This window comes from Lates calcarifer, linkage group LG2 (assembly GCF_001640805.2).
Source record: "Lates calcarifer isolate ASB-BC8 linkage group LG2, TLL_Latcal_v3, whole genome shotgun sequence".
Lineage (NCBI taxonomy): Eukaryota > Metazoa > Chordata > Actinopteri > Centropomidae > Lates > Lates calcarifer.
Window position 1 is genome coordinate 7,768,718 of NC_066834.1, and position 70,983 is coordinate 7,839,700.

Below are 70,983 nucleotides of genomic sequence, written 5' to 3' on the forward strand. Positions count from 1 at the left end.
TGTGCTTTATTGAACAAGATGGTGTTAAAAATCCAGGCTACGCGACTGAGGAGTAGCGAAGAGAAAAAAAAGCAAAAACAACAAAATAAAACGATAAAAAAAGAGAAAAAAATAAAGTGGAAGGGGAAATAGGAAACAGGTGTTTAAAAAATAGAATAAATAAATTAAAAAATTGACAGATAAATGAGCATGAACTGGTCTAAAATTTAAGGGCGTGGAAACTGATTGACGTAGGGTTTAGAATGTCTCGTCACGACCAATGAGAAAACCGGTATGCAAATTCCAGATTCCTCTAGGAAGTGGAATCGGAGATGTCAGCGTTGCTGTTGCTAGCGTCGGCTCGGCTGCGGGAATCAGAGGGCGTCCTACACACGATACAAACAAACGAGATGAAACGCCACGAAAATAAATAAAGCCTTCAAGCTGCCAGGAACTGATTTATTCTCCCAGCTGAGGTAAGCTAAAGATGCGACTGCTGCTGCTGCTATGTGTGTGAGTGTATGTGTGCGTGCGTGCGTGCGTGGTTTGGTTTCAGTGCTCTGATGATGCTGCCTCGTTAGATCGATAATTAACGGAAGAAATCAGACCGTTAAATGGTCTACGTCTTAAGATAGGATGTAAACACGAAGGTTTAGAAGAAGACAGAAATTACGACTCTGCTATTCGTCTCTGTGTTGCTTTAACTTGTGCTAAATATTCAGGGTGGCCAGCAAACTCATGGTTTTTTCATTTTCCGGACCAGCAGGGCGGCTGGCCTTCACAGACAAACATGACACCCCTCTTCCATAAATGTGCCTATTCATACCAAATTTTCTTTTCGTCAGCTAGCTAACCGTAACTAACCTTAAGACAATGTGTGCCCTTGTGGCTGTAAACGCCTCTCCTGCTTGTTGTGAGTCGTGACAAAGGAGGAAGAGCTAATATTAGCGGTTCTTTTTGGATCGTTTATTAGTTAAATGACACAGTGAGGCTCAAGATAAACCCACCCTGTCTTGGCACTGGCTACATATACAACTGTCAGATGTACTCGCTGGATTTGCTTGCACTGGATGCGACGGGTATTAGCCGTGTGGATGTGGGTGTGCGCCGGGTTATTTAATGAAGCTAATTTTATGCAGCTGAGGTTGTTTCTGGCACCATGCCTGTTTGTTCAGGGCTGAGTTGTGTTTAGAGGAGATGTTTTAATTTGGCCATTATTCTAAAAGACTCGTTCTAAAGTTATTGTGTAGGCCTTATTCCTTTATTATGAACATGGACAGATGAATATACTTGCCCCTGATATTTCCTGAAGTGCTTTGAGGTCAGAGGTTCTGGTTTTAAGAAGTGTAAGCATTCAGGTGGGTTGAATATGTCTGCGACCCACCATTTGCCACCACTAGCCAAAAATAAATCAGACTATTCAAACAGGAAAAAGCAGCTTTCTTCACTTGAGAAGTTGTACGTTGATACGTTTTTACCCAAGTGATTAATCCATCATCAAAATCCATAAATGACTGATCACTTTAGCATTAAATGAAAGCATAGTGGCGACATCATGTTGAGGGTGGATGTAAGCTTTAAACTAAAAACAACTAGAGCTGATTAGGTCACTGATAGAAAATAAATCAGTAGTTATTTTCATAATCAAATCATCATTTTAATCATTTTTAAATAAGAATGCTAAATACTTGCTGGTTCCAGTTTGGTAATTGTGAGGATTTACTGCTTTTCTTTGTAACACATGATATTGAATTGAATATGTTTGGATTTTGGAGTGTTGGTCAGACAAAACAAGACATCTGGATGTGTGACCTCGGCCTGTGGGAAACTGTAACAGGCATTTTTCACAAATTTCTAACATTGTCGAGACAAAACAAATAATTGATTGAGAGAATAATAATAATAATAATAACAGCAGATTAATGGATGATTTAAGTAATCGTAATAACAACACACTGAGGAAGAGCCTTAAGGACTCTGATGTGATGTTGATGCTTTTATTACCATGGTGTATGGTTTGGTAAGAAGAATACTTTTTAACTTATTTTCCTGCTCCTCAGGTCTGACCACATCACTGTGACTTCACCTCTTTGCATTTGCAGACCTTAGAACAAGTCCAAGGCTAACTTGAACATACAATGTAAGTAAAAGTTGTCTTTTTTTTTTTAGCTTTGCATTTTGCTGCTTGGTCATGGCAATACACAACGCTGTCATCTATTTTTGTGAAATCCTGTACCACAACTTCCCTTTTTTGTGTTTGCAGGAGATACTGTGTCCTTTCCGTACTCTTTGCACTTCCTGTTTTTTTTCTGCAATTTCATCGCCCAGATAACTTTTTTCGTTTTGAAAAACTATGTTAACTTTTTAGTAAATGCTTTAAAGTATAACTGTATTAGTGCATTGAATGTTACTCAGTGCTGAATGACAGAGTGTTTACTGAAAGTAATGATTTATTTAAAGTAATGCCAGCACCTCTGTCTTCTATGTAGCAAGGCTTTCTATTTTTACTGTGTAAGCTGTAATGTAATTAAGGTGAGAGTATTAAATAACTGACTGTTCTTTGTCTTACTGTGTTGCTCTCACTCTCTTACAGATCTGTTGCTACAGCACCTTTGGCATCAGGAGGAATATTTAGGTCAGCCAGACATCGTCAGATATTTCTCTTTTCCATTTTTGTGCTTTATCCCTTTGCTGTTTACCAAGAACTCCAGGAAATAATTTTGTTATTTTGCACAAGTCATATTTAAATGCTGACAGGGAGTGCAAGTGTGTTAAAAAAAAAAAATAGTTGGCTGTGTAAATGAGTAAATATTTTTGTTACTGAAATGTGTGTTTTATTTTAATTTTAATTTTGTTTTTCAGAATAATCATGAACAACCACGAGACAGACGTGCACACCATCTCTCCAGAGTTGCCGGCCATGTTTGATGGCATGAAGCTGGCTGCAGTGGCCACAGTGCTCTACATCATTGTCCGCTGCTTGAACCTCAAAAGCCCCACTGCGCCGCCGGACCTCACCTACCAGGACACGCCCCTCAACCGCTTCCTTCTCAAGTCCTGTCCTCAGCTGACCAAAGAGTGAGTTGGGTTCTAAGGTCTGTGTCTGTCACTCAGTGCGTTACCATGGACATGGCGCTGCTGCTCCGCCATCTGGGGCTGCAGTGAAGGTAGCAGTTTGTCTGGCGGTGGTCCCATCTGTCAGCAGTGTTCCTGAGTGTGCCACATGTCTGTACCAGAGATCTCTGGCTCTACCCTCTGTTCCAGCATTAATTAACTACCAAGCTGTATTTTTGTGGTTATCCCAAAGGTAGACTGGGTTTGTCACACTTGCATTACAAATATAGACTCATTCACCGCAGGGCAAGGGGATTTGCATTTATGATGATGCTAGTCTCCCCTTCAGGGTAACTCTGATGTCTCCTATAATTTGAATCCTCCATCTGAGTTTATAATAACTGATGCAAAACATTGTTTTTTTGGACAGGGCAGGTCTTCCCTGTGTAGCCTAAACCAGGTTAGCAACAGTGCTCTAAGATCCTTTAATATGGAGGAAAACCTCTTCCTCCCTTTGAACAGTTTAAACTTAATTGTTTTTTCTGAATGAGCGTCACTGTCCATATCCTGTGGTGTGCTGTTGTTGTAATACTCCAGGGGAATTTTCAGCTCTGTAGGGCGACACTCTCCAAGCCTCCATCACAAGTGTCTGCTTATGTAACCGATTGTTATGGAGCCCTTTGCCTTTCAGCTGCAGTGTCAGAGAATCATAAGGCCACACTGATGTTTACATTTGTGCTTGGCTTGTTACCATTCCCTCCTGAACCACCATATTTTGCTCAGAGAAACACATATGCCTTGGTGTGAAGTTTAACTGAGATAACTGATACCCGTCTGCATTGTTGATGCTGGTGTTGCGGCATCATCTCTGTTATTGAAAAGTCACGTTTGTTTCATATAACCGCACCCCTGCGGTGTTGCATAACAGAGATCAATTACACAGCGGAAAGCATAGGAGGGGTGTTGTGAGGTTAACTGTCAACAACGTTCTTGTTTGGGAACATGCACACAGGGGTTTTGGCTAATGTAGAGGACAACACAGAACAAATGTGTTTTTTTTTTTCAATCTTTAGGAAGTTATTTTGCTTTTGTTAGTTTAATTTGACAAAATGAAATAAGACAGTCACAGATATGCCTCTGCTAATTCTTAAGAGTAGTGTTAAGGATTCTTTAACTTGTTTTAATTTTCGTCCCTGATGTTAACGCAGCAATGAAGCTACGAATACATATATCATGTCAGCAGCCAACAGTGAACAGACCAATCTCTGACAAAACCATAGACGGAAACATAGTTGAATACAGTCCAACAATAACAAGAGAGAAAGTAGAGTTAAAAGTCAGAAGAAAAGATAAATAAGAGCAGTACAAATTATTGGATGGATTTGAGTCCGCATGATGCAGTTACTGAAAGGCTGCCCAGTTTTTAGTATTTTCTTTTAACAAATTGTCAGAACACACCATTTAGGCTTTACTCATTGTTACCATCTGTAGTATATGGTGTTTTCTCAGCTTGTTGGTATCAAAAGCCTGTAACTTTACTTTTGGACATTGGTCTGGACTTCAGATCTTAGCTACATCAAACCACCCAGTTGTATTAGTTTCCTGTTTGTTGCCTAATAGCGATGACGCACTCATGCACACTGTATGAGCAGGTGACTTTTATCTCTCTTAAAGACAGACTCTGTGTTTCAAATTCAGACAGAAAACACAGCCTGCTGTCACTAATTCAAATCATTTGAGGAAGACAAAATGCTTTTTCACCAGTAAAGGTAAAACCCCTCAGTTACAAAATATGAAATGGGATTGTTAGTTGGGACTTTTCAAACTGTTGATGAGAGGAAGAAACTCAACAGAGAAAAAAACTGTTTGTGTTTTTACATTGTGTGTTGGCTCCCATTGACAAACTCAGCTAACCTGGCCATGTGCTTATCCTCCTATCCACATTATAACAGTGAGGTTATCCTCTTCCTGTACTCATCAAGTCATAAGCCTGCAGAGTACCTTCTAGAAAAGTGTGGCTGAGCTTCAGCTCCCCTTACAGTGCAGCCGCAGGTGATTACATTATCACTAAATTGAAGCAGTCTGCTTTGTGATTGACAGTTCTCTTATGTAAGAGTGTACTTTCTGGTTGCTGTAATTGTTGCAGTAAGAGATGAGGAAACACAAGGTTAAAGGGCTTGTGTAACTGTTGATGTAATTGAACCATTTGCTCTCTGCAGGTACTTACTGTCTCTGTGTTTTGGTCTATGCACTGTAAACACAACTAGTGTTAGAATACGGTTATGCTGATCTTGTGTATCTAATCTCATTAGGCCTACCTTCCAACATGGCCCATTCCTCACTTCATTGTCACCAAGGCTAACAAGAAAAAAAAAATCCAGATAGGATGTTATGTCATTGAAGGAAAGTGAGAAAGAGATGCTCAGTGTTTCCTAATGTGTCATTTGCAAACACTGTGAACAAGTTGGATTTGTTCCCTAAGGGCTTGTGTTTGCAGATGGCGGTCTGGTTTGTCTTTAACTGACCCTGTAACTAAAATGTTCATAATTCCCCCTTCAAAAACTCTCTATACTGAATGACTGAAAATTCCTTTACCGTTTTATGGCTGCAGTATGACATGAAAAGCAATGGCTGTCATACCTATAGATCTCACTACCAACCATGATTAAAATATTGCATTGACAGGGCTTTTCTTTTTATGGTAAGATAGGCAACTATATATATAAAAAAACACTATCTAAAAGGGATTTCCTGTCAAAGTATCATAAGTGTTTGGTCTCTGCATGAAAATAAGATGGTGATTCACGATAACACACACCATAAGGCATAATATTTCAAAGGGATATTATATAATCCAAAGACTTGACTCCTACAGCTAACTCCTACAGAGGTACCAGTGGAATTCAAGTACACATGCACAGCATAACTTTAGCAAAATATAGCAACAGACTAGAGTTAAACATTGACGGGTGTTCAGAGCATGGAGCAATCTCTCAAAGGCTGCGATAGAAATGTGACTTTGTATGCAAACCGTGACATGTCTGTGTCATAAACCACGAATGCAAATGTCTGTGCCGAGGATAACATTGTGTTGATGTTATTTCTGGGCATTCACCTTGCACTCTTGTCAAGTGCATTAGCAGAATAAGCCCATGTTTCTAGATCAGATTCAATAGCAGAGTCCAATTCTGTGTTTTCCAGGTACATTCCTCCCTTACTGTGGGGTAAGAGCGGTCACCTCCAAACGGCACTGTATGGTAAACTTGGCCGGGTGAGCTCCCCTCACCCCAGTGGAATCAGGAAGTACTTACCCATGCAGGATGGGGCCACCGCGACCTTTGACCTTTTTGAGCCATTAGGAGACCATCGAACGGGAGGTGAGATTTGATCAAGATCTCTTTACCAACATTTTTAAACTGTTGGTTGCTGCTATTTTGACAATATTTATTAGATGATGGCTCTTTACTGCCATGACAACCATAGAAACCTTATATACTTTGTAGTTCTTAGTTGTATTTTGTAATTCTGTTTCTTTATATTGTAATTCTACTGCTACTTCTGTCTAGTCTGTTCATGCGACAGCTTTTGCGTATCTGTCCATCCTGGAAGAAGGATCCCTCCTCTGCTGATCTTCCTGAGGTTTCTCCTATTTTGTTGTTCCTGATAGAGTTTTTTTTATTTGATTTGATGGTCAGGGGATAGAGGGTGTCATTAACTGTAAATCCCTCTGAGACGAACTTGGGATTTTGGAATATGTAGATAAGCCTGACCTGAAATATTTTGAAAATAAAATGACGTAATTAGCCAGAAGTGTCATGTCCAGCTGAACTATGATAACACAGTTGACTCTTTCTTGACTTACTGATCTTTAAATGAGGCAGCCCATGTCGGTAATGTGGTTAGGACTGTTAGGACAGTTTTAGAGATGGATTCCTTCCTTTGGATGCCTCAGCTGAACCCTGACCCTGCCACCTCAGCTTTGATCTTGTAGTCTTCTCAGAAAGCTTAAGACTCACATGACATTTGATTCCAAAAAAAGGTTACTATTTCCATTTTGTTTTGCTAAAGCTATATTTGACCGACAAACAGCGTAATCCTTTATTTTGGATTGGCTGCAGTGCTTTGTCTTGATGTGCTATTCAGGAGGGTGACATGCCCTCCATCTTATCTGTGCTTACATATTTCTCACTGGCAAATATCTCTCCGGTCCATCTGCCTGTTTCACCAGATGACATCACCATGGTGATATGCCCCGGTATTGGTAACCATAGTGAGAAGCATTACATCCGAACCTTTGTGGATTACGCCCAGAAAGACGGTTACCGCTGTGCTGTGCTGAACCACCTGGGAGCACTTCCCAACATCGAGCTCACCTCCCCACGAATGTTCACTTATGGTGAGACCCACAAGCTGACTTCAGCCACTTTTTTACAGCAAGAGCATCTAAGACTGATAACCCAGTTTTTAAAATTAGATAAGGATTTGGTTTGGTCTGATGATCAGTAATACTGCATCAGCACTTTTGGCTCAGCCTGTCGCTCTAATGCAATCGTCTGGTGTAGTTGAGGCTTAAAAAACGCTGGCAGGAAGCCATTGTCAAAGCAGTGAGCACTGCTGAAATATTAGTTTAAAACAATTTAAAGATATTCTTTGGTAGCACCTTAACTTCGTTTTGATGTAATCTGGTTTAGTCATTGGTGATTTAATACCATGATTTGCCTTAATTTAGACAAATCTCGGTACAGAATTATTTCCACGTAAAAGTTAAAAGGTTATATGAGCTTGCGTGTGACCCTAAAGCTCCTAGAATTAGAGATAACAAGAGGTTTCAGAGCTGAGCTTATTTGAAGGTCAGACAGAGCTGTAAATTTAATACTCTGGGCTAAAAGCACCTTCAGCTTGAACTGCTGAGCTGAGAAAAATGCTCCGTCCTGCAGAGATGTTACTCTGTATTGATTGGTAACTCTGTACTGTTTCTCTTACAGGGTGCACATGGGAGTTTGCAGCCATGGTTGGTTACATTAAGCGGGCATATCCTCAGACCCAGCTGATTGTGGTTGGCTTCAGTCTGGGTGGAAACATTGTGTGTAAGTTCTTGGGTGAGAACAGGACGAACCAGGAGCGAGTGCTGTGTTGCGTCAGCGTCTGTCAGGGGTACAGCGCTCTCAGGTGGGTTGTTGTCCTCTCATCTCTTAATTAAAATGCATTGTATCATCAAAGCCCCTACATAACTATAGAAATGTGTGTATAACAAGTGCTATATATAAATGAACCTCAGCATAATGCCACCAAACAATTAGAGGTTGCATAATATCACATGTTTTGGAACGAGCTTCCCCAGACATCTCTTAACAGCTGTTGAGTCATTGTATTCTACTCTGTATTCTACATTATTTTATTTGGAAAAAAAAAAACCCAAAAACATTTATTAGGATTGGAACTTGTCAGTATCTGGTATGACTATAATTTCCCTCATGCAGTGCAGCATAATCAACAACCTGATCAACACTGTGCAAAGGAGTTGTGTCGCACTACATGTGTCACACCACACACAGACTGGCTTTCTGATCCACAACACCCCCACCCCCCAAAAAATGCATATATGTAGCCCTAGTAATGTGAAATCCAAAGCTCAGTGCCAAATAAATGTCGTTTTTCAAAACAAAACCACACATTTTAAGACAGCCTTTTAGTGTGACCAGCCCAAGGCACACCCGTGCACTAATCATGCTGTGTAATCAGTGTCATCATATGCCACACCTGTCAGGTGGATGGATTATCTTGGCAAAGGAGAAGTGCTCACTAACACAGATTTAAACAAATCTGGGAGCAGACTTTGAAAGAGAGAGGCCATTGTTGGTTAGAAAAAGGTCTGTCCAGAATATTTTTGCCCATTTTTTTTTTGCCCTTTTTGTTTGACTTGACAGGCATAATGTATAAAGGGTTATCCTGCATAATGTGATAGACTGAACTGGCTGTCTATAATATATCCAGAGTAAACACTTTGTGTACATAGTCACATTTAATCAAGGATAAACTGATGTATTATAGTGTTGTTTTTAATCCACTAGTGCATGTGGGTGTTGGAGTGGACTCTGTACCCTGTGTTCATTTGTACCGAGCCACACCTCCTGTGTTTTAAATGCAGCCAGCGTCTCTTGGCAGACAAATCAGGCTGGGTCTGTTGAAGTTTGGGTGTAGAGACTGGCTTTTTATGACACTGGATTTGGAGTATTTTTTTTTTCTTTTTTCCTCTTAATAATGAATTCTGCATTCAAATCAGTTTCCAAACCTAAGCTAGCCTTACTGTTCCTGAGAGCTGTGGCCTTTTTCCACAAAAAGAGTGTGATAATACCATAGAAATGGTGTTGAAATGTCAAAAAAAAGAATGTAATTTTTCTGAATGGTCAGTTTTTTGTTGAGTATTGTTAGCTGTTGCGTTGCTTCAGCCTGTCTCTGTCAGTGAGCCGCATTTTAATACCTGACACCAGTGCTACTCTCCACCAGCGTGACTCATTGTCCAGTGGATTACACAGGACATTGACTGTGTTGTGTGTTGTTTGGAATGCAGACAGGCTGCACAAAGCTAACTTCCTGTGTGTTCGTCTGTATCAGGGCCCAGGAAACATTCCTGCAGTGGGATCAGTTCAGACGCTTCTATAACTTTCTCATGGCTGACAACATGAAGAAAATCATCCTCTCACACAGGTACTGCTGTCGGTCCTGCACACGAAGTGCACATTGTTTATGTATATATGTATAGTTTTTAATAAATGGAAAGTTCTGCCCACATTTTACAGAGCTGTTTTCTGGTGTTTGCCAAAGACAGCTCTCCTAACGTCAACTCCACATGAAAACCATGGTTCACCATCTTGATACAGCAGACAGGTTTTCAGTGCATCTTGATCACAGTCTTTTTGATATTTTTAGGGTTTATTGTGCCTTTACATTACACTTAGAGAAAGGGCCTGTATGAAAATGATCGGATTGGTATACCATCTCAAATTCTTTTTGCTTTGCCTCTTTTAGTTCTTAGTGGTGAATCGAGCTATACTAACACTGTCCTATTATTTGAAGATATTAGTTAAGCTGTTGCAATGTATTTCTAAGTCAAGGGAGGGTCCAAAGAAAATATTCTTTGTGTGCTTATATATTTTTGCATGTTACAGGCACAGTCTATTTGGAGGAAGCTCAGTGAAAATGATAGATGCAGATCTTAGTCGGCTATACACAGCAACTTCCCTCATGCAGATCGACGACAACATCATGAGGTATGTGGAGAAACAATTTGAGATCGCCTCTAGTGAAAGTCATAGCTGTCTGTGTTGTTTTGATAGACTAGATTACAGATTATTACAGTTATTGGATATCTTTATCTGTATTTAACTTGTTACTTAAGAATATGAGATATCTGAGATAGTCTTCTCAAGCAAATTTCCATCTCTATTCTTTTAATAATTTTTCATTTTCTTTGGGTTTCAACAGAAAATTCCACGGCCACAGCTCTCTCAAAGAGTACTATGAGAAGGAGAGTTGTGTTCATTATATTCACAATGTAAGAAGTGCTTTACCATGCACCTCATACATCATCTCATATTTTTTTTCTCTTTTTAATCTGTTTGTGTGTTTGATGTGTGGATTTTTATTATTTTCTTCTTTTCAGGTAAATGTGCCACTGCTGTTAGTGAACTCTGCAGATGATCCTCTGGTCCATGACTCACTGCTCACCATCCCTCGCACACTATCAGGTAAGTAACAGCATGCGTCATAACAACAGCAGCAGTACTAAACCCCAGTGTTAAAAAGCAATTCTAATCATGTTTGCCTTGGAAATCATGAGGTACACTTTTGATATTTTTATCATCTTTTACCTGTTAAGGTGAACACTGAATTTTTGTATATTTCATTTCATTTTACTTGCGTTTCAGTAACAGTAACAAACAGTGAATGTGATGATGTCTGTACTTGGCTTGGTACAGTGCAGCTTCCCTGCAGACAGATTATGGCACATATTTGCCTTTGATTCTCTATTGACTCCATATGTTTTTATACAACAGGCTTGTCCTGTCTAACTAATGGCTGCAGTTGACACCTCAGATTTGATTCTCAAAAAGTATGTCTGCAGTCTCTAAAGGCCCTCTGTGTTGGCTCCACACCCTAAACAGGGCAGGGTGTGGCACATCGGTCAAGTCTATGAGTAATGTCTCTTTTACAGCAGCTGTAACACTCACCCACACATACTGCTGAGGGACCATGTCTCTACCTGTTTAAAATGAGTTGAACTCAGTCCTTCACAGGCTCTCAACATCAAATATTTTATCTTAAAATAGTCTGTGCTGAAATTTCAAACCTAATTTTCACACGAAGAGGCAGTCTGCTGTGACTTCCCGCACATTACATAGTGCATATCGAGCTTTCTTTCTCCTCAGCCTGTGCTATATTTAAACTTACTGACCACTTTAACTATTTTGGAAAAAGTAAATCCTGCATGTGTGTGTATGTGTGTGTGTGTGGATGAGTCCTGACTGGAAGTACAAGTGACTCTATCCAACATGTGTCTCGAGAGAGCAACACTTACTGGATCAGCTGCCCCTTTGATTTAAAAGAGACAGAGGGACTCTGACTACCAGGAAAGGGCTCAACACAAATACACTTGCTGTGTTGGCGCTATAATTAGCTTAGATTAATAATGTTTGACAAGAGGAGTTTACAGCCTATTATTAAATCCGTTACATGGAGGTGAAAGTGTTCAGTGGTTATCGTTGCTATATTGCATTCATGCAGTGAATGTTGCTATGACTCAGTTTAAGTATGACTGCGCCAGGAAAAGTGTAAACAGGTTTTACACTGTGGAAGAAAGTAAATGTTTGAAACCGTAATTTATTAGTCGTGTCACAGTAAGTGATGTTCCTGTGTTTTTCTTCACACTTGTCATGAGTACAAGCCATTCTCCATCGCTCTGTTCCCACCTGTCACACAGCGCCTGTTGAGATGGTGGTTCCTGGTCAGGATGAGCACTCTGTTGTCCCAGAGCAGATCAGCAGCTGTCATGAGCAAGTGCACAGTGGTGAAAACCCTGTGGGATCTTAATCACTAGTCACCCGCATCAAGCTTCCCCACTAACCCAGATAAGAGCAGGAGAATAAAAAGATCCAGGGCAATCCTTTTGAAGAGACCACCCGCAGCTGGCTGCAGCGCTCTGCACGTGGCAGTCAGAAAGAGATGAATGGTTTGTCTGCAGAGCAGATATGACCTACTTTGAGTTTCAGGGTTTATTTATTGTGAATGAAATCAGTTTGAATGGATTCATTTCCTCTTGCTGTATTTATACACTGAGGAAGAACACAGATGCAGCATCAGAATAGCTTTAAAGCCTAGTGTGAAGATGCAGTAGTCAACCCTTTCTTGTCAGTCACTAATGATTACACTACATAAAAATATATGGACACTCACACACAACTGATTTTTGAACTTGAAAAACAATGAGCAATAGTGTGCTGTTGTGATGGCCTCCACATCCTCTTCCAGGAGGCTTTCCACAACATTTTGGAAACATTGCTGCAGCGATTTTCCCCCTACTCACTCAGAGGAGTGTTAATGAGGTCCAACATTGATGTTGGACAATAAGTCTGCATCTGAATTCATCCTACAAGAGTTTGATGGGGTTGAGGTCAGTAGTGTGTTCAGGCCAGTCAGGTTTCTCCACAACAAACAAAAAAAAAACAAACAAACAAAAAAAAAAACTTTTGCATACAAGGGCATGGACAGGTGTGTCTGCATACTTTTCGCTGTATTATGACAGCAAAACAAGGGAAAGGCTGAGTGTTACAGCCTGAGAGACCTGTCAGTCAAGGGGAACCTGTCTGTATGTTTATATCCTATAATTGTCAAAATCACCTCCAAGGTATACATTGGAACAGCAAAATTAATCATTTAGATTGTATAATTCAAGAGAGATTCACCTTAGTTTCAGTTTCTTAAGCACTTTACTGACTGGGTCAAACTGTCAGCAGTGCCAGTTGCCACGTTAAACATGCCAGATTCTGAGTGCAGCTGTTATCTGTTTGACCAATGCAAATCCTCCCTCACTATCTAAACAGGCATAAAATAATAATCCCTGCCAAGCCCATATTTGGACATGTGTCCAGTGATAAGTACACACAGGGCAGAGTACAGGGGCTTAATTACTGTGTGCTGTGTCACCCTTTAGCAAAGAAGCCGAATGTGATCTTTGCCCTGACGCTACATGGAGGCCACCTGGGCTTCTTCGAAGGCGCAGTGCTCTTCCCCCAGCCGCTCACCTGGATGGACAAAGTGATTGTGGGTTACGCCAACGCCATGTGCCAGTGGGAGAAGCAGAAACCGCCGTGCCAAAGTGGCCACCTGAGTGAGAGCTCCTGCACAGAGGAAAAAGCTTAAACCTCTGACCTCTGTATCTCTCTCACTCTTTCTCTCCCCTCACCCTCTCACCTTCTCTCCAACACTTCTGTCCCAGCACTGAGGAGACACCTGAACTGAACCTTAAACTACTCTCTCTTCTCTGCCTCCTCCTCCGGTGCTACTCACCACCACCGACCCCACACCTCTCCTCGCCTTCACCACAAGTTCCCCTTTGTTATCACCATCACCTTACAGTATGTGAAGAAACAAAAACAACTAACTGCCTTTGTGCTCGTTTCCTTTGCGAGAACTTTGAGCAGGAGCAGGAAACATTTTGTTTCTTTACCTGTACACAACAATGATCCTTGGCTATTTGAGGCATTGACCAAATAATGATGAGAGAAGTTAAACTGGCATTAAACGGAAAGTGAAAGCACCACTTGAGAGTAGTCCAGTGAAAAACAAGAGCACACAAGAAGCCTCCTATTAAAATAAACAAGGACTGTGTTGCAGAAGGTGCCCATTTATTGCACCTGCAAGAAGCTCACTGCTTATCACCGCCAAGGCCATATAGCCTAGTCTGCTGTCTAAACCAACACAGCGTCTTTGTAGTACGTATTTATGTACGTAAATCACAGAAATAGTTCGTATGTCTGTGTGCGCCTGTGTAGACCGAGAGTTAAAGATTTATGACGGAGCGTATGATCTTTGTGTTTGGTTGGTGTGATCCAAATTCTTTGTTCATGGTCTGTTGGTCCTTTATAATGTCTGTTGTTTTGGGTGAACTGTTGCTTGTAGAAAATGTTCAGTAGAAAAAGTATTAAGGTGGGATTTTACACATTATTTCCAGCTTATAACATCCTCCTGTTCAGTGCTTACCAGACATGACCAGGGATCAAGCCCACGTGGGATTCATACACAGTCCCTTGGTCGCATTCTATCACTTTGATTCAATGCACTTTAAACCCTGTATGCCACAATCTTTAATTTCCTTTTTTGAGTCATTAATTGAGGCACAGGTATAGAGATTTTTGATTTAGTTTAACTCTGCTTGTGACAGAGAGGAGGAACTGGAGGGAGCGAGGATGATAACGAGAAGTTAGATGACTCAAATGTTCCCTGTGTTGTCTTGCTGTGGGTGTCTTTTAGCCCTCTTACTCTGTCGTCTGCCTTTGATCAGCTGCAGGTCCAGCCAAGACTCTGATATTCTTCTCTTACTGCACAGACGCAAACCTACTGCCACTGCACTGAGGCTTTACTCAACTTCCAGCAGATGATCCTGTGGTTTTGAAATTTCGAAAATGCAGTCTATTGATTGGCCAGTGTGGTGCTATCAAAGGGAAAGTTCAGCAGCGTGAAGCAAATTTTTTTTTTTTTTTTTTTTTGTCTTTTATAATCTGAGCTGTGAGGTGTGATGAGTAGGAGGGCTGAGGATGGCAACGCCAAAGCAAATTTTTATTTTAATGAATTGTTTGTAAAATACTAGTGATTGTTATGTTGTATAATTAGATGGAGAACACTGCATGCAAGAAAGAAGAGAGATTTTAATGCAAGGGAATATTTTTGTTTCAAAGCGTTTCCTGTTTTCTTGACTGGGCTGAGACTGCAAGACTGCAGCTTTGACTTGAAACTCTTGTAAACAGCTAAAATTGATCACAATCCTGTTTTGATAAAATCTTCCTGCAGTACTGGGACCTGTGGATTCATTGCAAACTGTGCTGAAAGGGCTTAGGAATCTTCTTCCAAGGCAAAGTCCAGCCAAGTAAATCTGTAATTTAAAAGCTGCAACTGAACACTGTGATGAGACAGATGGGTGGTTTGAGATGACAAAGGGAGACACAGTGATTGACAACAGTGCTTCTTGTAAGGATGATTGAGAACCGTCTATTCCAGTTGCAGGAAGTTGGCATATCAGGGCAGTTCACATAACAGTGCACACTGTCAGTCATAGAGGTGTGTAGAATATCTAAAAACAATCGAATCCCAAGAATCGAAACCCTTTTATGAATTTTGTTTACACTGAAATATGTTGCCTCTGACTCTGCATACAAAACATGAGGAACTGGAATTAAGTCTTCACAGTTCACAACTGGCAACATTACGGTTGAAAAATAATTATCCTGAGTTGGGTTGAGACTACTTTTGTCAGAGGAATAACTGTAATAGTAAATATTGTCACTGCTGAAATCAAATCGTTTGTTCAGTGGCTCTTTGAGATGTAATGCTTTAAACTTAACCTCCTTTGGTGGAGATTATTCTGTGCAAATACTATGAAATCCAGTGCTGGCTTGTTTAAAATTAAAGATAGGGATTCAATGATCCAGCTTTCTCCCTCTCGGCTCAGGGTGCCCGCCAGCACCAAATACTGATCTGATACCCACATTTAAAATCTGTACAGCCCACCATGTGGTACTGTAAGGTAAAATTAGACCAGAGATTGCTGTGGTGGCAAGTCAGCTGCCCGCCATGACTGAATAAATGAAACAGAAACACTAAATTTGAAAAAGACATTGACTGTTTTTAAAATTGATCAGTGACACTGCAGCTGAGTTTGTTGTTGCTGTTTGGGTCGGTGCAGATTTGATTCCATTTGAACCAGCACCTTCTTTCCTTGCCTTGAAGTACTACTGTATCACCCTTGTTTAAACCACAAATCACTGTTGCCATCTGTTGTCAGGGACACGCAACTACAACTGCCAGTCATTGACGGCAAACATCCTCTCATTCACGGGCAGTGAGATTACAGTACATGATACATGGTTCACTCTGTCCACAGCTCTTATTTTAACAACAGCAACACAAAATTGTGTGGTTTGGATTTAATCTGAATGACTATTAGACTATCTATGACTATTGATGACACCAGCACAAACCCAGTTTCTGCAGTGAGAGCCATTTATGTTCCTTTTAAGATTTTTGACTCCCCCTCCCCCAACTTTGCACAAAAATGCAGGTTTAGATGTATTATTTTTATGTTTTTTTCTAGTTGATTATTTGGGGTATTTTTTTGTATTTTGTATTGTTATTATAACTTCTTGTGTTAATGTGCAAATGCATCAGAGCGTGAATGCTGATGAGTAAACATGCAGTAAGTGTGTACTGTGTCGTATCGCCACCTCTGATTGACAAAAACCAAAACTTCTTCACTTTAACATTGAAAAAAACTAAAGAGATATATAAAGAGAGTGTATATTCAAAATATTTGAGGGACCGGGGATGAAAAATAAAGGCAATAACCAACCAGGAGGGATTCTCTTAATTTTAATACTAATGTGAAAGGAAATAGTGTCAAAATCTATTAGACCAGAACATGTCACATACATTAAGATAATTATCTCCTGGAGTGTGGGATCTTGACGTGTTAAACTGTGTTGATATGAAAATGTGCTCTTCTGTATTTATCCTAACCCCAGTGCTTCAAGCATCTTTTTTCCCCAATATTGTGGGCTCATGTTTAATTGCTTGGAAGCCTCTCAATTAATCCAAAAATACACCTAGGATTGGGGTGAACATCGCTCAGTAATTTAAATCTTATGAGCCTAAGCAAGTGGATGAGAGCCCACAGTATGTTGACCAACAGTGATCATTATACAGCTTTAATTTTGTGTTTACGTACATTCTGATGCTGAAAGACGGTTAAAGGACGTGGTGACAACGAGACGGAGCACATATAGTCACACAACATAATGTTCTCTGATATTGAACACTGGGTGTTTTTTGTGGAAGGAAAAACCAGTGGTGTGTGTGATCTAATAATGCGAGGAAATATGGTTATTGTGTTCCAAAATAAATTATTTTCTCAAAAGAAAACTGTTTCCCTTTCATTTTTGTTAATGTTTAAATACCTTCAGCATAAATGTTGTAATTGAAGCTGTTTTAGGATTAATATCAAGACTTTGCTACAGAGTTTAAAGCAACAAAATCTATCTTTACTGAGCAGCAGAGCCCTCTGCAGTCAGACAGAAACGTGGCCAAGTGATTCCTCATCATCCTTGTGAATATCAGAGATAAATGCTGGTTTTTAATGACTTTAGAGTCTTTTTAACTGGTCTATAGTTAGGGCGGTTACATGAAAATAAAACAGAATTAGCTGAAAACAGGCCTTATTTTATGAGGAAAGCCTGGTTTATACTGGTAATCTTGCTTTCTGAAATACCCACCAGGTTAGCTGAAATAACTGGAGGACAAATGATCATGTAAAACTAGACACACACAAAAAAAATCTATTTTATTGAAATTTTCCCAATCCAATGCACAAGTTGATCACTTGTGGTTCGTCAGGCATCTGAGTGTAACAACACAAAACAAGGCTGTTGACAACAAAGAACTGTTTCCATGGCACTGCATCAGGAACCCCCCCTTGACCCCCCAATACAATGCAGGCATATCCATTATCAGTTTTCCCTCTTCATACCATCTCACACTTGAGACTGTAATACACTTCTGTATTCCTTCATCTGACAGGACTATAGGCACAAAGCTGTTCTGTATGTTGTGAAATCCATTTTTTTAAGGCAAAGAACACCAAACCAAACTCGGCTCAACTCTCTGTTGTTGTCCTCCCCCAGCTTGTACAGTAACAAGGAATGCAATCAGAAGAGGAGCCGAACTCATCAGAACTATAAAATCACAAACATTAACCATCAGTTATTCTCTCTGTAACATCTAAACATCCTTTTTCATTCCCATTTCTATCACCGTATGTTACTCATTTGTAAACCATCCCCTGCTCCTAACTCTAGATACTTCTTTTTGTTCTTAGGAGCTGCCTGAATAATAATAAAAAAAATATCAACCTAGCTTCGAAATAGATCACATATCTGATCTGATCACAAAAGAAGCATCTAGGGTGAAGGACACTATATAACTCTTGGGGTTTGAAATGGGGAGGATTGTTCTCTCAGAGGGCAGTGTCTTCAGAGCCAAAAATCTTGGTGGCGATGGCCTGGTAGTCGGCAACAGAGGCTTTCCCGTCAAAGTCTGCCGGCAGGATGTCCGCATCAAATTCTTTGATGTAGCTATCCAGCTCGTCACCGTGAACAAAGACCTGAGGAGAGACACAGCCCGTTCAGATGAGAATTGACAGAAAAACAAAAATGAATGTCAGATGTAGATTAAAGTCTGGACAGCAGCTGTTCATACCCTCTCCAGCAGTTTGCTCTTCATGAAGGGTTTGACCACGTTGTATGTGGTGGTGAAGTACCAGGGCTGGTGAGTAACATGGACTGCCTTGAAGCGGGCCGGGAAGGAGTCCTGCAGGGAGAACACACACGAAGACAGTGAGAGATTTGAAAGTTCACACATTTGAACATCAAGACGTTCTCAGCTTTCTTTTTGATTCTAATCTGACCTGCAGCATGTCCACCATCTTCTTGAGCTCGGCCGGCTTAATTCCCGAGGCGTGCTGCATGGTGAAGCCCTTGAAGTTCTCAATCAGGACAAAGCCATTGATCTGGGTCTCTTCATTCTCAAGCAGCTTCTCCAGGATCACACAGTATGCTCTCAAGATCTAAGGAAACATTTGAGAAAAAGCTAATATTTTAATGTCTCTTTTCTGCAGGGGTTTTATTTACTTCTTATCATTTCAAAAATCTACAAAATATGTAATTTGCAGCTGTGCTATGTGAGGTTGCTTTACAGCTACCTCATCAAATGTGATCTCCTCCAGGTCCCAGTTCTCGATATTGAAGAGCAGGACCACACGGCCATATTTGTCTCTGCTGGGCAGAACCACAGGGTAGCCCGCCTCAATGGTGCTGCGGACCGCCTCAGGGGTCAGGTTCTCAAACAGCTCGGGATACTCCTTCCTGAAGCGCACATAACCTAGAGCAGGGGTCTGCAGTTAGGTTTAACTGTTTAACTTTTTTTTCCAACATTGTTCAACAGGGGGACAACCACAGTCCTACAGGTGCAGTGGAAATGCAACTTTTAATGCAGTTTTATTTCTTTTAAGAATAAATCAGATTTATAGAACTTGTTATTTTAGGTAGGTATCTGAGGGCAGGTGGCAGTTTTTACAGTAAAACTCACTCACTGTAAAACTCATTTGGCACATACTCACTTATATTAGCAACTATCAATTAAGCTGCCAATCATTTTCTCAAATTTATTGAGCAATAATTTTGTCTATGTCATATTTGGCCCACGGGCCGCTATTTGCTTATCACTGGCTTAGAGGGCTGGCTCATCACACTGAGGTACCAATTAACCCACAGTACATGTGTGTGCATGTGAGAAAGTCCATCTGCACGTGCACATTGTGTGTGTGTGTGTGTGTGTGTGTGTGTGTGTGTGTGTTTATGTGTGCACTCAGCGAGTAGCAATTAACCCTACAGAACAAGTTCACATTCCCATCACATTCCCCTCTCACACTAATAAATTCTCCTACTATATTCATACATGTGTGTGTTTTTTCATGTGCCTCTGTCTTTGTGAAGACCAAATGTTCAAATAACAATAGCAAGATGTGAAAAAAAAAACTCATGCAGTGTTTGTGGGCCAGAGATTTGGTTTTAGGGTTTTAGGGGCTTTAGGATTGTATTTGAGTTATGGCTAGGTATACATCAAGAATCAGGTTTTATTGGATGAAAGTAGCTTTACGTTTGGATTATTTACTTATTTAGTATAGATCTGGTTGAATGAAGGTTATAGTAGACAGTTTTTAGGATAAATTTGTTTGTGGTTAGAGAAATAGCATTTTAATCTACATTTCTGATCAACAAGAAGACTGAGAAATGAAAATGTGGGTTTGCAAGCTCTAAACACACACACAAACACAAACAATGAGCACGTCAAAAGCATGGTCTCCTCTCACAGGAGTGTCAAACCGCTCTGCTTTTTCATCTCATCAGACCAACACAATCAGCACAGGCCTTGTGAAGTTCCCAGCACAACACTGAGGGTTCACAAGTAAAAGTAAACTTGCTGTCCCATTTGGACACAAAGGAAGGCTTTGTCAGGGGGAAACTCAGAAGCATCTCAAAGCCCCCAGTTAATGAGCACATGCCTCCCTGTCTCTGTGATGGGCAGAATTCATGCAAACGAGGAGCACAAAAGAGGTCTCACGCTCCATTACTGAAGCTATTGGAAAATGTCTCCAGAGACTGGATCAAAAACATATTGACACCGCAATAATGTGGGCAGAAAACTCACTTTTGGTAATATATATCTCAGTTTATATCTCTGCAACAGAACTGAGATAGAAGTTATTGACATAAAGCTGAAGGTGCTCCATTCCTCACCTTTCATGAGCTCGTGGGCTCTGCCAACGTCAAACTTGCGGGCCCTGAGGAAACGCAGCAGCAGAGAGTCTGGTTTGTCCCCAAAGCGCTCCAGCACCAGTTTTCCCAGGTCGTCTCCCTCCGCTGCCCTCTCCTTCATCATGGTCCGCAGGTCCTTCAGCGATGACGCCCGCCTCTCATCTGTCTCATTCAGCTCATCCTTTGCCTTCAGGGAAAAGAAATACACGAGAAGCTGATGCTATGTTTCAAAAAGGCATCATTAAACTGGAGTGTACACGTCAGACAGATGCTGGGGGTCTAGAGGGAGAAAAACTGAATTCATCTGTGTATGTTTGCTGCCATCAAGCTTTAATTTTTTACCTTTTGCACAGTGTGACCAGGCAGTTTGTGGCACACCCCAAACACCGGCCCGTGGTCCTTCACTGTCAAATGCTCCAGCTTGGACCGCATGGCCTGCTCCTCCTCTGACACCATTCGGAAAGATCCAGTCTGAATAGAAAACACATCATGCAATCTAGTATCAGTTTCAGTTAACAAATGCTCACACGGATGCACCTGTGAACCTGCAACCCATCTGAGACCCCCAGGCACACCAGTGAACGGCTGGTTAATCTGCTTCACATGATTACAGGAGGGACTTCTAAAGCCACTTCTTAAAAACAGCTTAAGGGTCCATCCCAGAGCCAGCATCTACTGGCACAATAACAGTATTAAGCAGCATCATGCGCTGACAGTCAAACCTCCAAGAGTTGATGCTTTTAACCCACGCCCAGTATATTTAACTGCTGAACTGGGGCCAGACAAAGTGGCACCTGAGTACTCAGTCTGAATTGTTGCAAAGTAATTAAACTTACAGCAGCCATGGTTGCAGCGTCCCTCAGCAGCGTCACCAACACTGTGAAGAAAGAGGGAATTGGCACAAACAGAACATGAACACATTAAACCGTGAAGAAAATCTGAAAGTCTGTTATCTTTTGTTTCAAAATTGTCGAAACATTATTATTATTATTATTATTTTAAGAATAGGCCATGGATCAAAAATCAGTCCAGTTCCTGTTCAGTGAAGTCTTAATGCTGAAAATGAATGAGTGGTGGCTTTAACCATCAGTGGAGCAGAGATCCTCTTATATAACAGCTCACAAAACATTGGATAGCTAGTAAGCTGAATTTATTCATTTTTTAAAACCATGTATTAGTATTATATTTTTACAAAACAAAAGCCTAACAATATCTGAAAAACTAAAATAGTCTAATAACATTTTCTGTTCAGAAGAAATGAACAGAATCCTGAAAGACTTTCTCAACCATCTGGCTGGAAAAAAAAGAGATTTTTAAAATTAAGCTGTGACACTAATGCCTAACCCTTGCAAAAAAAAAAAGGACATATATTTTTGCTCTTTTTATAAAAATACAAAAATATGTATATAGCACTATATGATATAATACAGTTTTACATTTTGGTTAAGCAAATTTTCACCTTTGTTTGGTTAAATTCTTTTTTACCAAAAGGAAGATTATGTTTATGTGTGAACATTTGGAATCTTCAGTACAGTGATTGCTGTTTTCAAACAACTACTTTGGGTTTTTCAATGCTCACTGGGTATTTATTTTTTGTAAAATCAGATGCTCACTTCTGTGGCTTGTATTTAATGCTAATATGTATGAGTGGCGTAAACCAGGTCTAAAACTGCAATCTAAAAACACATTTATTGAACAAGGTTGACTGAACATTATATAGTACTGCTGACCAAGGAGTCTCATTCAACCCATTCTTCAACCATTATTAAAACATAAAAAAAAAACAAAAAAAAAAAACATATAAGGCCATATGATCACTTAGTTTGGTATAAAGCCATATACTGATGTTAATAGTAGTAGTTCATTTAAAGTCCTGTAACTAAGAATGAAAAAAAAATGCAGATGCCCTACTGCTCAACTCCAGCAAAAATGTGTGTTCATCCTCCAGTTAGTGTGTAAGACTTGTAATGAATTACATACGAGACATCAAACAGAGCAATGAACAAAACATACAATGTATGGGCACTGAATGTATAAACTTTACATTCATTACAGTAAAAGATAGATATGACATTCAACATCCAATGAAAAGAAGCATCACTTATCACACAAGTTTTGTTTTAGTAATGACTTTTATTATCTTTGTTTTCAGATCTATCTAGGGATTATTGTAACCAAAGAGCTGAGCAGTCTTACCTTAAGCAGACCGGATGGGAGAAGTGGACAGAATGGCAGAGGAGACAACAGGAGGAGAGAGGACCAGGAGAGGAGGAGCTACCGGGAATGTCACTCAAAGTAGGATTAGAATGACAGAGTGGATTACAAAGAGTGGCTAATCTACATAATGCAAACTGTGAAGTGAAGGGGGAACAGAGATGGAAGAAGAAAGGTGTGGGGCACTGGCCTGGACTATCATTCTGGTTCCAGTAGGGGACAAAACACAGCATTGAAGAAAACACACAAAAAAAATTTTGGAGACAAAAAATGATCAACAAATACCCGAAACATAAAACCCTGTTTCATCCAGTGTTGTGGTGTGGCTGCTGTCACCCACTCAGACTGGTTGTGAACCCAGCACATGTGACATGAAAGGTGAGATTTGGCTGCGGAAATGTCACATGGGAGAGAGACGACCACCTGTGAAGGAGAACTCACACTCTGAGCTCCACGGTTACACATTCCTCCGCTCACATTTTTTAAAATCCTCACCGGAGGGAACCTCTTGTTTTGGATCCCAGATTATGGATTACTTATCCATGATCGCACAACATCAAACAACTCTCTTTTAGTGCCAGTTATTAATTATAGTAATTGAAAATCAAATCACGCCTCTGTGGACAGTTGTGGTCCCCAGAGGATGAATCCTAAAGACTTTGGTGACCTGCTGAGTTTTCCTCCAGCACCATCTGAGAGTTCACATTTGTCATCTGGAGTGAAATATCTCAACACCTATTGGACAGATTGCCCTGAACGTTTGGTACAGACATTCATGTTCACCTGAGGATAAATTGTGACAACTTCATTTTGTGCCATCCTCAGTTCAGAACTTAAATTTGTCCAGTACTTTGATTTATGTCATTCTCATCGGCCTGAGCTGTACTCCACATTTAGTGCTACTTAGCAAATGTTAGAATGCTAACACTCTATACTAAAATGGTTAACATGGTAAACATTACACCTGCTAAACATCAATATGTTACAGCTGAGGTTAGCAATTAGCTTAAAGAACCACTGTTTCTAAATGCAAGTGTGGCTGTTTCAGTCTTGTTTATTCAGTTTTTACATTTAATTTCCCCTTGGCTTTACCTATCCATACTTATCTGTTTCCACTTGGATTTGTACCTTTGAATAGTCTAGATATGGGCATTTTTCCATTGAGATTTGCACATTTAATTTAGCTTCTCTATATTGATATTTCTTGTTTTTGTGTATACTCTATTTTCTTTTTTGTGCATCAAGTTGACAATGAAGATCCTCCTTCATCAATATTTATTTAAATGTTTCCTCCATTCCATTGACTGATGAAGAAAAGTAATTTAAGATAGTTGTTCCACATTTTGGGAAATATATATATTCACTTTCTTGTCTATAGTTAGATGAGAGGATTGATGCCAGTTTCATATTTGCCAGTTAGAGGTGAAGTTACAGCCTGGAGACAGTTAGTTTAGCGTAGCATAAACACTGGATACAGGAGAAACAGCGAGCCTGGATCTGCCCAAAGGTTAAAAGATTTGTCTGTTTCATAGCTCACTAATTTAGAGTTTTCAATAGATGTCTTTATGCTACAATAAAGAAAAACTGAACTGAATTGTACATTAATCAAATGCCATTGCAGCATGAAAAAGCAGACCTTGTGTAGGTTTAGGCCATACAGTAATCTCCATCATGTTTGACAGTGCTGTCGCCAAGCTGATAGAAGAGGTTAATGAGCTGTGGGTGAACAGAGGAAGCGTCCATCCCACACTGAAAGCTCAATGCTCTGCTGGGTCTCCCTCCTCCGCACACTGAGGCCTCTGTCATCCAGAACTGGCAGACTTACTGTACTATTGTTCCTTTATCAGCACCACTCATTAGTGGATGCTCATGAATAACCTCCTATTCCCTCACAGAGACAACCAGGGGTTAACAATGCCTCCATGTACCACATCAGACGTGGCTATACATGGTGTTTTTGTCTCTGGCATCCAGTTAGGTTCTTTGATGTGAAGGAATTCCTGCCAGTTATGTCACCCTGCAAGCTAACAAATAGGCCTGTGTGAATACAAATGCACACAGTATACTTTCCTTGATGACATTTATGTCATCCATACATTGACAGTTTCCAGAGGGGAAAAAGTTCTTTTAATAGTGTAGTATACTTGGTTTAAACATTAGATGATGATGCTTCTCATTTCTCTCACATGTTTCTCTTTTATTTTGATATCACTTACATCTCCATCTCATTTCAAATACCACTTCCTGCCCCTGGATGTTTCCCATGCCTTTGATTGTCTGCCATGCCCTAATGCATTGCACCTGTGTCTCATTGTCTCCTCTCTCTTGGTGTATTTAGTCTGTGCCCCCCCAGTCTGTCTTTGCTGCTTTAGGTAAGTGCTCCAGCCTTTCCCTTGTGTTTTTGCTCTCTAGTGTATAAACCAATTTGTCTGTTTTTTTTATTTTTTATTTTACCTCGCCTCAGCCCAGCCGTTTTGGTTTTTAGCCTTCAAGTTGTGAAGCTGAGTCCCCATTCTGTGTTATTAGTCTTGTCAATCTAATTATTGCAACAGTGCTGCTGAAGTTTTCACTAGTGTCTTAAAAACACAGGAGTATTTTAAGAGACAAGTAATTTCCATACCATACTTTCTGACTTGTCTTGGTTTAAAAACACAGGTGTTACTAATGACATTAATGATGGTTCTATTCTATTCAGGTGGCCCAGTACACGATGACAGTGTGACAGTGAACCAGCATGCACAAACCCTGAAACTGAACCAGCTAAATGTAAGTCAGCAATCATTAATTGTATTATTTACACCTGTGTGGCTTCTGTGACAAACCCTCTGAAATGGTTTTATTAGTAATCCCTAAACCTACACTGATGTATGTTCCTAAAACTAACATTCAAGACCTCTAATCTTTCCTCTGTAAAACATTGTTCTTCTTTCAACACTGCCACCTAGTGGCAGCAGTAATCTGCTAAATGTAAGTCAGCAATCATTAATTGTATTATTTACACCTGTGTGGCATCTGTGACAAACCCTCTGAAATGGTTTATTTATATATATATATATATATTTCCATAATTTATCAATAATGTTCTGTCTCTGACATACTAATGTATCAGTGTAGCAATAAACAGATACTTGACTTAACTTCAATGCAGCTGACTCTACTATACACAATCTAGTCATAATTAAGTGACTTCTCATCATTTTTCCAACATGTACTGTGTATATTCAAATTAATAATATATTTTAGACACATTAATATAGTGTTTATTATAAAATACATATTATAATATATAACAATACTTTACTTGAAAGAGCAATTTGAGTAAACTGAAGTTACATTTAAAGTACATCTACATTAAGTATAAAAAAGTGCATTTTATTGATTTAATGTTATTGTTGGTCTATAAATCCACCTAATAAAGATTATAGGCGCTGAAACATTTGCACACAATGAAGAAGTACGCAGAAGATTCCTCATTTATCTTTACTCTCATCAAGTTGACACAACAGACAACAAAGTCGCGTCTCTCTCATGAAATGAATGATTATAAGGCACAAAATAAGTGTAGGTCTACTTGGGGAAAAAAAAACAGTTTTGTATTTGTATTGACTTCTACATATTACAATGCACAGTTTGGTAGTGGTAGTGAAAGCAGTACTGTGTCTTTTCTTTTGGTTAAATTGTTTCATCAGTCTTGGTCAGTAGGCCTTTAATGGGGGAAAACATGCAGATTATGTGCACATCTGCACAAGATATGAGACATGCCCAAGCTGAACTGGCATTAATAAAACTGCTGACATACAAGTTTTTCACAACAAAAACCCCCCACACATTCCAACTTCCTGCTATTTGTTCTGTTCAGGGAACAATCTGGCCATCACATGACTCAAACAGTCTAAACCTGTGACTAAACAGAGACAGTTTACAGCTATAGTTACACACATACACTTACACACTGGTTGAGTTTTTGCAGATTGAGTGCACATGCTTATTATTATTATTATTATTATTATTATTATTATTACTATTGTTATACTGTACTGCTGTGTGACATATGTGGTTCATGAAAAATACAGTTTTGGCCCTCAGCCCATACTGTAGTTCAGAATACACTGAATTAATATACCCAATGTGCTGTATGGTGTTGTAATGCAAGGTTTGATTTCTTGACACAAATACAAGCGTGTGCAAAAGTAAAATACAATAAAGGTATCAGTTAACAGAATTAATTCTTTATCTTTCACGTCCCTCTGTCCTGATATTTAAAGTGTCCGTATTTGTCCACATTGAAAACCGAGAACTAAAAGCATTTTACAGAAAGACAGTATTTGAGTAAAGCAGCATTTTGTCTGTATTTGCAATGGACAAACAGTGCGATCTAGTTAGAGTGAACAAAGTGGAACAACAGAGAGGACCTAACTAGGGATAAAGGTTGGCATTATGTCAGTAATAGTGATCAGTATGTTTAAATAGTGGGTTGTTAAAACCCAATTACATTTTGCATAATACCTTCTTAAGGCATCAGGGAGTCAGTTTCTATATACATTAGTTCCCTGGACAAATGTAAGAAATGTTGATTGTTTCTCCAGTAAAAGCAAACTAATACTGGAAACTACATCTAAAAGCATTGCACTAAAATGCCAGTATTTACCAAATAAACCTCGGTCAGTGGAAACATCATTAACAATTTACAGAGACGACTCATCCATCTGAGCCTGTGGTAAAGAACGTACCATATGAAATACTTCAACAAAAGTGAAGGCACAAACAAGAAGCTGTCACACTCCCACTTTGAATTTGTTTCACATAAAATGTAAACATTAAATACCTAGAGGTAATGATATACTGACATGATTGAATTAATTACAAGGCATCACATGCATACAACATGACCCTTTGTTTCAAGGGGGTTTCCTCATTGGTGTCAAAGGTCAGAAGGTGGTTTTGTTTGCAGGTCCAAAGCATGTTTCCAAACCTGGCCAGTAATAAATGAGGGGCCTCAGTCATACACCACTTATTCCCCCTGTATAACAAACTTATCATAGCAGTAAGTGGTTCCTCTTTACATAAAATACTCTTAAAAAGAAATTATATATACAGAAATTGGATGGACTCTTCCTTTGAAATGATATAAGGAAACTAATAAAACACCAACACCTGTCATCATGCTCCCTTGGATAATAAAAACTCCAGAATTGGATTTAACAGTGCGTCTGTAAACCTACTTCTTCTTTTCTAATAGAGACACTGTCTCTCTGTACAAAGGTCACCCACAAACCTGCGGGAGTTGCAGTAGTCAGCACAGAGTGTCCAGTTCACATCCTGACAGATCTCAGCCCAAAAACGTCAGAGCTGCCATGATGCTGAAGCCCAGCAGGATGAAGAGCACCTTGAGGAGCTGTTTCCCGGGGGAGTTGAGCTCATGTGGGAGGATCTCAAGGAAGGTGATGTAAACAAATGTCCCCGCAGCGAGCCCCTCAAGGATTGCCTGGATTAGCGCTCCGGCTTCTAGCTGAGCCTCCATCACGCTGATGCCGATGGCGATGCCTAAAGGTGACATAATGGCGAACACGCCGATGTAAGCAGCCACCCATAATGGACGAACTGCGCTCTGGACCAGCTTCACAGACAGGCTGAACACTATGATGCTCTTGTGGACAAGTATAGCGATGCAGATCTCTAACACCTGCAGAAAACAAAGAGGTTTTATGGTTATTTCTACCTCTTATAACAGCTTTTTCATAATGGTCAGTGAAGAAATAACTGGCACAAACAACAGTAAATGTCGATAGTAGATAAAGGTTGGGTTGAGTATGTATTACAAGTCAATATAAATTTGTTGATCATCAGAGATTTCTGCTATGCTGTTGGCACCCTGGCTGCCATCTTTACCATCCCTGGTATTAGGGACCTTCATACTGACTGTAACAACTCACACTGACCACAGTGAGGATGTGATGTATCACTGAGAACTGCTTGCCCTTTCTCACCGCTCAAAACTCACAAAGCAGTGAATAGAGAATATAACCAGTGTCAGTCTGTCCATCCCTTTCGTTTAAACAGAAACAGACTTGTTTGTGTTATTGTGAGGCACTTTTCACATGTAAAGGATCCGACTACTTCTTCCACCACTGAAAGTCACACAGCAACACAAACTAACTAACCAGTTGAGGCAGTGTGCTTTGCTCTGTTGACACTGTGGTTGTCAAGAAAGTTGAAATGCAGACAGACAAAATATAAAATATTCTCAGCTCTACCGCAAATAAGGATTTATCCATATTGCCCACAGCTGATAAATTAATATATGTGACTTATGAGTTTACAATAAATCAATTAATTCAGGAAGAAACCACTTCAGTTTTGGCACTTAATATGAACTCATAGAGTGATGTTTTTAATTTGGCACCAAACAGGTCCTGTGTGGTCAGTCAGTGAACAGTAATGTGAGTGTGTACTGACCACATCCTGATCAGATTTCTGCATCACTTTAGCAGGGTGAAAACCTCAACCACTGCAGCAAAGCAAAAACTAGATCATAGAACATATATTACTCTTCTTTGGCATCTTGCATTGTAATTTTGAATAATGTAGTAAAATATATTTTATTTTATTGTAAGGGGATTTATCTAATTAAATTTTGTATAGACAAAATGTTGTACTTCATAATCTATTTTTTTAAAACTAAATCTTAAATTAAATTTTACTAACCTAAACTAACCCTAACCCTAACAGTGAAGTGAATTTCTAGCTGGACACACACACATAACAGTTACATACAGAAGTCCTTCAGGAAAAACAACATGTATACTGAGACTGCTTGGGCTGTCTTGTGACTAGAAGAATCAGATTTGACTCGCGTGACTGTGAGATTCCTTTCCTGTCAAAGCGTCCTGAGGCTATAACCTGAAACCCTGCTTTCTTCTACATATAGGAGACTGCTGTGCATATGATCCCAGCTTCCTTTGAATAGACAAATGTTTGTGCATGACATGCAATAAAGCATGTAGAACCAGTGTTAATGTTAAATAAGAACAGAAACTGTGAAACTGGAATTTGCGGTTGGCTCAGGCATGTCTGTAATGACAGAGAGACGTGAACTCTGTCGGCGTTTTTAGATTTCAGAGATTACAACTAAAAATCTGAAAATGAGTTTCGATGACAGTGTTGCAGAGTTATATGAATATGGACAAAAACCAAGCTACAGTAGATCACTATACGCTCTGCTGGGCTTGTTGTTTTCTTATATGGAAACTGTATTTTTTTCTGCACTCACAAAGAAATTATTGTTTAACTTTGTTAAACTCATGAGAATTTCTGTTTGATTTGTCATAGCACAGGTAGGACAGGCGCTGAATTTAAGATAGATTTGAGAGATCTGTTTAAGACAGATTTGTTACTACTATGACTGTCATTAACAGGCCTGTTCTGTTTTTCTTGTTGGTGTAATAAACAGTTGATGGTGTGTTGTGGGATGGAGGCTGTAGTTGGTTCTTTGGCCCTGCTTGCCTTTCTGTGGGCACTGACAGCTGGCCTATTTGTGTCTGTGTGTACTGACCTCATCATGAGCAGAGTATAGAGGCCTGCATCGCTGTAGCATGATGTGCCTACTGCACTATATGAGCAACCTCAGTATGGCAATTAACATGAACTCACATTATTAATACCAGGTGAAGCACTTTCTTTCTTCTTACCTTTGAATCAGTGTTTTGTAGGCCAATAGCAAGACCCTCAAAAACTGAGTGGAGTGAAAGTGAGAGGAAGAGCATGAAGGATCGAAAGGGGGAGTGAGCCTGAAAGTCAACATGGACGTGGTGGCCGCTGCTCTCCAGATCGGGGCTAGTTCCGTGGCTGTGGCCGTGCCCATTCCTGTTGTCTGGTATGAGGGGCTCCCTCTCCCCCTGAACACCTCCCATCTCCCGGCAGTTCAGGACAATCTTCTCCATTATGAGGACTGTGAAGAAGCCGGCAGCCATGATGAACTCTGGAAGTGGGAAACTGGCCTGTTTAAGACCAATAAAGAGAAAAATGGTTTGAAGACTCAGTCTAGTAAAGTCAAGAACTAGTGAATAGAGATTTCAGAAGACTGCTGAATAGTATGTCTACAAAGCCTCACAGAGGTTAGGATACCTCAAAATGTGAAATGTCTGTGGGTTTTTATTTTTATTTTTTAGTTCTGGCACACTAAATAGTCTTATAGCTGGGTGCTAAGTCTCAAGACTGCGAAAGAACAAAACAAACAAACAAAAATCTGATCACATTTTATAGACCAAATAAATCAATCGTTAGTTGCAGCCCAAGTGTGTATACTGTATAATATATGTGAGTTTATCCAAGTCAGTCCATACTTGAACACACCTCTACCCCCCGAGCATCCAGCTCAGCGTTGATGTCTGACAGATAATCTGGAATGATGTCCAGCAGACATGCTGCCAGGAAAACCCCACCAGCAAAACAACTGATCAGACTCAGAACTGTGCGGTGGGTTTCTGTAAATAGAAACATAAAACATTTTTTATGTCTCAACATTTGAATACACACAATGGTAAAATTACTACAACAAAAATACCTTAACTGCAGAATAAATATATACATACGCAAATACATCAGCCTCAGTTATGTGTTTATATGATTTTGTGAAAAATTGATTATGATTTTGTGTGAGTTAATAGGGAATTTTACATTTCTTAACTTGTAATTATCAACTGATTAAATAAATCATTACTTAATTAGCCTATAATTGGAGGATTGATGGTACATCTCAGACATGGCACTTCAAATTAAATTACTGCCCTTGCTTCCCTCCAAGGTTAAAATAATTGTTGGGAGATCATATGACACGTCATGAGAAGTCAAAATGACTCATCAGAGACTAAAACACACCCAGATGAAATGGAGAGAAATGATACTTTCACTTCCATTTAAAAAAGCCAAAGTTCACCATCCCGACAGCCTGTGAACATGTGTTAAGAAGGCTTTGGGCTGCAGGCTTCATCCTTATCAGGTGATTCCAGTCCAGTGATAAGAGGAGGGTTTACTAATGGTAGTAAAGAATTTATACATTCCATATTTAGGTTGACATAAATGACAGTTAAACAACAACAACACTATAACGGTGCAAGATTTATTTAACAATGTCAGATCATCATACATTGTATAAAAATGTTCTAAGAATATACACAATTACAACCTTTCCAGAAGAATTATTAGTTTTTGCTCGTAATGGTGGGGGCTTATGATCAATGATTGGAGCCCACCCCATTATTAACCACTAATCTGTAATCTCAGTAACTGTTATCACATCGTTAGTGGTTTCTAAGTCACAGTTGACAAAATCAGCGGATATTCATTACCTCTCTACACAATTATCTACACTTATAACATGTGATTCAGCTGGGGAAACTACTACCCAAAACCCAGCAGAAAGACAGAATGTTAGCTCGAAGTGTTCCACCAAACTTAATTTAAACTTCTGGCAATTTAAGGGTTGGCTTGTTTAGCTGCAAAAAGTATCACATCGTAAAATAGGAATGAAAACTGTCGATCAATCGCTGACTATCCTTTGTTAGTTCGGCATCGGTGTAATAAAGCAACAAGTAATCCAATCAATATAAAATGTTTAATTTCTTCATCACAATCCACGTTGTTTATCTAAGATTGGAAGCTTCTTAAATGTCCCCTCTATATGCTAACCTAGCTTAAAAAACAGTAACTTTAACAAATGCTTACATAAATGTCTTATGTTATTTTAACGTTTACCAACCTGTCCCGTTTGTGTGTCTGAACCATTTGACTCGAGCAGGGATAAATCCAAAAATGAGAGTTAAGAAAAACAAACCGACCAGAGCGCCTATTTTCACCTGGAGCAGGTATTCCATTTTCTATCACAAACTGTCAGTTCAAGAGTGAGATTCTCTACCTAGCTGTGCTATCATTTGATTAGCTATGAAGCACGTAGAAGCCTGCTAACTAACACAAAGATAAGAGTTTCACTGAGACCCGTAGCGACTCTCATGTTGTTATTCAGATGAGTGGTTTTGCCTATGGTTACGGTGGCCGAGAAGAGTCAAAAACTATGTCTCGGAAAAGAAAAAACTAAATATGGCGTTTCAGATATTACCCTTTACTAGCCCAATTATAATAACAAAACACTGACACATCACCCAATAAGAAATATATGGAAACATATAAATAAAAATCATAATATGAAAATATAATTTAATATAATTATTCTACCACGCAGTTGGTTGCAGTTGAACTTTCTGTTTCCATAGTAACCACCACTGGCACATTTCCCATGGCAGTTACTATATAACTGTTATGTCCACCATAGATCTCCTTTGTTATAATTTTTTTGTGTGTGGAAGTGTATTTGTGATTTGTTAAACCAACCAAGCCCAATACTCCAGAACATAAATTATTAGTTCATTAATTGATTAGACAATAGACAGAAAATTGATTGGCAGCAATTGTTGGCAGTTAATTGATTAACTATTAAATTGTTCTATGATATTAAACTTGGCATTATACTAGGCTTTGACTAGCCTATTGGCCAGACAACAAAAGAAATCTTAATATGTTTACTTGGGTTTCAGTGAATAATGTTGGGTCTTTTTCACTATTTTCTGACAATGTATTCACTGATAAATCATTCAGTTTAATTTCAGTTTAATAATTGTCAGGTGTATTGACAATGAAAATACAGCCTTAAATTTTTTCTATGGTTGAGAGATATGACCATGCCTGAGATTTTCTGTGAATGTAATATCTTGTCTTAATTATGTGACACACTGAAAAATGGAAGCAATTTGATAAAACTCAAATAGTTCAGTATAAACTAAAACAATTCAGGTCTTAAACCTAGATTTTTGAATGGTCGTCTATGAGACGAGAGCCAGTCATAGTTGATGTTGTACTTTCAGGTTGTTCACTCAGCCTTGAGGGACAATATAACAAAACTGACAGTAAATCCACTCTTTTAAAAATCCAGTTTCCTTGTTGCTGTGCTAATTCATTTTTACAATATGATTGGTGTAACCTGTTTATGGTATCATGATGTCTTTTTTATTTGTAACCACTGTCCTAGAATTTGTTGTGCAATACTGTTTTCATAGTTTTACAATTGCTAAACCCTCTGCCTTCCGACTTTATTAGATTCAAGATTGCACATATTATTATATTTTATTGCACATATTTATAGTGTGTCTATAGTTGGTTTTTCTGTTTGTGTATTTTAAAGTATTGTGTCTGTCTTGTTTAAGCCGAAAGAGCTACGTATAATGACAACAAAGAATTCTTGAATCTTGAATTTAGGGTGTCTTGCACACACAGCCTATTCTGAATCTACCCACAGATTTTCACTTATGTTCAACACAGCTCGTGTTTCTTGAAGAAGTCTATGGTGGATTTTGAGGTCTGCTTTGGATCACTGTCCTGTTGTAGAGGTCAGCCTCCTTTCATACATTAATTTGCATCCAGAATTAGCCCATATTTAGTGGAATCTATTCTTGCCTTTATTTGTGCAGGGGTTGGATTTTTATTTGTGTTCAATTAAATGCAAATATAACATTTTAATTTAAAAATAAAGTAAAATAAAATGACCAGCAGATGGCACCCTGTCACCAAATTTCACGAACCGCTCTCTACACCATGCGAGAACGAATCGTAAGTTGATGACGACACTTTCATGCGCCGGATATAGTCACCCCCAGAAACCCCCGAATGCTGATGTGTTACAAGTAATTTCAGCGCAGAGAAACTCCTGAGTTTGTGTTTTTTGATGCAGTAACGCAGTAACGGAGAGCAGCGGCGGCGGCGGCTGGTCAGACTGAGGTCGATGTGAAAGAAGACGCAGTGGCAGAGAGATCAGCAGCACCGGGTCAGAGAGCGAATGGCGGTGAGAGAAGCAGACACATGCAGCTCCAGCAGCGGCAGAGACAGCGACATCTGACTCATTCTGATGTACATACACTTCACCTGTTTACTTCAGCCGCTCCTGCTGCTCTGCAGAGCGGCTTAGCTACAGTGAGACCACCACAAGCTGCAGGAGGAGCTGAACACTGGTCTGTGGAGGGGAAAATAAACACTTCTTCCCTACAGACAGAATATTTCACAAAGCTGAGTCACAGCTACAATAACTCAGTAGGGAACACATAATAACTAAAAGTAGGTTTAATCACATAAATTGTAAATCTGCCCCAATATGGTGTCATCTGATTGAAATTCAGGTTGTGTGAAGGTCGTGAAAAGTCTTGTAAGTCTCGAAAAGAGTCACTCCCTTTGTAAAATGCCATAGGAGGCATCAAAAAGTCCTCTCTTACAAATGTCTTGAATATTATATCCTGCCTGCCATAGGCAGTAACAGTTATGAAGCTTGCTTACTTATATTGGGCAACTGTTGACTTTAGCAAAAACATATATTCATTAACATGGGTGCATTTTTAGTCAGAATTTATTTCTGATCAGCTTTAGATTTCTTGGTAATAAATCTTAAGACTTGTAGACATGTAAGATTTGTAGACACACATATTGAATGAGGTCTTAGTTATGGTTATTGAACAGAAACCATAAGCTGAATGTCAGAGTTACATTAACTGCCTTCAGATAACAGGTAGAGGTCTGGCCATGTACCATAAGGAAAAACATGTCTGAAAAGCGTAGCCTGTTATGCACCTGCATTGGTTGGTTGATGTGTTTGAAAACCAGACGGCTATTAATGAAACTGCTCTCTTTGCTTTGCCCAATAGCCCAAAGGTAAAGTTGGTACAAAGGGAAAGAAGCAGATCTATGAGGAGAATGAAGCGACTCTGAAGTTCTACACAAGAGTCATCCTGGGAGCTAATGTAAGAACCTCTGTGTATGTGTGTGTTTGTCTTGTTTCAGTCAAAACAAATGCCTAAAAGTTAGTGAGATAGACACTGCAGTGCTTGAATGAATGGTATCACATCTACTGTCATTCATTGATAACTACTCTGTTGATTGAGTCTTGTTCTCGACTTTGTCAAACCTCAATTCTTCAAACTTCAGTTCCGCCAGCTGCAGATCGTCCATGCAGTCATGCTGCTTCTGTTGTTTCACTCTGAAAAGCCAGACTTGTACCAGTATGTTTTTACATGTTTCACATCATTTTAATTTCATGTTTACACATAGTTTTTAATGTGAAACTGAAGTGTGTTGAACTGTCAGTTATATCAGTTACAAATTAAGGGGTGGCAGTAAAAATAAAGTCTTCCTTTATATTGTAAACTTTTCAATGGTGAAATCAATGGTGAAATCAATGCAGTATCTTTTATACAGTGAATTATCTTGTAATTTAGATGTAAAATTTTCTTTGGCTGTTTGGCAGTGAATTAAGTGCCTGAAAGTTCAAGACACTTCATCAAATTTGATGCAAATTTGTCATTTAACCCCATTTCAAATATTCTGCTCATCTCCACAGGCGATATACGCTGCTGTAAATCTTTTGGTGTTTTACAGTTCGTCTACATTTTGGACATGGGTGAGTGCATTTGATTAAGATTTTGTTTGCAATCTTAATATCCACAAATCTAATGTAATTTCTTGTAACACCACTCCCTTCCTGGCCCTAAACCTTGTTTTGTTCCCGTAGCTGCTGCTCGTGTTTGCACTAGCAGTGTATGTTGGGAGTTACCGCTCCATGTCTGCCATGGCCAAGCCAGTGTTTGCTGAGGATGGAAGTCTGCTGGATGGAGGAATAGACTTAAACATGGAGCAGGGAATGGCAGAGTAAGTAATCCCCAAAGCACTAATAGGATTCAAATATATTGATTGTTATTGACATACACTGTGACTACAGTGTGAGGTATCGTGATATTTCTGGATGCTGAACACATGAGGCAAAAGGCTTAATCCTCTTTTTTTAAGGTGGTTAACCTGGCAAAGAGGAATGTGTTTTCAGTGTGTGTACAGTAGCGTATTATAGAGGTCACCCTCAGATTTTACTTTACTCCCATAGCAATTATATGTCTTTTGAGCAATGGCAGGTGACTGGTGGATTCTTTTTGCCTCGGCTTTCACCTGTCGGGCTACATTCAGTCTGTCCTTATCCTCTGATTGGTGGAGGTTTTAGGGGGCGGGGAGCTTTGCAGACAACACTCAGGATGGAAAATACTGCTTGTCTTCCTCTTTGTAAATAACTGAATATATGTCCTTGTTAAGAGGTGACAATGTTTAGTTTAAAATTCCTTCAAAAGCATGTTGCATTTCCACATGAGTCAGTGTTAGGCAATGATGGTCAGTATTCAATTGATTTTTTTGTTGGATAAAACTATATTTTAGTCTTCTGGGCTTTGTAGTCTGTATTTATTTATTCTATATGTGGTCAGAGATATCAATAGAGCATTGCAGTATAATTTATTTTATTAATTTAGTGATTTTCAGTATGGTTTGTGCATTCATACAGAAGTTCTTGCTCTTTTTGCAGGAATTATAGAAAGCACAAAGACCACCTTAATTACAGTGTATGATTTTCTTGGTTTATATGAAACTGTGTAAATAAAAAGGAGTCACATAAGTTTTGAATTCATCATGTCATCAGTTAATGAAACTAAACCTACACCGCTGATGAAGAGCACAAAGTTCCTTTCCTCTTCTGTGTGCACGAGTGGTAACTTATTGTCTTATTGTTCTGGTTTCAGGCACCTGAAGGACGTCATCCTGCTCACAGCCATAGTACAAGTGCTCAGCACAATCTCCTCTTATTTCTGGTATCTTTGGCTGCTGGTAAGAGTTTTTGTAGATATTGTTTTATGTCCAGTTTTCCTGATAAATCCTATTAGATAGCTACTGTTTTTTCTTTCCTCATGTCTCATCTTTTGACCTTGTGTGTGTGTCTCAGGCCCCGGCCCGTGCCCTGCACCTGCTCTGGGTAAACTTTTTGGGCCCCTGGTTTATGGCAGAAAACCCGTCAGCACCAGAGGAAGTGAATGAGAAGAAGCAGAGACGACAAGAACGCAGACAGATGAAGAGATTCTGATGCCACAGAGCAAACTGAGCAGTATTTTTATACACAGAATCTAATATACAGATGGCAAGGATTTCCTAAGTTATTCAGGAAGAAATTTTGTTATTAAGTTAAACTCAATCCAAATCTGATACTGTTGGAATCTTGTTTTCCATGTTTGTTTTCTTCCTGCTTTCACTTGTAATCCAATTTTCTCCCTAAATTATGAAATGAAATGTTCCCAATTTAGATAATGTCACGGTCCAAATATCATTTGTCCTCATGCAGAGATTTAAGAGCTTCACTGTTGCACAATCCCGTCACCCTGCCCCCTGCAGATTTCTTTCCAGTTACACCCCATATACCAAACCCCCCATGACTAAAACAAGTCCAAACTGAATTTGTTCTGTTAGTGCCACTTTTTTCATGGAATGTCTTTCATTTTTACTTTATTTAATTTTTATTTCAAAAATATCTCAGTGATCCTTCATTACAGAGCTGAGAGATTTTGTTTGTGAGCTATTAAGTCTTATAAAATCAACTGGTTATAAATCAAGTTTTAATAGGAAAATGGGAACATTTTTGCAATAAAATTTTTCCTCCAGTGTGTGGAGTTTATCATGTGTTTCCAGAGGAGATTTTTTTCAGTTGTCAGGCTTCCTGTGTCTTGTGTTTTTTAAACATTATGCCTTCAGTCATGACTTGCTGAGCAATTATTTTCAGTTTCTTGGGAGGCTAAAATTTGCTTTCAGTGCCTTAATAAATACATTTGAGCAAAAGAAACTATTTTTTCAATGGCTGGCTCCAACTGAAAGGTTTTCTAATATACTGTAAGTGGTCATAAAGTGATTTTCATAGAGAAATGTGAAATTTTAGCCTCCTCATTCAAAAGTAGGAATGCTTGGTCAAAATTTAATTCAACTGTACTATGATGGCCATGGTGGTTCACAGTGGAGGTATCCATAGTTCCATTTCATAGTCCATAATTCATTTCTGTTACTCTTACTATTGATCTTGTTGCTCTCTAAAACTGAAGTGATCATTTCTACATTTGTCATTCCATCTTTTTTAACATCTCTATTGAAGTGCAACTTAGCCTACAAAAACATCAGGGCCATCTTTTTGATTTGACAGTAATCGAATCAGTTGGTTTATGCATTAATTTGGAGGGAATAAAAGAACCTTCCTGACATTCTGTTTTCTTGTCATTACTACCAGAAATTTATGAAAAGTAGGCAGGATTAATTGTGATCTCAAGATAGCATTCTCAGAGCTTTTGGCAGTGTAAAGCTGCTTGTGTGCTAATTGTTTGTTTGATTACTCAGTTCCTTGTTTGGTCCATGATATGTCAGAAAACTGAAAAAAATGGCCATTACTATTGCTTGTTTTGCCCAAGTAACAGTCCAATCTAAAAATATTCAATGTGTTTTGCTTGTTTAAAGCAATACAATGTAACCTTTGCTGAGCAACAGTGGCCTCCGCAGCCACGAGTGGTAATCACAGGATGCTGGCGCTAACAGCTCATGTACAGAAAACAAAGCCCGTCAGTTGCTCAGGCAACAAAATTTAGAACATAATTTCAGTACAAAAAGCAATCACACTGTTCAATCATGTAAAATCAGCATTAGGCTAACCTGACTGACTGAAAACATATAACCCAGTGCAGTTGTGTGCTTAAAATATCGCTTGACCTGAGCTCTAAATGCATAGGCCCACTCACTGAACTGAAATATGGATGAACAGTGTATACGAGGGGGCTTCAGAAAGTTTGTGGAAAAAGTACATAGCTAAAAATCATACGCAGGGATTTTGATCTCAATGCACCTGTACGTTCCCGTACTAACGTGTCATAATGTTCTAACATCAACCCTAAAATGCAAAAATAAACATCATAACTTAAACCGTTTTTTCCAACTGTTCTTTTTCCACAAACTTTTTGAGGCCCTTTGTATTCCTCATGATTTCCAGCTTCCGAAATCAGGACGCTGTCGATATAACCAACACACCAAATTCCATTTATAATTCTTGGTATTTTAAACTTTTTCTTGCTAAATTTCAGAGATGAATGCTGATTTTTAATAACTACTGAGTCTTTTTAACTGATTTACATATAATAGACACTGCATGTTTAAATTCCTCTTCTTCTTCTTCTTCATTGGTTTTCACTGATTACACTGCTATTTCACATCCAGGCCGCTAGGTGGTACATTGCGCTTGCGTGGTGTAGAATTAATCGAATTTCGGCAAACACGCAGGAAGAACGAATCGCTCCCGCCGAACTTGCTACTAGCTTAAGTTGTGTGTTTCCTCTAATCACATCACAGGTCAGTAAATACGCTTTAAATTGAGTGTGCAAAACTGTTTTTGTGAAATAATAGCACGCTCAAAGTGGTTACTTTATAACGTGTGTAAAGCATAAAAGAAGATAGCGCCATTAAAAGAGTAAATGCTGTAAGAATGTGGTCATTGTAGTTGAACTCAACGGGAAAATGGGTTGTTTTATGGACAAAGGGAAATATTTATGGAAAGAGTATGAAACAAGAATGAAAGAGGTTATCTTACAGAAAAAAATAATTATATTATTGTCTTGGTCAATATAAAAGTGTATCAATAAATAGCAGTCACATTATCTTTTTTAGATGGAAGATATCCTGAATTCATCGTGTCCCCCAGCTAATGAAAATAAACCTACACCCTTGATGAAGAGCACAAAGTTCCTCTTCTATGTGCACTGCTGATAATTTATTGTCTGTGTCTTCTGGTTTTAGGCGCCCAAAGGACATTACCCTGCTCACAGCCACAGTACAAGTGCTCAGGAAATCTCCTCTGGTTTCTGGTATCTTTGGCTACTGGTAAGAACTTTAATATGTTGCTCTGTGTCCAGTTTCCCTGATAAATCCTGTGAGTTCATTCATGTTGAGACAGTAAAAACAGATTCATTTATTATTTATCATTTGTGCATATACTTGAAATGTACCAGGTGAGAGAACAGCACAACACATAGTTTCAACTTTTTAAAGAATTTGCTTTGAATTTCTGTTAGTAATTGAATTTACATTTTATTCCCAGCTGCCATAAAGATGTGAGCACTGCAGCCTCCTGAATGGTGTGGCAGCAAGCAGCATAGTTTTAAATGCATTGTGACATGTAGACAGATTAGGCCAGACTAATTAATTAGGTCGAACACCACATTAAAGTTACTGGCTGTAGCACGTCAGAAATCATCACCTATCCATTTTCAGTGACTCTTGAAACTGTTCACATATTTGAGATTAGAGATTTAAGATCGAAGCTGACAAATCAATGCACAGATGACAATTTAATCCCCAGATACTGAAGAAATGTCAACCACTTGGTGCACAGCCGCATTTAACATTTCTGTTTCCATCCGGTGAGTTGAGCCCTCTCCTCAGGAAAAAATGTTGCTTATTATCAAGTCTACTAAGTGACTTTATACAGTCTATCCAAGTGTTGACAAAGCGTATCCAGTGATTATGTTCATGCTCAGACTCCAAAGAGAGTGAGTGGGCTGGCAAAGCCCAGATCTGCTCCCAATATAATTACAGATTTCTCATTATTGTTCCATCCATGCTTACCCAACTCTACAAGCTACAACCTGCAGTCTTCAGGTTTGAAGGGGAATCACTGCGATGGTGTAAATCCTGTTAAAAGGAAACAAAACAGCAAGGCAACTTTGTTTGCCTTAATACAATACATACAGGAATTTAACCAGCTCTATTTTTTTTTTTTACCTAGCTTTATACTTTTCCTAAAACATCAACATCCCCACAAGCTTTTTCAAAATGACTGCTCTTACTTTGCCTGCCCTCCTCCATTCCAGCCCTGTGGTCCTATACTGTCTCTATTATAGGGTTATAAACAAAGTAACCAAAATTAGAGCAGCACGGCATCCAGTTGTCAGGGCCAATCCCAGATGTGGGCTTTGAGAGGGACCATGTTGCAGTGTAATTTAGCACTGGGGCCACTCACTCGCACGTAACCCCACCCCCTCAAAACTCACATATGTACTTTGTGTTTTCTGACTGTTGTGTTTTATGTAAGCGGATGTGCAGAATCCTCTGTGAAAGCTTTGAAACATGTACCTGAAAACTTTTCTGCTGTAAAGTGGGAATGTGATCGTCCTTTTCTCTGAGCCTTTTCATGTGCAAATCCTTTTTCTCTTTTCCTCTTAACATGAAATTGTCTTGCGTTAGAGAAGTATCTCTGAAAATAACTTGCTGCATGAGCGAGTTCCTGTCTAGGCTGCTGATTTAAGATGGAGAGAAAAGAGAAGAGTGGGAGACCAAGGTCCTTGTTTACCATGGCAGTAAAAAGGGTTCATCCTGACAGGATGAAATAAGGGAGTTGAGACTGCATTCCATTTTCCAGGCTTTGTGAGTAATTTGCAATGCTGTAACCCAAAAACCTCAAGAGTTTCAACCCATTATGACTGAGAGAATAAAATAGAAGCTAACAAAAATCATCCAACCTGAGATAAAAAGCAAGGAGTCTGAGTGATATGCAGACAGGAGTGGAGCCTTTTGTTTCACTGGCTCCGACAGAACGTGGCCTTCACATTTTAGATCCCTTTAGACTCACAGAGCCAGACAAAACAGGAAATTGGGGGGCATTTGGGCAACAGTCGAGCCTTTGACCCTTGAACTGTAGCACTCCCTGTCTTTGAAGTCAAGAGAGTGAATCACAAGCAATTACATGCGATGCAGAGTATGTTCCCTTGAACATCCAGCCTCCGCTGTGTAAACAGAATCAGAGCCCTCTGAGTGTGTTTGGCAGAGCTGTGGGTGTAGTCCTCTTCAAGTTCATCATCTGTTCTGTTTCGACCTTGTTTTGACTCTGGACTAAACTGACCCAAACACTGTGTGCAGTTTGGGTTTTAGTAAAGGAGTGGCCAGTATTAGCCCAAGACACCAATTTATCATTTGAATTTTATTTGAAGAAATAAGCAAGAATAAAGCAAGGCCAAGCCACTCTGGATTTCTCTCTCTCTCTGTGTGATCCTCTTTCGCTCCTAACAAATAAGCATCGCTATTTCCAGCATCAATCTTTAGCTTAAAGACGACACCGGCCAGGGAGCATTCACAGCTCCCACCGTAGCCTTAAAAGGAAGCTGTCAAGACTTACTGCTGCATTTCACTTGTGTGTGTGTGTGCATGTGAGTGTCTGAAAGCATCTTGAGCATCAGACTTGGTGGCAAATACCCCACCTTCCTCAGAGATTGTCACCTCTGTTTAACATCTCGCTCAGCCTGTTGCCAGGCTGTCATCTGCTCCTGTTTGTCACCAACTGACAAACTGAGGACAGACATGACAAATCAATAAAACCATGCATGTTAATGCACCACGGTTATTAGCAGATTAAATTAAGATATTGGAATATGTCAAAGCATCTGATGAGGCTCTTGAGTGTTTTTAATGGAACATGTGCTCCTTTTGAAACATTGGACAATAACACATTTATCATGTTGTCTGCCTGTTACAGAAATTTAAAGTAATACTGTGCACTTTTACATTGTAGTTAAAGGATGGATTACCACAACTGGGCAATGCATGCAACTACCCAGGTGCTCTAGACCCCCAGAAGCCCCACAGTTCTGGTCTTGAAGAGGAACTCTGGTTTTAAGGCCACTATGCAGGATAAACCAGAGTAAACAAACAAATTTATATCAGTAGATGATAACATGACAGGTCACTATCATACAGGTAACAGTCAATTCGTCAATCAGGCAGTTCTCCAAAGATGTGATTTGTGTTGAGACTAAAAAACAAACGAAGTGCCAGCAGAATTGATACTAAATAGAAATTGCTCCAGAGTTCAGGCAACAATACAGCAGAGATAACCTCTTGATTTCAACCTGGACTCTGAACTAGGAAAATCATGCACATCATGACTGAAATATCCCAAGGATCTCGAGGTTTGTTTTACTCTTCAATCTGAGTTCAACCTTGTTAGGTCGTTTATATTAAGTTACTCACCATCGACTGCCAAATCCTCATTGTGAAGGTTATGAACTTCAAGGCATAAAAGTCCTGTTTTGTCCATTTAAATGTGCTGGCTAGAGTAACCCCATGCAGCTGCCATCTCATGATGAAATACTTCACTGTCAGAGGCTGCAAAAATTAGCTCCACGTTATTCTTGATTTAGAGAAACATTATCTGCATGAAATGGTTCATTTGTGGAAACATGAATTTGAGGTGATTCAAGGACAAACTAACAAATCAGCAGGGAGGCAGAAATGTCAAGTTAATGATGAACATTCTTCTCTGGAGCTAAATCGATCATAAATAATTCATGGTACACCTAGGAATGTGTTGCATTCGTACACACTGAGTTTGTAATAACTTGTACGCAGTCTCAACTTTCTCTACAATCTACAAAAAGTCTTGTGATGCTACATACTTCATTAATGTGCACTCTAGCAAATGTCTTGAATGAGCCATACATGCATGTGTTTGCTGTGTCTCTTCAATCCTGCTTTTCTGTACTTTTCACATTTCATTTATGACAACGGTTCATTGTTTAGTGTCTCATACCACAGTCAAAAGTTGAACCTGCCCACGGCCCTGTGGTGAACATGAAGCAGCTCTGCATGGTCATCTGTAGAGAGGACTGTGTGTAAACAAGGTCATTGGATATTTTGCAGCAGAGTAGTCAGCAAAAAAGTTTGGTGCCTTATAGAGTTTAAACCTTGATGGTTATGGAGACCAAAAGTGTTCAGTATTAGATAGATAAAGATATATAACATAATATTCATAATATTAAGTTTTTAAAATGTATAGTTTTTTTTACAGCTTCATGGTTCATGTTTTATTCATAGCAGCACTTCATTCATAGTACTCTATTTATGTATTTCATATTGAACACTTTGGGTCTCCATAGATTTACAACATGTGGTTCCCTTTTAAAAATAATTTCTTGTTTTTTAACACGATATACTCATCAGTAAGAGCTGCCAGTCTGAGCTTAAAGCTCACACCTCCTCACTTTTAAATCTGTGATTCTGTGGCCTACAACCAGGATTTTTGGCCACTGTGAATAATAAAAACGTGTGTAGAGTATTTGCTTACTTTAAAAAAAAAGCACACAGCACAGGAGAGCTTTGGTAGTGTTCCATCCCTATTTGAATCTGGCACGTCCTTCCCCATATCTCTCTTCTCATTTCCTGTTCTCTAATGTGATCTTGTTAATAAATACATGAAAGACCCTCGAAATAGTTTTTTAAAAAAGCACCCAACAAAACACTAATATGGGATGCAGCGATAGGACAAACCATCTCAGCCCCTAAACACATTCTCCTTAGGCACTTCAACCTCAGTGATGATCAGTGACTGATGTTAAGTTGTGATAACAGCAGGACAGATATTTGTGCGCTCATTTTTTAAGGAATAAATAAATAAATAAAAGGTCCTCCGTGAGTGACCACAGCAATTAGTTGTGGCAGTGGCGCCACTGTCCGCATGACTCCGGCTGAACCAGGATCAGTGAGGGACAGGCTCCATCACACTGGGTTCCCTTCCCCTTCCTTTGTTTTCATCCTGTTTCCTTCCTCGTTTTCTTAGATGCTGTTCCCCCCGATGGAAGTCTAAACAAAATACAATACTGTGAAAGTAAACAAACGCACAAATATCATGTCCTACAACCTTGGCCCTTACTAAAACCACACTCAGTTTTATGAGGATCCCAGGACTGAGATTTGGTGCTAGAGTCTAGTATTTGTCCAAGGAGCTACGGGATAAGGATAGAAAAGTTATGTGTGAATGTGGTTGTGACTCTGGTACATCACAGAACATAAGTATTTTTTGATTTTGCACGTGTTAAAAATCTAAAGTGAGCGTGCTGATACAGAAAGAAACAAGATGGCATGACAGGTAGATTCTTTGCATGTTTGCCGCAGAGAAACTGGAAACAGGAGTAGTTATCTGGGAAATATGTGTGTCAGACGAGCATTACAGAACATTCTTTTAGCTGCATGGCCGTTTATGTGTTTACCTTAATTTTAGATCAGCAGGTTTACATCAGCCACTCAATCCCAAGCTCATATGTTGTCCTAAACTGATATCAAAATGTATTCTTGAATGCAATATTGTGCCCTGAAAGCAAGTATGTTTTCTAGCAACAATGTGTCCAGTGAACTGGTTGATAGGGAAGGATATAATCCAATCTCAAGTGTCCTTTAAGTGTAATGGGCTATCAAATTGAGAGGAATGTAGGCTGAACAATCTCTAGCAACTCTGTTAGGCATGGGGAAATATGATGCATCAGATGATGACAATGATGATTATAATTGCCCTGATGGCCAAATGGTCTGTGGCACAAAGCATGCAATTATAATGTTCTGTGTGTGATTTCTGAGGAGAACCTGTACTGAGTGTTATCCCAGTTTCCCTATAGTCATAAATACCAAATAAAAGCTAGAAATGTCCCAAAATAGGAAACATGCGAGTCTGCATTAGCGCTCATAAACACAAATTTTCACAAGTCACAGTCCAACCATGGCGATAACATTACCAAGCAAACAAGAAAAGGTGAGCCAGGTAGCTGTAACTTAGCTTCACTGTAGGGAGCCAGTGTTGATTTGTTAGCCAAACGGCAAGCGTGTCGGAATTTGGATGAATTAGCAGACATTATCCACTCAACGCAGTAGTTTGCTACTAATCTGTCCATGTTAGCAGGCAAGCTAATACTAGAAAACATTAGCCAACTAAAACCACAGCATGACAATTAATTTCACAGGCTTTGCAGTAATGTTAGTTCACCTGTCGAATAGGAAAAGAGATCTCTCAAGCTGAACGAAGGACAAAGTCACGTTTGGCCAAACGGGCTTACTCAGATAAAATGTAACAGTTTTTTGCTGTTGTGTGGAGTTTGTGTTCGAGTATTTCTCATGCTGGGACTCCCTTCCGAAGCGAATGATAGTATGCTGCCAGTGCTGTAGTGGCACAGAAGAGAGACTTTCATGGTGGCAAGACACTGGGAGCGACCATCCTGAAAACTAGACCAGAGTTCTTTACATAGAAATCAGTCTACAGGGTGTTATAGGCAACAGAGAAAGTCAGTTTTTTTTAATGTTGCATTATAATCTTTTCACACATTGGCAATAAAAAAACCCAGTATTACATGTAAATTGCTTCAGATTCTTCCATACAATACTTTAGATATTCTGAAATTCCTTTTTGAACATATAACTGGTGGTGCACCATCCATCAACCTGCACAGTTGGTTAACTTGGCTAATGCTTGCATTAACATTAATGAGGTTTTACGCGCTTTTTTATGCAGCTCTTGTTTCTAGGGTTGTGTTACTGCCATCACCCTTTTCCACCATTTCAAACCCATCCATCCCCCGCCCACCTCATGCTATTAGACATATAATGGAAGTCTAGATTAATGGTTAATTTCCAGGAAACTCCTGTGTTCTGTCATAAAGTGCTTTCCATTAATTAGTGACTCTCTTTCTCAGAAGGGAGGGGGAGAGGAGAAGAGTGATTAATGAGCTAACCAGTGCAGCCAGCGGCTCGCCTAGCCCCAGTGATGAGCGTGAGAGTCGGACCCGCAAAGAGAGAGAAAGAAAATAAATATGTGGCCCTTGAAAAAAAGTGCATGGAAATTCATTGAAAGGGTAGCTGAGTGCAGTTTCAAAGGGATGGTGGAGCATTAGAGCTGAACTGTGAGTGAGAGGGCAGAGCGAGGCTTGATTATGCTCTCTCTGGAGCCAGAAGTCCAGCAGTCGGGGATGGGTGTGTGCTCAACTGAGAGCTGTTAACAAGGAGAGCAGTTTAGGCGGCTTCTTGACTCCTTTCGCTCTCTTAACGTGTAAAGTTCATTCTGGCAAAGGTTGAGATGAGATACTGCAGTTAGATTTGGCAATAAAGAACATGCAGACTTCACTTAAAAATATATATCTCATGCTAAACTGTTTTAGTGTTATGCAGAAATACTCATCATTTTTCAAAGACATTTTTGGACGTCACATCTTTAGAGAAATAGTTTGACTTTTTTTCCCTGCTGAGAGTTAGATGAGAAGATTGATAATACTCTCATGTCTTTATGATAAAGCTATTATAAAGCCAGCTGTTGACTGGCTAACCTGGTACTGTTCAATAATTAATTGGTTAATTTAGTTTTTTGTAGACAAGCTATACAGTAACTTGTTAATTAGTGAGCATTCTGAGGAATGGATTTTTGTCACCTTTTGACACAGCCAGGCTGTAGCTGTTTGCTCTGTTTGCAGCCTTTATGCTAAGCTAAGCTAACCTGCTAGTTGTTTGTTCTCTGCCCACGTAGAGTCACTTAGATTTGTTAGAAAAGTTATTTATCAGCAGGAAGCTTGATAACAAGTCAGGTAAAGCAGTATTTTAGTGATCAAACAGCTATCAGTGCATCGTTTAAACGCTCTGAGCTATAAAATACGACATAAGATAGCGGTGCGTGTGTATGCAGCAGCTTGGTGCTCTCTGCTTTCTGTTTTGCTATTTTGTGTTTTTATTTATGTTTCGATTGCTAGGTATAGTTTTCTGTTTGAATATTTAAAAGTATTGTCTCTTTGTATTCCAACCTAAAAACACTTGAATGCACCAGAGTCAAAAAATCCCAGCTTGGGAAATGGGACCATCCAAGGGACACATGAATGCGACATAAGATGTTACATCTTCTGTGTTTATAATATACAATTGAGTAGAGCCAGGCTTCTTGTTTCCAAAATGTTGAACTATTCCTTTAAGTCTGGATCAGCTCCAAGCAGATAAATATTTTAGTTGGCTAATGTTACCAACCCTTGGCTATGTTTCTGTGCAGAGATTCCTATGGACCTCAGATTAAGAGGGCAGCCTGGCGTGAGTCCAGAGGTCTGGCTAGACATTATCTCCAGCACCCCTGCATGTTTTCATAAGGGGGCCTCCTAGTCTCTCCATTGCTGGCCTGTAAGTGGCTGGGAGTGGGCAGCATGAGTGTTTGTGCGTGTATGAATGTTTATGTATGCATGTGTGTGTGTGTGTGTGAGTGAGTGCAGAGTAAACTGCCGCCTTGGTGGGGCAACACACTGTCTGCCATGTCTCTGGTCCAGAGGAGGGCCATTAGGGGAGCGATGAAGCTGATGACATGTTGTTCCTGTGACAGGCCGCCTGGCCCCAGACTCCTCTGCTGCTGCTGGAGCTGGAGCTGGAGCTGTGGGAGCCCGTGGGTCTGCCGCTGGACAGACACAGAGACGCAGGGACGGTGTTTATTTTGGGAGGTGGTTTGGTGCCGGACACCCTGTCTACTCTCCCACCAACCTCTATACACCGCCACCACGTTCCTCTTCCCACACTCACAACACACACACACGCCTTATCATCAACACACACACACACACACACAATGAGGACACTTGTATTTGGCGTCAGCAGCAACACAGATTCTGTTAAAGGGTCAGTTCACACAAAATACAAAAACAAAACAAAACACACACACACACAAAACACATTTTATCACCTAGCTCTGGTGGCATCTACCCATGTGGCTCGTGATATATTAGTCTTTAAGATTTCTGCCTCCATCTCAGAAGAGGATAAACAGTTCTCACTACATCCATGTGCAGTTCAACCCTTTGAGTGATTAAGTGATTTTGTGGTGTTTCTCTTTTGGGTAAATGAAAATTATAAGTCAGCACTGTTTGAGAGAGTGGTCCACAGCAGCGATGATGTCATCACTGTTAAAATGGTGACTACTGAGGCCCCTCTTCATCTTGGGGAAGAGAGAGCAGTCTGAGGGGTCAAATCTGGTGAGTAGGGCGGCTGCTGAACGACTTAAAACCCACATTCAGTGAATGACTGCACCAAGGTCAATGTTGTCCATTTTCACAGACAGTGCTGACTTGCAATTTTTAAATCGGTTTCAATTAGTTTTCAAATTTATCAGTCCCCCCGTTACCTGTCCAAAAAGAACATTGCCATTTTCTGTCGAATGCAGCTTGCATTAAAATCTCAGTTTTACTGAATGCAAGCCATGCTATTCTTCTTCTTTATCTTCTATTTCTGTTTAGGGAGAATCGATGCACACTGTACAGTAATAATAAGTGAACTTGTAATTCAATGATGGTGTGGCTGCACAGACTATTGCTTTTTTGTCAAGTGTCCAATAACCAGTTTCTCTCAGTCCAGCCAGTCAGTTCGTTCTCTTTGATCTATAAAGACAATTTAATATGCATTACACATTATCATAGTTAACAAGAAATATGTTGAATTAAAAAAAAATGAAGGTATAAATAATATAAATATCACATTTCAGTAGTAGATTATGAAAAAGAAAATGTTAATAAGAATACTTACTGCTGTTGTTCTCTGTGCATATTAGCATTTAGATACTTTTTATTACACACAATTTTTGTATTGTCTTATCTGGGAATACTACTTATTGCACTTGTTATCTTTGTTTATTATCCACTCACTGTGTGCACATTTTAAGAACTGTATTTATCTATGAATACACACCGGATCTGCCTGAGGAGTAGGATGTGATAGGGAGGGAATATTACCATCCTGTATGACTCACATGAATTATCACTTGGTGAGACTTGGGGTTGGGCTTTTTGATCTCATTGTCGCTGTTATTTTTGAATAGTCCTGCAGTTTAATTTACGTCACAGATATGCTTCTATGGGGCAATACAACAAAAAACAGACACTAGCGTTTGATCACTTTTTTACATTATAATTGTTGATTTTTTTCTTTGCCTGCTTTACCTGCGCATCCTATCACACTGTTTTCAGTAAAGTCTTAATATTGTTATTAATACAAAGAATACATCCACCTTTCAGCCACACCTGACCTGGCAATAAACCTGCTTTCTTTTCACTATAACCTGTAGTGAAAAGTAACTAAGTACATTTGCTCATGTACTGTACTTCAGTACAGTTTTGAGGTACTTGTACTTAACTGCAGTATCTTTATTTGGTGCTACTTTATACTTCTACATCAGTGTAATAGTGTTTCTTTTACTTCATCCCATTTATCCGGGAGCTATAGAGATCAAGACTTTACAAACAAAACAACTGCATTATTAAAAATTGAACCTCTAGCTTTTGACCCTTCAGTAAAAAAGCAGTTTAGGCTCCTTTTCACATATTTCAGATGTTGCCCAACTGTTAGCAGTTCCACCAAAGACAAATTATTCCTCTAGGCCTTTGAAATTGTTTTCTTTAAATAATTGTTCGTGGGTCAAAGAGGTAAAACAGCAGAGATTAGGAAAAAAATCCAAGATACTTCATGTGTGGCAAAGCTTCCTCATATCTATCTTGTGATACTTACAAGGGGCCCGACCCTTAGGTGAGGGACCACTGGCTTAATCTAGTTAACTGTACAGAAAATGGTTAAAACTAGTGCTGCTTATACATTAATTCATCAATAATGACAATCAGTTATGTATTATGTAATAATATGTCATTCACAGGAACCATTTTTCTTCAGAACAAGTATTTATACTTTGCTAAAAACATTTTGCTGATAACAGTTTAGTACTAGTAGGATACAAGTAGGATTTATGGGAGGTAGGACTTTTACTTGTAATGGAGTATTTTTATAGTGTGGTATTGCTACTTTGACTTATGTAAAGAATCTGAATACTTTTACTACTGGCTTTGACAACATGATTTGTAACTGACTGTTGACTACTAGGAATGTATGTTACACCCAGTTTGATTTATGTGTTTGACTCAGCTAAGGTAACAACCTTCTGACTTTTCATTACATACAATAGTGAGCTACAGAAAGCAATTACATGTAGAAAACAACACTAGAGCTGACAGCAGATGACATTGGCTGATCTTGGACGGTTAATGCTCCTGAACTTCTCACGAGTTTGTGATCTATTTAAAAATATATGGTTATATATTGTTTTTAGGACCAATAAATCATGTTTCCCGCAGCTGTGAATCCCTGCGGTGTTTTTGTGGCCAATGAAACATTCAACTCTGGGCGAAGCTTTTCCAAAACACCTCTCTCTGCATCTCTGCATCTGATTGGGTTACACAGGGGAACACATTTTGAACAGGTGCCCAGTGAACCCCTCTGCAACCACACGCACACACACACTGCTCTCCTCTTCTTCCTCGACTCTCTCCTTCTGTCATTGTAACTTGACTCCTTTGGCCAGCCCTATCGTCCCTCACATACTCCAGTAGAGTTTGGGCACACTGGTTCTGGACCAGCACTTGTAACTGGGTAAGCCTCAGACACCCAGGATTATCTCCTCTGATATGAGGTGTGAATGGTCATGCACCAGGAGCACTGTGCTAATCCTATGGCCATAACGTCCACTTTATCAGAAGGTTGTGGAGTTGTTAAAATGCAGGTCTCAAGCAGTAGTGGAGGTGGTCACTTTGGCACAGAGCCGAGATGCCACTGGGGGATACCCCAACCCCCTCTTTACCCCCTGCTTACCCCCCATCTGCCCCCTCTGCTCTTAATGCTCAGTTAGTCCACCTGCACAACTGTGTGTACACTCTACACAGGAGGAGCTGGGGATTGAACAACCAACCCTGTGGATGACCCCCTCTATACCTACTAAGCCACAGCCTATGCACAGTTATATATGTACAGTGCAATTCAGGAATGCATAGCATTAGTGTACATGGACAATACTTTTATTTTTGTTATCACACACTTAGTTTAAAAAAAAAAAAAGTCAAATCGTGCGCCTAATAAAATTGTAATATTATTTATTTATTTAGTTAAAAATTCTTGAACAATTTTCTTTAGCAAAAGTTAAGATGTCTGCAGTAAAATGTGTTTAAGAGTGAAAATTGATAATGATGATGATTATTATTAGTAGTAGTAGTTTTGGAGAATTTATTCTCTAATTTCTGTTTTGTTTTTTGTTGTTGTTTTTAATTGCGCTTGCACATTCATAGGTCATGAAGGTATTTATAATTTTCTATTTATGTATCTATTATCATCCATCTACTCAGCAGAGATCAGTGTGATTTTCACTGTGATCACCGCGCTGCGAAACATTTCCAGTTTGAGTCGAGCAGAGCAGGATGTTGCGTCTTTAAGAGTTAAGAAACTTGAAACCAACCGTGTTTGCGCAACAATCAGTGCGGCTCCCAGCCGCCAAAGTGTCTAGACTGGCACATGATGGCGGGAATCAACCAATGGCTCCAGAGCTTTCCTCTGAGGCCCCGAGTGAGCGAGAGCGAGAGAGAAAGAGTGTGTGTCAAGTCAGACCGGATAACATAGGACGGGATGCTGAATGACGTGGGCTTCATAATAAAAGCCTTGCGTTTAACTTTCAGAAAAAAATAAATACAATTTCAGTATCCTTCAATAGACCCATTATTTGTCTTTAAATATCAGTTATTTCCCAGGAAGAGCTCGGTAAACCTTTAGTACCTATGGACTTGTCCAATGACAGACTACATTTCCAAATCATTAGGTTTATTCCAATTAAAGCCTGCTCATCTTATGTAGAGATTTCAGACAGCTGCAGCAGCTGAACGTGAAAGATTGAGGAGTTTGTCAACATGTAAGTAAACATTGATAAGGAAAGATGAAGAAAGCTTCTAATAATAAGTGAATAATGAATTAATACGCAATTTACTTTTTTCCAAGCAAAAACCTACTTTCCCCTATAATTAATATAAATACATAGTTCTTTCCAGGAAATTTAGGGAAATTTTACATAGGCGTAAAACCTTATCGTATGGCCTTTTTACACAACCTTTTCAAGGCGGGAATATTGCGCCGTTATTCCGCCTTGCCCCTCTGTATAAAAGGTACGGAGGCGGTATAGTGGAGCTTCATCAGCCCCACCTTTAAACCGACAGTGGAGGCCAGTACACAGCCGAATGACGACTGTATAAAAATGTGAGCTTGAGTGGCGGAACAGACGCCGAGACTGCAGTGTTACCTGTAACGCTTCGATGCGTCATGCTGTATAAAACCACGCACCTGAGCGGCATTAATCCGGTTTTGTGTGGTTCAGTGTAAACAAGCAAAAGCTGCGTATTAGAGGGTCTTTTTAATGCCAATATTGCGCTATCTCTGTCTAAAAAGAGACGTGTTGGCCTCTTTCCAAAGTAACTTCACTTTAGTATTTTTGCAGTGAATTTTTTTATTCACATTCATCTTTAAAGCATTCTTTATTTTATTTTATTTTTTTTTTTTTACATTTTTCTTTAACAGTTAACCATAACTGTTTTTATTTTGAAAATCAGTCGAGTCTGTTTTATTCAGTCCAGCTTGACTCTGGTGTGTGTGCAGGAGCGTGCGTGCGTGTGTGTGTGTGTGTGTGTGTGTGTGTGTGTGTGCGTGCGTGCGTGCGCGCGTGCACGTCCGTCCGTCCGTGGAAGACTTGCAGGGTTGTGGAGAGTGGAGTAATTCCAGCTCTCTTTAAAACAACTTCTCAGCACGGAGCCCGTCCTGGAGTCCCCGACCATCTCTGCCTTACCCCGGGACTCTGCAGCGCGATTGTTGCTTCCACCACAGCGAAAGAAACCACCGGGATTTCACTGTTGTAAGGATTTATTTCGGGGTGAAGGACGGATTTTACAGATCGAGAGGTTCACGAAGCTCATGAAGAAACTGGGAGGAAGTTTTGGAGTTATGTTCCTGATGCTCTTTTTGTTAATGTAAACTGATACTGTTCCTGAGTGGTCTGACTATGGTTTGTGGATCGTGTGCGGGATCTCCAGAGTGTAGGGGAGTTGAAGGCTCTGAGAGAGGACTGGCAAGAGTTGTGGCTTAATTGAGTTGGCGACAGCAGGTCACTGAGCAGTGACTGTGCGTAGCCTTCTCCTTCTTCAGACGTTTAGTGATGTTTAACGCGACGCATGACTGAATATTACTTTCTAATGCTGTGGGGGAGCCAGGAAACGGTGACCACCGGCTGCGCATGTTGTGCGCACCGTGCACAAACCCCCGGTCTTGCGCGGCGAGTGTAAATCGATGTGGCATCCTCCGAGAACCGGACGGGACCGACAGGACACATCCAAAACTGTCTAGGCTGTCGTATGTTCAAGTCGAAACGCTCAGGTCTTGTACGGCGACTCTGGAGAAGCCGTCTGGTCACTGAGAGCGACGGGCGGGATGGAAGCAGAAGAGGTGATGGAGGACGGAACGGTCCGAGTGGCAGACACTCAGGAAAGCTCCACAGACATGAGCAGCGGTCGGTGACACACACTGACCCGGCTCCGGGACTCACGGGGGAGGCTGGAGACCTGTCGGAGAGCGCGGAGAGGCAGGAAGAGGAGCAGCCTGACGATGACCGGGGTGCCATGTGCGTCACGGAGCACAGAGGCTCCCGGCCGGGACAGGAGGGCGACAGTAGGACGGTGACGTGTTGTTTGTTTGGGGAATGGGATCTCAGACCTCGGAGCTCTTACTGGTCCCCGAGAAAAGACGGAGGGGGCCCTTGTCTGTGCGCACCGAGGCATGCGGGGCTGGAGGATGAACTCGCGAGCACTGCTCATGCTTTTTTGAAAAGACTCAAGGAGAGATCGCTGGACGCCTTGGCGAAGGCTGTAGAGGCTAAAGGAGGGCCACCCAGCGAGTGCGTCATGGTGCCGAGCACGGAGCTGCGGCTCGGCGCTCATCACATCTCTCCAGAGTATCTCCTGTGTAAACTGTACCGCTGGAGCGACCTGCCGCTCTCAGCCCGGCTCAAAGCGCTGTGCCACTGTCAGAGCTTCGGCGCAGTGGACAGCGCAAAGGTGTGCTGCAACCCCTATCACTACAGCCGCTTATGTGGGCCAGGTAAGGACACCGACATTGGAGGGGTGAGAATGGGGGAGGTTTGAATCAAAGTGCCCTGATTAGGTATTAGATCTTTTCCCTCAGAAAAATGAAGAAAAAGAAAAATGCTCAAATGTATGAGTAAGAATGGGAGATAACTGAAAATATATGATCCTGCTCAACTAACTTTCACCAAATTAGGCATTAATGAAATGAAACCATCGCTTTTATGGGGGCCCCTGGGACTACCTCAAGAACCTCTGGAGGTTCAATGTCAGGTGAGGGGCCTTACAGAGACTAAACTTAATCTCATAAAAGAGAAGTGTGTCATTAACTGAAATAGACTTTATGCAGCAGATAGATTTATGGCCCATATACAATTTAGAAGATATAGCATGAAATTATTGGGGATTTCCAATAAATCAGAGGGTTGTTTGCCAGAGGCCTGCACCCAATGAAGAATGTTGTTATTGTTGATTCAAGTGTCAAACCGCGTCACAACCAAGAGGGAAAAAGCATCTATAAAGTTGTTTCTTTTTCTTCTACAATGATGTTAAAGCTCAACACTGAAACTCCTGTGAGGAAACGCCACTGATACTCTTCATGTGTTTTATGGCCTGCCCTACAGTTTTATAATCTTTTCATAACTCTAGCTTTTACTTTAGTCAACCATTACTTTGATTTCCTCTCGACATTCCAAACACATTACACACCTATTTAAATTTGCGAAAAAACTTTGCTGCTTCCCACATCATCCAATTGAAGGTCGCTCTCAAGTTGCACTTAGGCTCTTTTTTCTCTGACAAGGAGGTCCTCCTCTTGTTATTTAGGTGAAGGAGTGCCGATAATATACAGTTTGCTTAGTGCTGGCGCCAGACTGACTCGCTGGGTATCTGACTGACTGAGGACTCCGGCAATTACTGGCTCTGCTCTTAAAGGGGCCGCAGCCACAAACCCATGTCCACTTTGGACTGAAGGGACTATCCCAGCAGCAGCAGCAGCAACAACAACCGTAGGAGCAGCGTTGCTTATTAGCTTTCAGTGCTGCCTACACACACACAGCAGTCACCCTGTTAATCTGTGTGTGAATGAAAATGTCTTAGCTGAGAGAAGCTGAACACTGACCATCTCTTAAAAGAAACATATGTACAGTGCTTGGGATTAACTACCTGGTGACCCAGGTTAGATCTGCACTATGATGATGAATTACACATATTAGTTCAAAAGAAAAACTAAATATGGTTTTCAGAAATTGGTCCTTAGGGTTAAGGGAAGATTGGCTGTTAGTATGATTCTATGAGCCATGAAAAACAACTGCTGTGTATAGAGTCTTATGTGAAGCAGAATTTAGCCAGAGGTCAAACATCTCTGTGCACAGTTACATTCAGGTACATGATCTCTACGTTATCATTAGTTTTAGGAACAGGCAGGTTTAATGGTCTGTGCGAAGAGGGAATACTCAATTATGTGATTTAGGTGAGGATGAACATTTTATTATTCATTGTAAGATGATTTACGGGCTACCGATTTTATTTAATGTCCTTGAGTTCTTCTTGATGGATGATTGTAAGAAACATAAGCTGTGTTTTAGGATGGAAACATTTTTGTAACAGAGTGTATTTTCTGACAGGAGACAAAACCATTTGTTTGTGATGTAATGTTACATATAAGAAGTTATATTCTTGTCTGACAAGTGCTTCACCACAGCAGTGATACTTTTGGTGCCTTATAATTGTATGTGGACTGGAGATTTGACACAATTAATAACATAATTAACTGATTATGCGACTGTAAGCTTTTCACAAAGTAAAATCTACAGACTGTTGTCTAAGATTTAAAGTTTTCAATAGTTTCATGCAGCAGCTAATACTGTGTGAGGCATTATTAGTTCAGTTGTTTTGATTTAGGATTACGACCATACAGCCTGTAATTTAACATTCATTTTTTTTGTATTTCCAGAATCACCTCCTCCCCCATACTCTCTGTCCCGTTCAGATGAACACAAGCCACTGGGTGAGTTTGGAGAAAAAAAAAGGCCTACCACATTACAAACCAGTAAATGACACAGAGGGTGGCGTCACCTTTGTATTTTTAGACTGGAAACACAGATTATCTTTGAAAAGCTGCTTGTGCTGACGGTAACACAAAGTTAGTCAGTCTCTACCTGTACTCATCTTCCCTTTTGATGAGCACGACATCTAAAAGCTCTGTTTGTGCAAAGAGGCTGCTTGTTCTACAGTCTGAGGTACTGTATTAGGACAGTAACCAATCAGTATTTTCATTATTGATTAATCTGACAGGTATATTTTTTTATTCATTGATTAATGGCTCATTTTATAAAATGTCATAAAGCGCCACAGTGATGTTTTCAAATAGTTTTTTTCCTACAAACTGCCCAAAACCCCCCAAATATGTATCACCACGTCAAGTATTTATAATCATACTTTACTAAAACAGTAAATCCTCACATTCAAGAAGCTGTAACCAGAGAATGTGTGGAATTTTTGCTTGATAAATGACTGTGAATAATATTCTGGTTTTCACTCTTCTTATTCATGTCTGTGCTTTTTCCACCATCACTAGACTCAACTCTGTCTTACACTGAAACTGTGCCCTCCCTCTTCTCCAGTCCGCCTCACATTATGCCAAGAGACTACACAGGTGAGTAACTTGCATCACGAGCACATGAGCATTGTGACTGGGCAGATGTTTGGTTCAGAGGGAGTGTGATGCTGAAAGTTGATCCCAGAAGAAGGAACTTTTGCCACACACATGCATTTGGAAGCACAAATGGAAAAAGTTTTTGAGTTTCATGAGTGTGCGTGAGTGCTTTTGTAGACACACACAACCATGCATGCAAACACATAGCATGCATCTTCCTTGACTGTTTAAATAAAGGGGTAAATTACATTTACTGATGTTATTATGTTGTGCTTTCCTTCCTATTTTCAAAGGCTGTTAAGACAAGCAAAAACTCTGCTGCATAAAGCTTCTATTGTCAGAGAAGCATGGAGGGCTCGGTGGGGGTCTGGGGTCTCTCACTATCTAGATGGCACAGCAGTGTAGCCTTTCTGTCTCTCTTTCCCTGTCTCTCTCTCTCCCTATGCTTTCCCCACAGCAAAATATTTCACTGGGATGAAGCTGCAATAAGATCCCTGTGCATACTCCCAATCCCCTTTGCCTCTCAAACCACCCATCCCCCTCTTTCCCTCTTTCTTCCCTCAAATCCCTCCATTCCTCTCGGCAATTGAGCAGTGGAAAGAGACTGGCATTTTGGGGGCGGGGGAGCCGAGCGTTTCTGATGAGGCGGAGGTGTAGAGTTTTGTGTGCGTGCGTGTATATGTGGAGGAGGGTGGGGTGGTGTGTGTGTGTGTGTGTGTGTGTGTGTGTGTGTGTGTGTGTGTGTGTGTTGGGGGGGCTGAGGGCTGCGTTTAGACAGGAAACAGCCCCCTCTAGATGATGAAACTGGAGCTTTATTTGTTTACGTGCTGGGGTCGGGTGGAGAGGTTCTTGTAGCGTTAGAAGAAACCCACAAACCCACTCGATCAAGCCTCCCTGGGCTCGCTTGTGGACGGTGTTGAAAGGTGAATGGGCACCTATGAAGTCTGTGTAGTGTAGTGTAGTCACGGCATCGCAGACCTGTCAGAGTCCTCAGAGAGAGAGGGACTGGTGTAATTCCAGTGAGACTTTTCTTGGGTTTGTTTGTCTTTTGTGTCCAGGAATCAACTTTAGACTTTTTGTGAAAGTCGATGCTTAAAGTTAAAGTCATTTACTGAGTTGTTATGGAGGTTTAAGGCAGAGCTGGCGGCACCATTTCAGAAATACTGAGGTCACAAGTCTTCCCCATGCTCATCTCAACATTCAACAAGATTTTCCATGTTTTACTTATTCAATGAACTGTTCAATTATAATTTCTGGGCATTTTATTTCCCAAAATGAACATTTACATGCTGTTTCCAAGCTTTCCCCACATTGTCAGAAGTACAATTTAGGGGTAAATGCTATAATTACTATTTATCTTAATTTCTTTTAGCCAAGAAGTGGTCAGATTCAATACATTCAGCCTTAAAATCAGCTCATAAAATACCCTCAATTTGTATGTTTTTAGTTGTAGACTGTAGACTCCCTCCAGGATATGAAAACCAGAAGATGCAAAAAATAAAAAATACAGACTGTAGGACTTCCATGTCTACAATGCTAGTTCTATGGCTCCATTTAGACGAGAGGCTTGAGATAAATGACCCATGTGTATTTTTGATACAAGTAATCACACTATTTATTTCCTAGCTTGTATCCCCTTATTACATACTTTTGCATTCAAACAAATCTGCCCATGTAAGAACTGCAAAGTTGATTTCCATTGACAAATGATCCAAAGTCTGTCCAGTCAAGGTCACAAGTCAATCAAGAGTCAAGTTTTAGGTTGCAATTTTCAGCCACCTCTGAGCTGAGTAGCAACAGGGGGAACCTCCCATTGTTTTCCTGGTGAAATGAGTGGAAATAGATCAGTTTTCTTACAAGATGTGGTGTGTGGAGTATGTGTGTGTGGTCTCTGATCCCCTGCCCCCTACACTAGAACACTGGAGCCGAGAACTGGCCAAGAGCGTGAGCAGGAACGGGACTCGGCTGAGCAGAGATAGCCAAGAAATCTGCATGTACCTTTGTTGTTAACTCTGACAGGTTATAAAACTTCTGTTTTAGAGCTACAGCTGGTAGAATAGCAGGAAATAAGCTGAACATGAAGCTTATTTCAGCATGTATCAAATAATTGACTGTAGCTTAAAAAGCCCTTGATGCTGGTTAGATCTTTCAAGAGTGTAAATGAATCTTTTTTGTTTAGGTGATCCTCTGGCATATCATCTAAAGCTTGTGATGTTTTCTTTAGAACAAATACAAGCATTGAGCATGTGCTGTGGCACTTCAGCATCTTTTTTTTGTTCCTTTAAAGCCAGCTATGTACCCTAGCTTTAAGACAAAAAAGGCTGCAGCAGGGTGTGGTCCATACATACCTTTGCCCTGGCCTCTTTTATCATTCAATCAGTTAACGTTCCCTTTAAACCACAGCAAACAGCCCTGCTTTGAAAAGGGAAATGTCTACTGGAAGTTTAGTGGGCTTATATCTACTTGAACCATCCCTCTGTGATTCCAACAAAACATGCCATTCAGTTTCATATTGTCAGTGTGTGTGTGTGTGTGTGTGTCAGTGTGTCTGTGTGTGCGACAGGGAGAGAGACAGGGAGGAATTTCTGTCTGACTCAGTGATAAGATCGTCTCAGAGTACTCACATAGGGGTGCTATCAGGACAAACAGACGCACACACACACGCACACACACACATACACTCACACACTCCAATCACGCGATTTGTTGGAAGGGAGGCAAAGCTCTGCTTCTCTACCTTCATAATTGTTACGTGTCTGCTGTATTTCATATTTGACAAAGTTTATGTTGCCTTTTCTCTAAATACACATTATCTGGACCATCTGCACTATTTTCTACTGCTTCCGTTCTTCCTGTGAGGTGCACAAAATTGCTAAAACTTGGAATGAAATTTGCCAATATCACATTAACCTATAATCATTACCAGTGTTTGTCAGATGTGGCTGTATTTGCATGGTTGACTGTTTGGTAATGGTCGTTAAATTTGATACTGACTGATAAAGCTCTCCTTAAAATTTCCTAAAAATTAGTCGGTATTTAGCTGTAAATTGCAAGGATATTTACGAGAAAAGCCTACAATGTTTGTTACAAACTATAAAGGAAATTGAGAAAATGTTAGTTGCTACAGTTGTAAAGTATTGTTAATTTTAAGCCTGTTATATTCGAACTTTAAAGAGAGAAATGTAGGAAATTACAGTGTGTAGTAGACAGCCACGTTTGCTCTTTCGAGTAATGCTAGTGTGACTCCAGATACTTTCATGCTTTGCAAATTTGTGCTGTAGAGGCAAATCCTGTTCATTCATGCTTGAACCTGATTATTATTCATGTCAGATGAAGGGCTGTATTGTAAATTTAAAATTAGTTCTCATAAGATGCACAATGTAAACGGATTAAACTGTTTTTGATTTAGGGGGCTTTCACATCAGAGACTCGGGCCCAGAGTTGAATACACTTGATCCCAAAGTCCTGCTCATTTGATCAGTGTGAACACTGATCAAATGAGCAAAAGTGCACCCATCAGTCAAAGGGCCAAAAAGGTGCACCAGGTATGAAAACTATTTCAACCAAAACAGGAAGTGGATTTCTATTTAGAACGTGAATGGAAGCGCACTCTTTTGCATTGTGTTTATTGGCGAGCCGCAAACGAGCCAGTTGCATACTGCCATCTGCTCCATTAGAGTGTGTAGATACTTGAGTGTACTCAGGTACAGAACTGATGCAAAAACGGGCATGGAGAGGAAATGCAGTCATACTCAGGCGTGGTATGAAGCAATTGAACCTAATATGAAAATGCCCTTGCACAAAACCTACCCCAAATTTTATACTTGATCTGCAAAAAACTGAGTTTTCTCTTCATTTGTGGTTTTCTGTTTTCCTCGTAGCATTGCTAGCATGACTGTGTGCTTTTTATCTTTTTATGTGTCACAGCACTGACCAGTATGCATAGCATTATCTGAAGGAGCGATGCCAAAGAGAGCAGTTAGTGATGCCCCTGTCAGCTTTAGCCAGACGGCATCATTGTAATTGTCAAACATTTGTCCACCTTGTCGTCATTAGGCTCTGGCTATTGAACATGTGGAAACAAGTGAAGCAATAATACTTAGTGGACATTAGTGTGGCCTGGATGCATTAAAGTAAGACAAGAAGACTGCTCCCTCAGTAATCATATTTTGGTGGCTTGTTTGCTTAAGCAGAGCAAGGTATCAGCCAAACATCCTGTCTCAAAGCCCTGTCTGCACTCGCTGCAGCATTAACCCCATGAATTGGCCCTTTGACTGATGGGGCACGGCCCAGGAATGTTGGGAAATTGGGAAGGTGAGGGGGGAGTAGGGTCTTGGAGTGAAAGAGGTGGTGGGGGGATAAGGGGTCTGACTCTGGAGAGTGACATCTGATACATGTTTGAACATATCGCTGTTAATACTTAAGAAACACAGAGCTGAGCTGACATTCTTGGAAGTTTGGAAGACAGTTTTAAGAGTTTTGACTACACCGTGCTGTTTTCAGTGAGTTAAGTTCAGAAAGTGTGAAGCTTTCCAGGTCACTCCAGGCTGACACAGTTGGACGAGGTCTTGTAAATCATCTACTGAGACTCTACAACTCTAAAGTAAAGATTTGACTTACAGAAGCATGAATATTACATGAGATACCTTTGCAGAATCTAAGTAGAATTCATTTAGTGGTGTGTCAAAAAGTCTTGAGATGTAAAGAAAAAAAATTGTGCAAAGACAAAAAGTAAACACCCACATTCTACTTCGTCCAGTGAGAATCTGTCTACGTCTGGATGGGTCCTCTCAGTGACCTGAACCTCCAGCCTGTTTGTTGGCACGCGTACAACACTTGCTCTTATGCCTGACTGAGACACATTAGACTATGGAATTCAACATCAAGTGCTGGCCCATTAACCATTTGCCATTTCCTCAAATATTTTCCATCACGTCTCTTTTTCACTACATGCAGGGTATGCAGCTGAGGATGCAGGGCACAGCTCATATATGAGACTTAAACTTAACGTAACTTAACTCGAACCTGACTTGAAAAACAAGCGTGCTGGTTTTCAACAACATGTTCAGAAGAAATTACAACTTCATTGTCATTCTGCGTGCTGTTTTCCAGCTTGAGCTGTGTTGTTGTGTTGTTTTTTCATTCCAGTTTATTGTTTTCTTGAGTTAGCCTTGAATCAGCCTCAACTTCAAAATCTGTATTTAGTCATTATGGGCGTAAATAAGCTGTGAACTCTTAGCTAATGGCGCCTTGTCACCTCCAAGGCTTTAATGTTGAAATGTCTGTCAGTGAAGATACAAATAAATGTCAGAAAGATGGTTTCTGGGTGAATTTAGCGTGAGGATGCTCCTAAACAGTCAACATGCGTACTTCTAAAATACTTGTGCTTCAAGCATGCTTGGAGTAGATGCTGATTGGTTGAGTAGAAAAAGAGGACATCCAGTATCATCATTGTCCAAAACAAAGCATAAAACTAAAAGAAAGAAGCAAAAGGACACATTTGCTTGCATCCCAATTTTTTCACTACACATTTATTTTCTAGGATTTCTGTTTGATTTTGATTTTTCATACATTCCCTTTTTGCTAGGTGCATCTGTATCTGTGGTAACACTGTGTGCACTGCAGCCACATACAAATGTGTTTATGGATTTGCAGATGCAGAAGCCCATCTCAAACATTTACACCTTGGAATAAAACTGAACGAGCAGGCCTCGACCTCTCCAAGGTCATGAATTTAGAAAGTGTTGCACATCAGTAACAATACTGATTATGAAGTAAATGTTGTTTTGTATTGTTGCAAACAACAATAATGCTTTTATTAGCATTTCTCCCTTCACTTTTGCTGTTCAAATTCTCAATGTCAATTTTACTTCTGCCCTAGTGGATGATGTGGTTATTCTTTATTATCTAAAAAATACCCACATTTTAGCCTCTACTTGCTCTTTTTCGGTCTCTCACCATCCTGTTTTCTCTGTCTTTCTAACTCTCAATCGCTCCCTCTCTCTTTCAGTCCATGTTGTCAGGCCATCACAATTTAAAATAAGGTTTAAATTACAGGACTGGCTGTGGCTTTCCGTTGTTCCCTCAGAGTTTTTGCCAACTCGCAATTTGGCTTTTAATGGAATCCTGCCATGCTGCTGAACCTAAAGATTCTTTGCAGATGTCGACAGACTCTGACTCTATGAAATGTAGGAAACTGTCGCCTGTGCTGTGAGCTGAGTGCAACGCCGAATTAAGACTCAAGTTTATTTGAGGGAGGCAGCGTTTTCAGGAGTTTTCAGGAGCTGTAGCTGCCTGTTGTTAGTGAGAACAATTGTGTGAATGTGAGCAAAGCGTTCACCCGTGATAGTGGAAACCACACTGACAGGCAAACACATACAGTGTTTAAGCTACACAGTGTGAATTTGATAAGAAATGTAAAGCCACATATGTATATGTATCCACACAGACACACTCCTTTTTCACACACAGGACTTTCCATTAGTCATTGTTCAGTTCTTATTCTGTGTGCGTTGTGGTTTACTGCTTTGTTTGACACTTTTCAATAAGGTTGTAATCTTTTAATGTAATCTCTTGATAAATGCTACTTCTTTTGCTCTAAATTTTTTTTAGAAACTGCGAAGCTAAAGTGTATAATGTACAGTAGTTTTCTGTTAACTCCCATGTTAGCATTGCTAAATGCTCAGGCTGAACATTAGATGACTAGAAGATGAATGCAAGAGTGATTCATGTTTTGGGCAAAGATTGTCTTGGTTCATACTGAAATGATGTTCTAAATTGTCTGCATTTAAATCACTTGATTTAAATCAAATGATGATTTGCTGGTTGCCATGACTAAAAGCCAGTTCGTGGTTTCCCACTTGCCCTTGGATGGTTGTGGATTGCAGACTTCTGTTCATACTACAGTCGGGAGTATGTGTAGGCAGACACGTTCCACACCAGAAAACACAAGGGTTACTTATGGACAGCAAGAGGAAGAGATCTTTTGTTTGTTGTATTCAGCTGAACAACATGAGAAAGCACCAAGGGTATGAAATAAACAGTCAGTATGTACAGTGTGTGCATCCAGTTTACTTGTCAGTATGAGCAGCCGGCGTGCTTGCAGTCCGGAGGTCTGCACTGCACGGACTCTCGCAGACTTAGGCAGATGATGAAATTGATGTCACGCAGACCCACATGGATATGTGGACATGGAAACCATAAATTTGCCTTACATATTTGTGATTAACACCACAGATGTGAACAATCCTGTTGATGTTAGTAGCGACAAACCCACAGATCAGTGGACTCTGGCGACTTGCAGCTCATTGTTTACTTGATTGGTTCACTCCCATCACTCTTATAAGGTTGTTTCCAGCTGTGTTTGCACGTATACACATTCTTCTTATTCACAGTCTCACAGTTCTTGTGTCACCCCAGACTGAGAGTTATGTATAGCGATTGTGCATTGTATTGTCAGTCCATAGTTTTGTATTTCTATATCAGCACTTGCGTTTCCCATTCAGATAATTCTCCCAAATTAAGTTTTAGAAGGAATTTCATAATTTCATTGTGGAACAAATGGATCTATTTCACCAATAAATGTGTGTAATTATGTTGTGAGGATTGAAGGCCATATAGTCAGACCATGTGAGGCTCAATGAGAGACTTGTCAACTTGACCCCTGTGACTGGCTGAGCGGGGGGAGGAAGTGTCGAGGAAGAGGGCCTGTCCAGGAATGTGTTGGGAGGGGAGACTTGTCAACTACAGAGCTCTGCTTCTTCTGTGTCTGCTTTTGTGTCGGTTAAGATTTTAATTATTTCTTAGAAAAAACTAAAGGCACTGGTTATTCTTAAAACTACAAAATTCCATATTTCTCCAGTCCTGCCTGACTTATCTCAGTGGCAGTGTCACAATACCTGTATTTCTGTCTCCAGTGCCTCTGTACAAACATGGCTCTTGAAAAATATAACCACATGTATAGGGGCTGCATGTATTCAGACACCACACAAACTGTGATTGAGCTGCTCTGTTTGAAGCAGGCTGAAGAAAAAGGACTAATGTTCTCCCCATCAAAAACGGTCAATAGATTGGCTCCTCCTCATCTAGCAAAGCTAGTTCCAGTGGAAACTTTGACTTTGATGTGATTGTTTTCACCTCTCTTGCTCACAAATAAAGTAAGAATGAACATGATTACATCAGGCATAGAGGGAAAGCACAGAAATCGATCAAACAATCTACATTAACGCTGTTGCTACAACAGTGAGGAGAGAGAGCTGATGCACAACAATAAATCACCTCATGCTGTAGCTGCTGTGACACCTTAATGCCCTATAAAAGTATAATTTAGGCCTCAGTCCAACCCTTCTCTTGCTTGGTTGGTTAAGTTGCACTGAAACTAAACTTGCTGCGAGGAAGTGAAAATCAGTTTCAGGGTGATTTAAAATGCAAGACCACCCACAATAATGCTCAATCCAATCAGCCAGTCAGTCTGCTTACTCAGATTAATTCAGTTTCACATCATTCTTTTTGTCCACCTGTAGAAATCAACGAAGTAGGCCCACCCACTGAAAACGCACTCTAAGTTTTATCAGATCGTTAATCTAACATAGCCCTCTAGTGAGGTAGCTAGTTGTCAAATATGAATAATAACACCCTGCAGTACGTTTTTCAGTGCTGCTTCATGTGTCAGAGCAGCTTGTATTTTTACCAAATTCACCATCTCCAATGGCAAAGCTGTTGTGCAAAGAAAAGAAACCAGACTGCATCAGTTACAGTGGGTCAAATCTCAACAACAGATAAACACCAACGATGTTCAGGCCCTTGTGTGCACGTTCTACAACAGGAGGTTGAGTGATGGTGTTTCGTACTTTCCTGTTTCTGAGTTTATTGAAATTGAAATAAGGCAACAGATTTCACCAAAGAGCACTGATTGTATGACTGGATTAATTTCTCAATTTGCCTCTAATGCCTTGAATGATTTGAGTCACAAATTTAGAGATTATACAGTGCAAACTCATTTATGAAACTGGCAATGAAACAGGATCACATGTTGGATAGGAACATTTTAAAATGTTTTTTGCTGTTCCTTTGTAAATGATTTCTTACTGGCAGACCAGCACTATATAGAGACAGGACAAACAGGGAGATAAAAGGGGTGATAACATGTGACCAAGGTTTTTTGCAGTCACTTGTATGCATCTTAACCACTTGATCACCAGGACATTATCTCTTTACTGATCTGTGTGAAAACTTTGCCAATGTCAAGTTGTCTTTTTGCTACACGACAGAGGAACTGGAGAATTTCTCCAGCTGTAATCATGAAACTGAAGTGAAAACATCAAAATCTTCAGTATTTCTTCTTTCCAGTGTTTTTATGTCCACAACGACGACATGAACTTGGCATCTTGGTGGATGATATAAGACATGACAGCAGAGTTGTCCAGGATTCAGTGATGTATGCAAAACCTGAGACATTCCTTGGCTTCAGTTGTCTGGCACTTTGAAGTCGCAGCAGAAATGCAGGAAACTGGTCACTTTCTCTCTTCCTCCTGGAGGAGCTTTTCTAAACTGCCTCCAAACACGTCTTCCTAGGAATTTTACAAAGGACACGCAATAACTTTTCTGTGGCTTGGTTGCCCTGTGGGTTCAAGGAATGTGGTCGTATGAAGTAATGGATCGCTGGTAGAGATTTGTGTTATTAAACAAGAAGTGGTGCGGCAGGCTACATCACAAGATCCACTTTTACAATGGAAAAAAGAGGATGAAGGAAGGAGTGTATGTAAGAATGTGCGTGTTTGTGAGCGAGAGCCCCTGTTGTGTTTGAGTGTAGAGGCCATGTCTGGCGATAACACAGCCCTCTGATGGCAGAGATAGTCAAGACGCCAGCTTAAATGTGGCTTGCTGGATTGAAGTTGCCCTGTAATGATAGTTGTCTCAAACAACACTGAACCTACCATTTGTAGCCAGGGAGGGGTGTTTTCTTTTATTCCCTTATTTTATTCTATTTCAACTTTTCTTTTAGAGCTTTGGGAGGAAATTTGAGGAAGTTGAATCAAAACAAAAGCATCTTAGAGGCGGCCGACAATGGTCAGTAGCTGAATTCTATCCTCCCCTCTCGTCCCTCTGTCCTACCCCCCTACACTCCCTCACCTCCTCCCCCTCCTCTCCCCTCTCCCCAACCCACCCACTTCTTTCAGCACAGTGGAAGAGTCTAATAACTGGAGGGGAATCTAATCCTTGGCACTGGATGAAAGACGAGGGTCTCCCTCCCTCCCTCTCTTTCTCACAGTCTCTTTCTCTCTCTTCATTTTTTCCGTGGATGCTGGTTATGCTTGGCAGGTTCTCTCCCTCTCTCTCCCTCTCTCTCCCTCTCATTTTCCCGCTCCCTCTTTCACTTCATTTGGTCTCTGTCTTTTTTTCTTTTTTTACTCCTCCACTTCCCCTTTCTTCCTCTCCGTGCAGGTTAGGGTTAGCAGGAGGAAGCCTCCACTGCAGGATGTTTAAAGGAATAATTAGACAGTTTGGGAAATATGCCCATTTGTTTTTTAAGCTGAGAATTAGATTAGAAGATTGATACCACTTGTTCATGTTTGTTGATTACATGTGAGGCTACAACCAACAGCCTGTTATCTTAGCTTAGCATAAAGACTGGAAAACAGAGGGAAACAGCTAGCCTGGCTCTGTCCAAAGGCAAAAATGCACCTACCAGCTCACTAAATTAACATATTAACATTAACATACCTTGTGTGTTTAATTCATACAAAACAATAAAGCATAAAAATGATTAGTTAAGCTTCAAGGGGGTTCTTTGAGTCTTGTCTTCTTGTCATCTCAGTCAGGTTGTCAGGTGGAGTCACTGCTCCTGGCCACTAAATAGTCTGGCACATAACCCTCCCATAAAACTACAAATATGTTGTTGCTTTTTGTACAGGAAAAGAAACTAAATAAGTGTATTTCCCCAAATATCTAACTAAAATTTGATATCTTTTCAGTTAACAGGAAAATAGCAAAAGGAAAAAAAGAAGGAATTATGGGAAGAGCTGTCATTGTTTTAAGTTCAGGTTTGACAATCTGCTGGGAGCCAACAGGAAACTGACCACACTTTGATCACCACTGCTTTTTATGAGTCCAAAAGCAAAACTAGCCCATACATTATACATTAACATGATTTATTTACAGCAAGTTATTTATTTTATATTCCATCTTTCTTCCCACCTCTGGGTAAAAACAGCTGTGAAGTGTATCAAGTGTATCAAGGGTTTCGATGAGATTGGCACTAAGAGACAGTGATGTTGAAATGAAATAACAAAGGCTACTTATCTAATTGCTAAACAGACCTGTTAAATGGCGGTCGGCTTAAATGCTTGCAGGATGCTGTAATTGCTGCCAGCCCTCACATACAGATGCACACATGCACATTCACATAGTCGCACATGCTTTTTCAACTTCCTCCGCTCAAACGTAAACATGCTGATAACCTCCAGTTTGAACCCGGCTTTAAAAATTCCATTGAAGAAGTCGGCTGCCCACCCGCTCCTTCCTCCTTCCTCCTCCTCCCTGCTTCCCTGCACTCCCTTGTCGTTCTCACACGAGCTCATTATACTGTTAGTTGGATGATAGCCAGGCTGAGCACGATGACACTAAAGACTGTGCCAGAAACATTAGACGTGACGTGCTGTTAGACAGAGAGATTGGGCTGTCAGACACCGGTGGACATCGTGATTGAGGAGTTTTCATTTCACCATATCAGTCTGCTCAAGCAGATATATATGTATGGTGAAATGAAAACTCCCGGTTGTTCGTTCCACAACGACCCTTCAGTGAGGTATATGGACAATTACACATGGCAGAAAACAGAAAGAAATAAAGTAAAATAAAGTTAAATGGACAGAGATAGGAAATCAAACTCGGCACAAAATAAATAAACAAATGAGCAAACAAATACACTAACTTAAAAATATGAATGTGTAGCATCAAAGCACATAAGACATTAAGACCTTATATAAAAGACACAAGATAATCTAAAAAGAGATGTAAATAAGATTTAAAGAGTAAAATCAAATACAAGATAAAGATAAGCTAAAATAGAATAAAACAGGAGCATAAAAATGACAGCACAGTTACAGTACAGTGCAAGATATGAATAATTAGTCCCAAATTGAATTCAATATTTAATCATTGATTTAAATGAGCAGATCTCAAGTTTTCTGGGAGTTTTTCCAGATTTTTTTTCTGTCTCTCTGTTTGCAGTATACTGCGTTTTGAATTCTTAATGCATTATAAACTTAAAAGCCAGGATTTAATATTATATCCTTTGCTGTATCATTCATTATATGACAGAAATTAAAGTGCCTTATGTCTAAAAAGCCCCCAAAAGTCCCAGTTTGTTTTATGTCGTCTTTGGGAATTAATTTGATCGTGAGCTCATAAAGTCTCCCTGTGTTTCCCCCAGACATGTTTGTGTTGCCTTATTACAGGGAAGAGCATAGCTTGTAAAAGTGTGTGTGTGTGTGTGTGTGTGTGTGTGTGTGTGTGTGTGTGTGTGTGTGTGTTTGTTTGTGTATGTGTGTGTGTGTGAGAGAGAGAGAGAGAGAGTCAGAAAGAGATAGAGTGAGAGAAAGAGAGAGATCCTGCAAGCTGAGCAGCCAGCTCTCTTATTGGAGACCTGTAAAAACTCCAGACCGCAGGAGTTGCCAGCCTGGAATTCACTAATGACACACGTGGGCCTCAGATGAGAAGTGCAATTTTGTGTGTGTGTGTTTGTGTGTGTGTGTGT

At 40.1% G+C, this 70,983-nt stretch overlaps 5 protein-coding genes and 1 long non-coding RNA gene across 6 annotated transcripts in view; 4 read left to right on the top strand and 2 right to left on the bottom strand.

The window, feature by feature from the left end:
* The first annotated feature begins 287 nt into the window (after positions 1-287).
* LOC108887884 (monoacylglycerol lipase ABHD2) lies at positions 288-17,223 on the top strand. Its single transcript, XM_018683549.2, has 12 exons — positions 288-455; positions 2,040-2,119; positions 2,573-2,614; positions 2,842-3,057; positions 6,235-6,410; positions 7,262-7,429; positions 8,019-8,202; positions 9,649-9,741; positions 10,203-10,304; positions 10,519-10,588; positions 10,697-10,781; positions 13,244-17,223. The coding sequence occupies exons 4-12, from the start codon at positions 2,849-2,851 to the stop codon at positions 13,450-13,452; spliced, it is 1,296 nt and encodes a 431-aa protein (XP_018539065.1). The 5' UTR covers positions 288-455; positions 2,040-2,119; positions 2,573-2,614; positions 2,842-2,848; the 3' UTR covers positions 13,453-17,223.
* A 387-nt stretch (positions 17,224-17,610) lies between these two features.
* On the bottom strand, positions 17,611-22,924 carry LOC108888036 (retinaldehyde-binding protein 1). Its single transcript, XM_018683836.2, has 8 exons — positions 22,869-22,924; positions 21,509-21,549; positions 21,015-21,143; positions 20,655-20,859; positions 19,058-19,236; positions 18,764-18,922; positions 18,556-18,666; positions 17,611-18,460 (listed from the first exon to the last, which is right to left on the bottom strand). Exons 2-8 carry the CDS (start codon positions 21,515-21,517, stop codon positions 18,314-18,316), a joined length of 939 nt encoding a protein of 312 aa, XP_018539352.1. The 5' UTR covers positions 21,518-21,549; positions 22,869-22,924; the 3' UTR covers positions 17,611-18,313.
* A 2,262-nt stretch (positions 22,925-25,186) lies between these two features.
* Positions 25,187-28,239, top strand: LOC108887883 (uncharacterized). The gene is made up of 3 exons (XR_001961709.2): positions 25,187-25,258; positions 25,582-25,652; positions 28,149-28,239. It is a non-coding gene; the product is annotated as an uncharacterized LOC108887883 (long non-coding RNA).
* slc39a1 (solute carrier family 39 member 1) lies at positions 26,124-32,916 on the bottom strand. Its single transcript, XM_018683548.2, has 4 exons — positions 32,644-32,916; positions 31,239-31,369; positions 30,575-30,883; positions 26,124-28,569 (listed from the first exon to the last, which is right to left on the bottom strand). Exons 1-4 carry the CDS (start codon positions 32,756-32,758, stop codon positions 28,216-28,218), a joined length of 909 nt encoding a protein of 302 aa, XP_018539064.1. The 5' UTR covers positions 32,759-32,916; the 3' UTR covers positions 26,124-28,215.
* A 1,646-nt stretch (positions 32,917-34,562) lies between these two features.
* tmem208 (transmembrane protein 208) lies at positions 34,563-38,460 on the top strand. The gene is made up of 6 exons (XM_018683546.2): positions 34,563-34,776; positions 35,627-35,722; positions 36,319-36,378; positions 36,490-36,626; positions 37,538-37,622; positions 37,738-38,460. Exons 1-6 carry the CDS (start codon positions 34,771-34,773, stop codon positions 37,873-37,875), a joined length of 522 nt encoding a protein of 173 aa, XP_018539062.1. The 5' UTR covers positions 34,563-34,770; the 3' UTR covers positions 37,876-38,460.
* Positions 38,461-54,140: 15,680 nt separating this feature from the next.
* Positions 54,141-70,983, top strand: part of LOC108887879 (mothers against decapentaplegic homolog 6-like) — a 20,381-nt gene continuing 3,538 nt past the window's right edge. Inside the window, 4 exon segments of the mRNA XM_018683545.2 lie at positions 54,141-54,774; positions 54,776-55,586; positions 57,525-57,578; positions 58,149-58,226. Of these exon segments, the coding sequence (XP_018539061.1) occupies positions 54,727-54,774; positions 54,776-55,586; positions 57,525-57,578; positions 58,149-58,226 (991 nt within the window). The 5' untranslated portion in view covers positions 54,141-54,726.

What these genes read in the sequence shown, in the direction of transcription:
- LOC108887884 (XM_018683549.2), top strand. Translation starts at nt 2,849, where the DNA reads ATGAACAACCACGAGACAGACGTGCACACCATCTCTCCAGAGTTGCCG. An exon ending in AGGAGACCATCGAACGGGAG is followed by an intron (nt 6,411 to 7,261) that starts GTGAGATTTGAT and finishes CTGTTTCACCAG; the next exon opens with ATGACATCACCATGGTGATA. An exon ending in AAAATCATCCTCTCACACAG is followed by an intron (nt 9,742 to 10,202) that starts GTACTGCTGTCG and finishes TGCATGTTACAG; the next exon opens with GCACAGTCTATTTGGAGGAA.
- LOC108888036 (XM_018683836.2), bottom strand. An exon ending in CTGGTCACACTGTGCAAAAG is followed by an intron (nt 20,860 to 21,014) that starts GTAAAAAATTAA and finishes TTTTCCCTGAAG; the next exon opens with GCAAAGGATGAGCTGAATGA. An exon ending in AGATGGTGGACATGCTGCAG is followed by an intron (nt 18,667 to 18,763) that starts GTCAGATTAGAA and finishes TTCTCCCTGCAG; the next exon opens with GACTCCTTCCCGGCCCGCTT.
- slc39a1 (XM_018683548.2), bottom strand. Translation starts at nt 32,758, where the DNA reads ATGGAATACCTGCTCCAGGTGAAAATAGGCGCTCTGGTCGGTTTGTTT. An exon ending in CAGACACACAAACGGGACAG is followed by an intron (nt 31,370 to 32,643) that starts GTTGGTAAACGT and finishes TTCTATTTACAG; the next exon opens with AAACCCACCGCACAGTTCTG. An exon ending in TGGATGCTCGGGGGGTAGAG is followed by an intron (nt 30,884 to 31,238) that starts GTGTGTTCAAGT and finishes GGTCTTAAACAG; the next exon opens with GCCAGTTTCCCACTTCCAGA.
- tmem208 (XM_018683546.2), top strand. An exon ending in CGTCTACATTTTGGACATGG is followed by an intron (nt 36,379 to 36,489) that starts GTGAGTGCATTT and finishes TTGTTCCCGTAG; the next exon opens with CTGCTGCTCGTGTTTGCACT. An exon ending in TCTGGTATCTTTGGCTGCTG is followed by an intron (nt 37,623 to 37,737) that starts GTAAGAGTTTTT and finishes TGTGTGTCTCAG; the next exon opens with GCCCCGGCCCGTGCCCTGCA.